At 41.0% G+C, this 72089-nt stretch overlaps 1 protein-coding gene and 1 pseudogene across 1 annotated transcript; one reads left to right on the top strand and one right to left on the bottom strand.

The window, feature by feature from the left end:
• The first annotated feature begins 25069 nt into the window (after positions 1–25069).
• On the top strand, positions 25070–32505 carry LOC117723447 (protein PALS1 pseudogene; annotated as a pseudogene).
• Positions 32506–37134: 4629 nt separating this feature from the next.
• Positions 37135–57194, bottom strand: Gypa (glycophorin A (MNS blood group)). The gene is given in 10 exon segments (XM_076916081.1): positions 37135–38286; positions 40973–41041; positions 43028–43113; positions 44069–44107; positions 46154–46237; positions 50614–50695; positions 50698–50705; positions 51042–51122; positions 53446–53475; positions 57110–57194. Coding segments are annotated over 10 exon segments (594 nt in total). The 3' UTR covers positions 37135–38256.
• Positions 57195–72089: the final 14895 nt, after the last annotated feature.

Below are 72089 nucleotides of genomic sequence, written 5' to 3'. Positions count from 1 at the left end.
TTTAAATTTTTTTTTTCAAAAGGGAAGGCTGGGAAAACTTACGGAAACTGTGCCTGTCCTAGGTTGGAACAAAGGACCCCAGCCTCACTTAAGATGGTGAGGCCTCCCTTATTTTAGGGGCAAGGGTCTCGATATGCTCTCTTATCCGTCATTGGCTATCTGGCTTAGTGCGTAAGTTAGGGGTTAATCCTGTCAATCTTGATGACAGAGGTTTCAGAGTCCCCTACTTCCAGCCTGTAATAGCGGACCTGTATGGGTTTCATTTGTTAAATGTTGCCGTACCAAAGCCATCAGTTTGTTGAACAGCATGAACCCGAGAGACAAAAGACTTAATATCTAAACTGTTGATATAAAAGCAACACTCTTTAAGGCAACACACAACTTCCCCTGTTGGAGAAGTGAAAGGTCTAAGCCTTGTACCCACAAATTTATACCAATGAAATCCTTGAATTTTGCATCAGCTTAGTAACAATTATACAGATAAAGACAGCCTAATATTAACCACCTCAGTCCCCAAGTCCAGGGAATTGGGGCGCCGACTCTTCATTAACTTCTTCAAGCTGAACATGGGCGTTGACTTTTAGAAGAGGAATGAGGGGAAGGGTAAATTGAAAGCATCTGAAGTCTGTCTTAACTGCATCCAGCTGAAGTCCAGGGCATCAGTGAACATGCAGGTGATAAGATTTATTCTCCAAAGCTGTGTATTCTGTAATATACAAATCTCAAAACAAGTTTTAGTATCAAGTTAATTATTTTGATTCTCTGGAATCTAGTCTTCTGGAGGCCTACCTCTGTCATGTCTGATCCATATAATTCTGGAAGACATAACTACTACCTTAATGACCTCATCAGAAAACTCATAGAAAAACCTTTTTTTCCAAATTAACCTTTCCTTAAGCCAGTAACCAGAAAAACCTTTAAATTGAGTTTTTATCCAGAAAAATATAACTATATAACTCAGAATCACACACATTTTGAAAGTTAAATCTATTAACATTATCATTCTGCTTAGCTCTCTGCCTAGAGCAGCCTTCTATTTATTCCTCACGTCTTTAAAGCCTTTTTCATTTGTTTTTACTCACTTATTTCTTGCTCTATTTTTGTTACTATACAATCACCTTTGTTTCACTTCCGAATTCAGCCAGCTCCATCAGTCGACTAGTTCTCCAGCGCAGGAGTGAGGATGACCGCTTCCAATTCCCGTGGTGTCCTTCACTGTATCCTGCTTACTGGAGCTCTAACGTTGAGTCTCTGTCAGTCCACTGGTTCTCCAGCACAGGGTGTCTTCCACTGTATCCCGCTTACTGGAGTTCCTTGCAGAAAAGCGTCTAGACTCTCCGCGCCGTCAGTTCTGAATCCTCTGCGAGCCAACAGGGTCCTTCGTGACTGGTCAAAACTCTAAGATGTTCGGCTTCATCCCGGGTTTCGGCACCACTTGTGACGCGCTACCTCGCCGATAAGGAGAACGCCACACTCAGGATTCTTCTGACAGCATTTATTGAACAGCTCTTCAAGATGGTGAGGTGGAGGGAAGGACGCCGAGCTCAGAAAGCCCGCTGCTTAAATAGAGCTTTGGGAGACGTGCAGATCCCTCATTGGCTCAAATCTTTCATCCAATTATACTCAGTTTTCGCTCCATGCACAGGCGCATTCTCAAGTAAAGCTTCCGTGAAGAACCAGGAAGCAGAAGCCTGCGCCATCTTTTAATGGCGAATGCGGCTCCTCGCACTTTAGACATAAAAATTACTTTGGGCTAGGACAGAGAAGTAGGCTCAGATATTTTGGTCATTCTGATAAGCCCTTAGAAACAGTGATCACAGGAGTGTTCACAGAACTTTGTTTATTGCCTTGTTTGTTCTTTGAGTATTTGTGTTTATTGTCTTGCTTCTATGATCTCTTGTAAATGTGATATCTATACAGGCAGGAATTCCTGAGGAGGGCTCGTATATGTATGTGTATGTATATGTATGTGATGTATATATATATATATGTATACATATATGATGTATATGTATGTGTATGTATATGTGTATGTACATATGTATATGATGTGTATGTATATGTGTATGTACATATGTATATGATGTGTATGTATATGTATGTATATGATGTATGTGTATGTATATGAATATGTGTATGCATATATATATATGATGTATATGTGTATATGTATATGATGTGTATGTATATGTATGTATATATAGTATATGTATCTGATGTATATGTGTATGCATATGTGTATGCGTACATGTATATGTGTATATGTGCATGTGTATATGATGTATATGTACATGTACATGTATATGATGTGTGTGTATATGTATGTATATATGTGTATAAGTATGTATATGTATGTGTATGTATATGTATATGTATATAATGTATATATGCACACACATAATATTATAATATATATAAATTCAATCTGGACAGTTCACATAATGTGACTTGTATATTTTTCAGGGCTGACTACTTTAGGAACATGGCAGAATAGCACAGTGAAGTAGACAATTAGTGGATCTTGTATACACACAAGGCAGAAACAGATCCCCTAGGTCACTGGTTGATTTCATTCCACCTGCTTTAGCAACTGCTCAGAAAATAAGAGAAAAGAGAAACATATATGTTTCCAAGCAAAAGGAGGAGACACAGTAAGACATTTCTTGACAAATTCCATCTGCATTGATGGAAGAGACCCATGTGGACAGTACCCTAGTCACATTGAAAACATTGGAACAACTTGTAGGCTAAGTGTTGAAGTTTCTTCTATTATAAGCCCACCCTCCACTTCTGTAAGAGTAGTGGAGAGGCAATGACACAGCAGCAAGTGGAACATAAAACCCCAAATCAACAACAACCAACCAAACAACTGAAAACACACACAAATTCTGCCAAAACAAATGAAGAGGAACAGCACCTAAGGTGGTCCTCTGATTCCACATACCTATCCACGTAGTAAATAAAGGCATCAATTATAGACAACTATTCTGACTTTTTAAAAAAGATTTATTTATTTTTATGTGCATCGGTGTTTTGTCTGCATGTATGTCTGTGAGGGTGCCAGATCCCCTGGATTTGGAGTTACAGACAGGTGTGAGCTGCCATGTGGGTGCTGGGAATTGAACCTGGGTCCTCTGGAAGAACAGCTAGTACTCTTAGCCACTGAGGCATCTCTTCATCCCACTAGCCTGATGCTTAAAGGCTCAATGCTTTCTGTGTAAACTGTCCCTTGGTAGTTTGTACTCACAACATTTGAAGTGGAGCATAGGTACAGAACAATGCAGAATTCGCAAGTATACCATTGTTGAACAATAGGAAGTGAACACATTTAAGCAAACAAGATTCAGGACAGCATTTGATGTTACTTCATCCCACCACATATCTCTTACTCTTCCTTCTGCACAAAGGTAACCCGGCTCTCGAGCTTTATATAGTGGTTTTGTAGACTACCGGATGATATATTCTTTTGAGTCTAGTTTCTTACACTCAGTATTATTGAGACATCCATCAATGCTGTGTATGGTAAGGGGCTGGTCTTTTCAATGCTGGGTTGTAATTTATCAAATAAATACGCCATGCGTTGTTGGATGGTCGCCAACTTCGTGCTATTAAGGAAGATGGTGTTTCTAGTGTTCGCATAAATGTCCTTCAGCTCACACTTGCCAGGTGTGTCTCCAGAGAAGTACTTGCTGGGTGGTGCAGTAAGTGTGCACAGTGTAGTTCAATCCCTTCTCTTTCATGTCGGTTACAGTAGTTGCTAAGTAGGTTTTTACCTACAGAACATCCTCAAGAATTCTTACTTCATCTTGATGAAGTATTGAGAGGATTCTTAGCTTTTAGGACCCTTGAATTTTTATTACCAGAATCTATCTTTTTCACCCTAAGCAAGACATTCTAGGTATGTGATGTCTGAGAAATTCTAATAGGCACAGTAAGTCACAATTACCATTTTATGAACCACTGGGGACAGCCACTCCGCTACATTTTTACATGGTCATATTTAATCTTGACACTAAAAAAAAAAATAATGAATGCATTACCATAACTCCAACACACTAAACAAAATTACCTCTGACATTATAAAAATGAGTCACCATTACTTAGGCTCTTATGGATGCCATGCCTTCTTTATATTTCCTGAACTCAAATAGCTGAAATTCAAAACTCTGGAGAGTTCCCCCAGTGTAAGCCAATGCAATGTGACTAATCCTCAAGTTAACCTCTGTATGTCCACATCTGTATATAATTTATTTTGAGACAGGATCTTAAGTAGTCAAGATCTTCTGGCCTTGTCCTTCTGATTCCCTTGGCCTCTCTTTCATGATGCTGAGATTACAGGAATGAATTAATATGTCCCATTGATGTGGGGCTGGGGATTGAAACTAGGCCTCGTATGTGTTAGGAGGAACTCTAGCAATGCAATCTCTTCCTCGGCCTTACCTGCATCCTCATCAAACTAAATTACCAGGCTGTTTAAGCAAAACTGTTGGCCTTAAAACCTGAAAATGCACCATTTAAATGCACTGCTATTACTGGGGATGCTGCATTTTGGAAAAATTTGAATTGATCAATGGACTCATTAAAGATTTTTGGTGACTGTTAATAGCATACTGCTATATTCAGATAAGTACCTTGCTCAGCTCCCATCAGAGAACCTAACACATAGATCCACAAATGGCCAATGTGCAGAGAGTGAGAGACTTTGGAATAATTAGTCCTAAATGGAATGTCTTTATCAAAGCCCTCCTCTCAGGGCTGAGGGATCTATGAGGGAGAGGAAGCAGGAGGAATGTAAGAGCCAGAGCTGACGGATGCCTCCAAGGAAACAATGTCTTAGAGACACAATGTCTTCTAGATACAACAGTACTGGTGCACATCTGAACTCACAGGGACAGGGGCCACACGCAGAGGCCTGCACAGGTTCAAGCCAGATATGATCCTAGAATCGAAAGAGGAGAGTGGACACAGGCTCCCACCCCTAACCAGGAAGTTACCTGCAATTGAGACCCAACGGCGAAGGAAAGATCAGATTTGTGCACTGGAGTCTCACTGGGTATATTAACCATGCCTTGGTGCTGGCCTCGTGTCCAACACAGAATTAATTCAATGGTATTTTTTTTTTATAGACTTTTTGTCTCATTTTTCTTTGGGCATTATTTTTGTCTTATGGGTCTTATTTATTTATTTTTGTTTTGTTTTGTTTTTTTTTGTGCTTGTGAGGGTTTTCTGTGTGTGTGTGTGTGTGTGCATTTCTTGCTTTTTTGTTATTGCTTTGGTTTTGTTTGTGTTTTTAGAGAGAGATTTGATGCTCTGTGGAAGAGAGAGGGAAAGAGTGTAAGAGCCAAAGGGGATGGAGAACACCATGACATCGAGGCTTTCTAGATGCAACAGGGACTCTCAGAGAGGGTGGCAGTGTGCACAGGGCCTGGACGTGTGGCAGCAGATGGGGTCCTAGAGCTGACAAGAGAGGTGCACCAGCACCCTCACTCCTAACGTGAAGTTAGCTCAATGATAAACACTTGTTGATGGATGGTCAGTTTTCTCCAAAAGAGTCTCACTGGGGAAACAAACTACTTTTAAAGGTAGGCCCAGTGTCCAGAAGCAGATGCCACCACATAAGGAACTCAGTGACATCTTTTGGGGCTCTTCATGTCTCGTCACAGGTTTTCTGTTTTCAGACCTTACAGGTCATTTGCATATATAATATTGCCTCGTGGTGTTTCTGTCTGCATTTTATTGGCTCCTTGTGTTTGTGAATGTGTCTCTGCATCTCTATGTGTTTCTTGTGCTTTTTTTCCCTTTGGCTCTTATTTCGTTGTTTTTCTTTGAGCTTGTTGTATTTTATGATTTCTTAGAAGCCTGTTTGTTTTCTAACAAGAGACAGAAAGAGTGTACAGATCCAAAGGGTGGGGGTTTTGTGCGTGTGTGTGAGGGTGTTTGTGAGGGTGTGTGTATATGTGTGTACCACAATCACAATATAGTGTATGAAAAAATATCTATCTTCAATAAAAGAAAAAAACTTAAAAAGAAAAACATATAGAGAAAAAGAAAGCATAAAGTCGGGTGGCTAGGGAAGTGGGGAGGGTGTGTCAGAAGGAGGAGGGAAATGCATGATCAGAATATATTGCATAAAAATTTTTCCAATAAAAATGTTTAAAATGATTGTTTTGAAGACAATGTCTCACTCCCTATGCAGCCCAGGTTAGCCTCTTGCTTGTGACCCTCCTATCTCAGTCTTCTGAGTACTGAGTTTATGGTTGTATATCATTGTACTGTAGGACAGTGAAAGGCAGCCTGGTTCCTGGTCGAGCACATGCTGGAAACCCCTGATAAACACTTGCTGATGGAAGTGGCCCTGGGGGATGGAAGGCATTTTGCCACACTCCTGAACACCAGGCTCCTGACAAGAGGTCGCAGCCCTCCACAGATTTGTGGTCATCAGTCATGTGATGACCACATCAGGCAACATGCCAAGCCCCTCCACAGGTAGAGGTCATGACCTGTGGTCATGTAGGCTCAAGACAGATCTCCATTTTAATGAGGTACCTGGAGGGCTGAGGCCTTGAGGGCGTAGCCAATAAGCTTTCCTTCCCAGACACTCCTCCCGGCAAAAGGTATTTAACCTCAGGCCCACCCTGGGAAGTGGGGTACGGTTTTACTCATCCACTTTCGGTAAGAATAAATGCATTAAAACCATGGACTGCCTCTTCCCCCGCCCCCCTCCCCCATAGGGATTCGCCATGGGTAGCAATGGAGCAGGCCTTCGCCTAAAGAGCCGCTGCCTAATCTCCTGCAGAAGGCCTCTCAGCACTCCTAGTCATGGCCTCCCCCAAGCCAAGCCAGCCGCCAGCTGACCAGGCCAAGGACTTATCCCCGCAGGACCCAGCCGGAGCTCTTCCCTTTTCCCCCTCAGCCCAGGCCAGATCCAGCCCGTGGACCCTCACTCCGTTCTCAGCTCTTCCATGGCTTCCAGTAGTGCCTGGATGTCCAGGAGCCTGAGAACCAGATGGCCCGGCCTCTCTGCAGGCCCAGCCAGCTCCAGCTGCCCCCGGGACCTCAGACTGCGCTTCCCCACTCCCAGGAGCGGTGTCCTCACCCGGAGCCGGTGTTGTGTTGGTGCAAACTTTCTGTGGCCTGCCTCACTGAGCGCCCGAGCTCTGTGACTGAGCAGACACGGGACCCCACTTAACCCTACATTGTACATGGCTTCATTATGGTCAGAAAAGCATTTTACCATGGCTAAAATTCACACAAAATTAAAAGGCTCTGTGATACCTGACACAGATTTGTAGTTATATGACAGAAACATACTGGCTTTCTTTTATGATAGTATACATTTTTAAGATTATTTCTGAAATTGACAGAATGAAGCATTTTCATCATAGCTAGATATTTTAAACTCCCACGTTGTACTTACGAATTTACAACCGAAAGACTAACAAATCTGATAGGCAGAAATGAAAAAGTATCTTGGCACAAAAAACCTCCAGAGTCCCCGGAGGTCAGGGGTCATACATAAATCCCAAGTGTGGATAAGTAGCTCAAAGACCTTAATTGCCCTCTTTGAATCTTAGATTCTTTATAGTTCAGAGGACTCCACATTTGAAAGCTGTTTGTGAGGATCAGCTTGAGGGGATGCTTATGGTGTTTCTGTCACCTGCTAGGACGAATGAAAGGCCAGGATAATTTCACCAAGTCACGGAGTGTGCCAAGTACTCAAAGGACCCAGCACCCCCTAGCTCCCGGGAACCTGTGGTCCTGCGGGAGGCAGATTGCGGGAGGCAGTTGTAGCATCAGTATGTTTAAATGGGCGTGATCTTTTCCAAAATCACTTTCAGAAACTGCTTTACATTTTCAAGATTTTTTTTTTTTTAAACTAAAACCATAAAAGTCGATCGGCTACCTTCAACATAGTTTGTTAGGTGAGAGAACGGAAATGAAGAATTCTAGAGATTAGAAAACGGGGCAATCTGTAGTTACTGTTATTAGCGTGGAAATGCCCTGGGGATCTCCAAATTTACCCTGGGAAACTTGACTGAACAGCTGGTGTAGAAGGCCTTTCCTACAGCCCCAAACACACAGAGAACAGCAAGTCACAACCCTTAAGAGCCCGCCGAGGTCAAACTGAGGAAAGGAAAGAGTGACTCCAAGTCAGCATGGGCTCGGGGAGATGAGCTCTGAAGGACGCCCTCCCTCACTCCAAGCCTTGGGTTGGATGTCTGCTATTCAGCAGTAGACAGAGGTGAGTGAAGGGGAAACTGTTCTTGGCTTCTGTCAGCTGCATGTTTCTGATGTCTGCCTTCTCTTTCACACACAATTCTTGGTCTCTGTATCTCAACCCCAACCCACTGTGTCTGTCTGTCTGTCTGCCAAATTTTCTTTCAATGACGATACCAGTTCTATTGGAGCAGGGACCCACCCAACTTTTGTGCAAGTTCATTTTCACTGTTATCTGTCAGGATCCTATTTCCAAGTTCACATTCTGAGACAATAGAACTATAATTTTACATATCAATACAGTGTATTACATCCCAACCTCCCAAATATAAAATAATTCATCTGAGATTTTTTTCAGTTTTATTAGAAAAGGAGATAGTAGAAATCCTCTGAAGTCTATATTCTAGTCATAACTAGAGTATCTGAGACAGGTATGAGGCCATTTCAGATGGCTTTTAGAGGCCACATGCCCAAATCACATCGGCAGCACAGGGGCCTCTGCCTCAGGAATCTTGTTTATTCCAGACTCCGAGCAGAACCAAACAAGCAGGAACCTAACTCACTCTGTGTCCATTTGTAGCTCGCTGGAGTTCTCAGAATCTAATAAGGTGTACCCAGCTTTCCTGCGTGGTGCCCATCAGGCCATGTCAGATATGTATGTGCTATGTGTGGGAGGGACACGGGCTGGTTCTTAAAATTTTCAGTGGATAAAACCAGACAGCTAATCTTTGCTCACCATCCCACTAATTGGCCAACTTCTTGGTTTTGCTATTTTGATGATGGCTTGTTAGCGAGTCAGTCATAGTTTTTCAGGCTTAACAGTTTCTCTCTCTGTCTCCACAAATGCAGAAGTGCTTTTAAAACCTTACTTGTTATTAATAGTTAATTCTTAAAACTTTCACTTAAGACATCTTTTGCACAGGGGGACGCAGGATTCAAACCAGGAGAGCAAGGGCACAGGTCGCCCTCTGGAGGCCGGCGCCGAAGCCTTGCGCCACTGCTCGTTCGCTGGGAGATGCATAGTTTAGAAGTGTTTCAGGTCACTGGTATTTAAGAATAAATGATATAATCAAAGCGTCTTTTTCCCCCCAGATGTACAGTGTCTTTCAGGTGGCCTGGAGAGATGCTCAGACTCCACCCTCCTCTGAAAAGAAAGTTCTTTTGTGTGGGTGGTCAGGGGGATTGCTTGGCAGTATTATATTCTCAAGGTGCTCAGGAGAGCAATTCATTCACAGCAGATTGTATCATTATTGTTGTATTTCAGTAATCACGACTCTGCACTGATCACAGACTATTGTAATTGCTGATAGCATGACCAAAGAATGAGCTACTTTCAAAAAAAGCCATTTTCAGAAAGAGGTGCAAATGAGAATTAGCATGCTTTGGAGAGTCAGGGGAAACTAAGAAAGTGGGGCATGCATTGGTGGCCACATTTCTTCACGAGATGTAACCATTAGCAAACTCCCTGAGTTTTCCTGGTATCAAGAATCCACTGGAGAGTGTACATCATCATTCATTTCTTGGTACAACAAGGACTTCTCTTAATTTCTTAATCTTAGTTTCTAAACTGGAGGCTCTGGAAGACTTGGTGTTTTATTAGAGCATCTCCAGCTTCATCCTGCATTTCTGCATTAGTTCCTCTAATAAAGTTGCTGTACCAGTGTAGGCACACGCTGACAGACTGCAGCATGTGTACCAGATACACGGGAGCCTTTTCTCTCTTGAAATCATACCCACGGGCTTGAGAAACCTCAGTGCGACAGACTTGTTCATAAACCAACTTCTTTTCGATGCTTGAAGGACTCTCATGGGATGAAGATGATGCAGGTGACATCTTTGCAAGCAGTGGCTCTAATGCCACAAACTCTTAAAAAAATCTTTATATACACTCAGTTCTCTCCTTATTTGACAAGGAAAAGAAGCTTAAGCCACAGTAGGAATGTGAGATAGTCATCCTTCTGCCAGAACTCTCTTCTATCCATTTAGCCACTTTGATTTTTTCTTCATAAAAAGAAAGTGAGAAACATATGTTTTAACTTCTTCCTGGAGTGAGGATCTGGTACTGGAATGTCTTATGCAGTTAAGATGGCACCAATCATGCACAATGATTAAAAAAAAGTCACATAAGTATTTTGCAGTGTTGTTTGTTTGTTTTGTCCATAGCAACCCTTCCTCCAGATCCTGCTATTCTGATGTGTGGAATGCAGATGTCAGGATGGCCACCTGAAGTTTTTATTTCACCAGGCACTTTAGATGTAAGTTTCAGCTTAAACCCTTCTAAACCTTTTATCTAATTAGCATGTAAGGCTACCTTTGAGGAATTTGGACTGAGACTTGCTTTGATATTTTTTCATGTATTTAGAACAATAGACTGACTTGTAAGAATAGGGGAGCAGTAACCCAGTCTATTCTTGCATGCTCCTAAACCAAGGTCTTATTTACTCTTGATTGTCAAGACCAAAAATGTGAATAATTAAAAGATGAATGTGGCTGCATAAAAGGTATGAGGCAGAAATTTTATGTTATTAGAAATAAGCAAAGCATTACTAGTAATTTGGTTAATTAAATCTTATAACAAGAAAATTACTAGTATTGGTCTATTATTGATTTTTGAAAAGTAATCATAACATATGCAGACCTGAAGGTCTGAATTCCTAAACTTGAAGTATCAAGAGACATAATAGTTCCCACAATACCCTGATCAGACAATCGTCCAGTCTATGTTTGAATATCTGTAATGATGAGAAATGCAGTTTGTTTCTTATTCTTGTTTGATCTGAGCATAAGAAATTTCTTTATCAAACTGCCCTCCAAATATTTATGCTTATACTTGAGATCAATACTGCTCTCAGCTTTGATCTTCTTTTTGCATTAGGGGAGTTACTGCAGAGGCTCTAACTGGTTTAAATGTTAAGAATAAGTGACTTTACACTAGGTAGTGGTGGCGCACGCCTTTAATCTCAGCACTTGGGGAGGCAGAGACAGGCCAGAGGATTTCTGAGTTCAAGGCCAGCCTGGTCTACAGAGTGAGTTCCAGGACATCCAGGGCTACACAGAGCAACCCTGTCTCAAAAAACAAACAAACAAACAAACAAACAAACAAACAAAAAAGTGACAGTCTTAGCTTAGTTCTGAATGGGACACACATTTCTATTTCACTTCTCCAGGGGCTCAGGGAGCAGTGTGGAAGAAGGGGCTGAAAGGACTTACAAACTGGAGGAAGGGGACACGCTACGGAGTGTGTCTCCCTGCTGTGGCAAGGCTACCTGTGCTCAGCAGTGTGATTGCTTCCATGGGATGTGTGCAAGATTAGGCCAGTCGACAAACTGTCATGGATGAGAGGGGGTTCGCAAGACCCCACCCCACCTTTAGGAGCTATTTGCAGTTAGTGTTGTGAGGTAGACATTTTCTTCAGTGGTTTAGCTTCTGGCAAGTCACCCATTTTTCTATAAATAACACACTGCATCTACCACCCCGCTCATGTTTGCAGCCCTAATTGACCTAAAAAAGACAATTTCTGCTAACAGACAAGATTTGTTTCTTTAACATCTGTGGGTACCAGCTCCATTTCTTAGCTCTTTGTAGAATGAGGAGTTCAATGACCTTCTTATCCTTTTTCAAGACTGCTCAATATGTACAAGATTTTCATTTCAACAGTGCTTTTCTGGAATTATAAGACAGGGTTCTGCGTACATCCTAGAATTTAAATTTTATCATTTCATCCTAAGATCATTTACGAGGAAAATATACAATTCTTCCAACTAACTTCATGCTGTAGACCTTCACAGTGTCACGAGGAAGCTCGTGTCATGGACCAGGTGCCCATGACCTTTCTTACCTGGCCACATACCTCTGATGTATGAATGCAGCCACCTTGTTGGGCAAAGGAAATACGCACTGTCTGTAGTCACCAGATGTTGAGTGGGCTTTGCACCCCTCTTCCACTCATTCTTCAAGTCACTTTAAGGAATGAGTTGTATGTACTTTCAGATGAACTATCACTTAGCGTTTGCTGTTGGAAGAGTTTTATACTCTTATTTTGTAGTAAGATAGGTTAGATGGTAGAATGGGGTGGGGGGTTCAAATTTGCCACAAAAAAAGTTCAAAACAAGCTCTGACTCTTGGGGTTTCAGTTAACCATAACTAAACTATTTGAAAGGTAAAAAAAAAGCCTGAACTTTGTACTGAAATTTTAGGAGACGTGAAATCATTCATGTGAACTCTGAGTCCTCCTGCAATTTAGGGGCCTTTGTTTGAAATAATGATTCTTTGTAAAGGGCCACTGTGACAAACTGTACAGAAAATGACATAGCACATAGTATTCTGACAGGAAGAAGCATAAAATAATTTCTGTCCTGCTTTTTTTGTAGACAGTCTGGACATGCTGCATATAGCCATTTGCAAATCAATGTGTGTATCTTTACATTTCCCTGACGACTAAGGATGTTGAGCATTTCTTTAGGTGCTTCTCGGCCATTCGAGTTTCCTCAGTTGAGAATTCTTTGTTTAGCTCTGTACCCCATTTTTAATGGGGTTATTTAATTGTCTGGAGTCTAACTTCTTGAGTTCTTTGTAAACATTAGATATTAGCCCTCTATCAGATGTAGGATTGGTAAAGATCTTTTCCCAATCTGTTGGTTGCCGCTTTGTCCTATTGATGGTGTCCTTTGCTTTACAGAAGCTTTGCAGTTTTATGAGTTCCCATTTGTCAATTCTTGAGCTTAGCGCATAAGCCATTGGTGTTCTGTTCAGGAAAATTTTCTCTGTGCCCCTGTGTTCCAGGCTCTTTCCCATTTTCTCTTCTATTAGTTTCAGTGTATCTGGTTTTATGTGGAGGTCCTTGATCCACTTGGACTTGAGCTTTGTACAGAGAAATAAGAATGGATCAATTTGCATTCTTCTACATGCTGACTGATGGTTGAACCAGCACCATTTGTTGAAAATGCTGTCTTTTTTCCCACTGGATAGTTTTAGATCCTTTGTCAAAGATCAAGTGACCATAGATACGGGGGTTCATTTCAGGGTCTTCAATTCTATTGCATTGATCTTCCTTCCTATCTCTGTACCAATATCATTCAGTTTTTAATCATGACTGCTCTGTAGTACAGCTTGAGATCAGGGATGGCGATTCACCCAGAAGTTGGGTTTTTTGTTATTCTACATGAATTTAAGAATTGCTCTTTCTATCTCTGTGAAGAATTCAGTGGGAATTTTGATGAGGATTGCATTAAATCTGTAGATTGCACTCGGCAAGATAGCCATTTTTACCATATTAATCCATCCAATCCATGACCATGGGAGATCTTTCTATCTTCTGAGATTTGCTTCAATTTCTTTCTTCAGGAACTTGAAGTTCTTGTCATACAGATTTTTTACTTGCTTGGTTAGAGTCACACCAAGGTATTTTATATTATTTATGACTATTGTGAAGGGTGTCATTTCCCTAATTTCTTTCCTAGCCTGTTTATCCTTCAAGTAGAGGAATGCTACTGATTTGTTTGAGTTGATTTTATATCCAGCCACTTTGCTGAAGTTGTTTATCAGGTTTAGGAGTTCTCTGGTGGAAGTTTTGGGGTCACTTAAGTATACTATTGTATCATCTATAAATAGTGGTATTTTGACTTCTTCCTTTCCAATGTGTATCCCTTTGACCTCCTTTTGTTGTCTAATTGCTCTGGATAGGACTTTCAGTACTGTATTGACTCAGTAGGGAGAGAGTGGACAGCCTTGTCTAGTCCTTGATTTTAGTAGTATTGTTTCAAGTTTCTCTCTATTTAGTTTGATGTTGGCTACTGATTTGCTGTATATTGCTTTTACTATGTTTAAGTATGGGCCTTGAATTCCTGATCTTTCCAAGACTTTTACCATGAAGGGGTGTTGAATTTTGTCAAATGCTTTCTCAGTATCTAGTGATATGATCATGTGTTTTTTTTCTTTGAGTTTGTTTATATAGTGTATTACATTGATGGGTTTCCTTATATTGAACCATTCCTGCATTCTTGGGATAAAGCCTACTTGATCATGATGGATCATTGCTTGGATTTGGTTTGGGAGAATTTTATTGAGTATTTTTGCATTGATATTCATAAGGGAGATTGGTCTGAAGTCCTCTTTCTTTGTTGGGTCTTTCTGTGGTTTAGGTATGAGCATAAATGTGGCTTCATAGAATGAATTGGGCAGTGTTCCTTATGTTTCTATTTTGTGGAACAGTTTAAAGAGAATTAGTATTAGGTCTTCTTTGAAGGTCTCATAGAACTCTGCACTAAAACTATCTGGTCCCGGACTTTTTTTTTTTTTTTTTTTTTTTTTTTTGGTGGGGAGGCTTTTACTGACTGCGTCTAATTCTTTTGGGGTTATGGTACAGTTTAGATGGTTTTTAAGGACTTCTACTTGTTTACCTGTGTTCTCCTCAAACTCTTTGAGAGTGTTATTTATGTTCTTCTTAAAGTCCTCTATCAACATCGTTAGAACTGTTTTTAAATCTGAATCTTGCTTCCCTGGTGTGATGGGGTATTCAGGACTTTCTATTGTGGGAGAACTAGGTTCTGAATGTTCAGGTACCCTGGGTTGCTTTGCTTATGTTCTTGCACTTGCCTTTCACCATCTGGTTATCTTTAGTGCTACCTGCCCTGTCTCTGACTGGAGCCTGTTCTTCCTATTATTTTCGTTGTGTCAGAACTGTTTAGGGTGGGTATTGCTGCTGGGATTAGAGCTCCTGGGAGCCCTGCTTCCTCTGGGTTTTGTGGGATTGGGTGCAGAGCTGAAGCCCAAGATTTGCTCAGTGGTCAGGCACAGATTGGAAAGAACCAGTGCCTCTGGCCAGGAGTGAATTCCTGGGTCCCATTGGGTTCCAGGTACTCCCTGTGTGGGGCAGGTGTTGCTGTCTCCTTACCTAAGATACTGCCAGGGTTCAAATTTTCAAATTCCTCATTTCTTGATGTGGGTATATAAACCTCAGTGGAAGGAAAAATATGAGGTGGGGAGAATCAGAGACAGAGACAGAGACAGAGAAAGCTTTTGATTGTTAATCCTACTGTCAACTTGATTAGGAATAGCTTACAAGATTGACTAGGCACACCTTTGCTTGTATTTCTGAGAGACTTTCCAGAAATGATTAATTAAAGAAGGAGGACACACTGCAGTATGTGTGAGGACATGACATGGACTTGGGGACTGAGCCAAACAAAAACAGAAAAAGGAGATAGGGAACTTGGCAGCAGCATTCCCTTCTCTTTGCTTCCTGTCTTCCATGAGGAGCATCCTTTGCCACACTCTCTTGACATTATGGTGGCTAATGATCATAAAGCCAAGCACCTAAGTGCTAGGCCCTCTGTAACATGGCCATATGTTCTTCCCATGTGTCAGGTATTTTGGTCATAGCGACAATTCAAAAAATGTAGAACCCAACTGAATCCACAATGCCTTAGCCTTTTAGGTCTGTCCTGTCAGAACTTTTGTTTATATTATAAATTATTTTATTTCCCGTTGCTGTGGTGAAACACTTAAGGGTGAAAATATACGCTAGTGCTCAGTTTTCTTCACTCTTACACAGTCTAGGATCCTCTGCCTATGGTGGACAGGTTTTCCTATTTCAGTTAGCATAATGAAGATAAGTCCCACAGACATACCCTCAGGCCAACCTGATCCAGACAGTCCCTCCCTTCCTAAGTGAGTCTTAATTATATAAAGTTGACAAAACTATAGCAGGGACAATACGCTAAATGTTCCTTAAAGTTCTTTCCAGTTGAGAACATCTACTAGGCACTGAGTTAATTCTCCAGCTACACTAATAAAACTGCTGTGGCCATAACCTTGATTTTGTCTTTATGTTAAGGTCATGACCTGAGTTTTTTTCACTAGCTGGAAATGGCTCAGAAAATAATAACTCAAGTATGCTGTACGCATATATGATTTAAAATATTGAACAAGTGGGTCTATTGATATAGGAAAAATTTAACTATATATCCTATATAATATAACAAAAATTTTAAATAAATCTTGAATTAGAAAAAAGGAAATCAGGAGAAAAGAAAGCTAGGAGGTAAGGAAAGATGGATACTAGAAAGCTATGGAGGCTGGTGGGACAGCTCAGCAGGTAACTGTGATGACTGTACAAGCCTGGTGACCTCAGTTCAATCCCCCAAAGCCCACAGTGAGAGAGAGAACCAACTCCTGGAAAGTGTCCTCTGAGATCCACAGGCTCTGAGGCACTTGCACACACTCACACAATGATAATGATAATAAAGATAATAATAACAGCAAATGAAAATTAGGTAGAAAGTTATTCAAAATATGATGATTATGGATTCAACCACAAACTTGGATACACAAAGGGAAAGAACAATCTGACTTCACCAAAATTCAAAATATGTACATATATATGTGTGTATATATATATTTATATATATTAAAACATAAAAAGTGAGCAAGAAAATGCAACTACTTCACCCAAAGCAAACAATAGGCTGTTTTTCTAATATATCAGGCAGTCCTTAAAGAGTAGAAGAAATCAAACTAAAGTTATGAGTGGGAAAACCCTCAAAAGGTAGATTTCAAATAGTTCATAAGTATAGGGCTACATTCAACTCTTTGACTATGGGGAAGTGCTATTTAAATTACAGTGAGAGTTTGCATAGGCTTGGATTAAAAAACACACAGTTTAAAAATAGAGAGTGTTGGGTCTGGAGGGATGGCTCAGTGATTAAGAGTACTTGCGGTTCTTCCAGAGGACCTGAATTTTGTTTCTAGCACCCACCCCAGGAGCTCACCATCACTGATAACTTTGCTCCAGGAAATCAAACTTCCTTTTCCAGCCTCTTCACAGACCCATACACATAAATAAAGAATAAAAGATATCTTTAAGAAATAGCAAGTGTTGCAGAAGTCATCTTCCTTAGGAAGATGAGAATGGATCTAACTCAAGATTGAGCTACACCACTCTTGGCCAATATACCCAAAGGGCACTTCATCCTATCACACAGACACTTGCTCAACCGTGATCATTGCTGTTCTACTCATACTAGCCAGAACTGGAAACAACCTAGATGTCTCTCAACAGATGAATAGAAAGTGTGGTACCTTTACACAATGAAATACTACTCAGCCAATAAAAAAGCGGAATTGTGAAATTCAGCGGTAAACAGATGGAACTAGAAAAAAATCATCCTGAGTGAGGGAACCCAGACCCAGAAAGACAAATATGGTATGTATCTGCTTATATGTAGATATCATACTTTAGTCAATGATAACTAAACTACCAGAGAACCACAGAGAGTAGGTGTAGAGTAAGGGAGTACTGGGGAGAGATAAGCTCTCTCTAGAAAGGGGAAATAGAATAGATTGTTATGAATGGATGGGGGTGGACTGGAACAAGAGGATCAAATGGAGAGGAAGAGGAGAGAGGAGAATGAAAAGCGGAAGATGAGGAAAGATGCTAGAATTAAGGGCCATTTGAGGGAGAGATGGTATAGAAACCTAATATGCTAGAAGCTTCCTAAAATACACATACATATATAAGAAATAAATCTAAATAAAACCACCAAATAATGGGGGAAACAAAACCCCAACTGGACACCGCTCATCGCCCAATGAGGCTTCCAATACCGGAACTGGGTTACATCTAAATGAGTTATTGGCAAAAATGCATTAAGTGATAAATGCATGTGTGTTATATTTATATAATGGGTATTTATATATACATACAAACCATTCACACTTGTAGTAGTAATTTATTGGGGGGGAGGTTGCATCTCAATCTAACCCATGTGACTTCCAAATAAATAGGATAAATTTTTATTGGATATTTTATTAATTTATAGTACAGATGTCATCCCCTTTCTCCATTTCCCCTCCCTAGAACCCCCATCCTATACCTCCTCTTCCTTTATGCTTTTATAACATTTTGATTACATGCTTGAAATAAAGTCAGTTTTAGGTTGGGGGTCTAGCAATACAATAGATGCAAATAGTCGAGGAACAAGCAATACAATAAACACAAACAGTCAAAGAAAAAGCAAGGCATTAAACCCAGTTACATGAATACTCCTGTGATCACTGTTTCTAAAGGCTTATCAGAATGACCAAAGTATCTGAGCCTACTTCCCTGTCCTAGCCCAAGGTCATTTTCATGTCTGAAGCCTACTTCCTTGTTCTAGCCTGAAATTTAGAATCCTGTCTGAAATTACTTCTTTGTTCTGGCCTAATAATTAGATTCCTGCCCGAGATTACTTCTTTGTTGTAGCCTACGATTTAGACTCCTACCTGAAATTACTTCTTTGTTCTGGTCTAATGTCAGATTCCTGCCTGAAGCCTACTTCCTTGTCCTTGGCCAATGTCATATTAATGGGATAGATTACATAAGATTTATTTAATTAAGCTTTATGGCACAATAACTGAGCAGTTATTAATCTACTCTATATTCCAAGCTGATCTAGCTACCTCCCAGCCAAAATCCCCAAGACACAAGCATTTTAGTATTGGACTGGCTCTTTTTTCTCCAGTTGTATTCCCAAGGTGTCTCCTCCATCCTCTCCTCTTCCCTCTCTACCCATCCCCTGGCTAGGATCAGAATGTCATTGGTTGATCATCTTTTATTGACGAATCAGAGAAGAAATGGGGAGCAAGGTTTACACAACACTGAAAAAGGAGATACAACTTGGAATAAGCATCACAATGCCATGTCTGAATTGCAGCCAGATATAGGGGCAGAGAGATCTTGTATTTGAATAATACAAGATATTCAAATACCTTGTATTTGAATAATACAAGGGTAATCTTTACACAGAGCACAATAACATTATGCCTACACACACTAGGGAGAGAAGTGTGTGTGTATTAGAAATTTACACAAATAGTCCTGTGATAATGTGATCTTTGTGAAGATGTTCTATTTAATTTTCTTGATTTTGCTTACATACATTTTTATGTTTTATCATTGAAATATGTAAAAGAATAAAAGTTACCACATAATCAGAAGATTGTTAGAGATGAGTGGTATGTTTCTCTTTTCTTCAGGGAGGTAAAGGGTTTAGGTAAATGGTTAGACAAATTCAATAGATTGGAAGTGTAATTTTTTTTTCCCAGAAAATCTCTGGCAATATTCTGAGAAAGCATTGAAAAACAACAACCAGAATTCCCATGAACCATGTTCAGGTAAATACACTATTTGGAGTTGCAAAAGCTTCACATAGGCTCCTTTAGGTGGGCTAGTGATGTGCTTGCACTCTCCTCTTCAGACAGCTGGGCTCTAAGGAATGGGTAGTGTGAGACACTGACAGGGAGACCTGGGCTCAACTCATTGCCCAGGATCTGTGGAGGTTTTGTCTTTTACTATTTACTGTAATGCTAAGAGCTGGCCTCCAAGATTTGGAGTTTGCAAGTAGCCTGAGGGACCCTGCCCCCAGTTAATTCTGAGTGGTAAATAAAAATGCCAGCATCCAATAGCTGAGGAGAGGAGACATGGGCCCAGTTTAGGTTTCCCAGGCTTGAGACCTCCAGGAAGAAAAGGGGGAAAAGGCAAAGGTAAGAATGTGGAGAGAGAGAGAGAGAGAGAGAGAGAGAGAGAGAGAGAGAGAGAGAGAGAGAGCGCAACTATGGGATGGAAGAACACACAGGAGGGAGAAGGAGAGCCGACATGTAAAAGAGAACATAGCCTAGAGGGCGGCTCAGTTGGGTCAAGAGCAGCCAAGATGGAGCATAGGAATTAGTAAATAGTAACTCGGAGTTATCGGTAGGAAAGTGCAGTCTAACAGCATGGAGATTAGGCAATCGCCCAGCTATTGTGCTGCACAAGGCAAATTAAAATATAAAGGCTGTGCATGTGTGTCTTTTATCTGGGAGCATAAATGGTCTAAGGCAGGAAGGAAACCCAGAGACAGAACTTTTTTTTAAGTTTTATTACAACACAGATCTGCCATTGAAAAAGTTGTTTCAATGTTCAAGTCTTTGGTGTCTTCATTAGTAAAACTGGGATAACAGTTCTGTGTCATTGTCATAGTTTTCATCCTCATTGATCAAGCTGAAATAATACACGCAAAGCTCTGTGACCTGGTGTGAATGCTAGCTATTATTCTGAAGGTGACTATTATAAAATTATAAGAAAACATAAAACTGCAAGATTTGTTGGCCCGAGAGTGTCCTAATTCTGCTGGGGCACCCCTCTTCATGTAGCAGACATTTCTGTTATGCTCAACAAGTGGCCACTACTCTGTACACATTGGATTTCTGGCAGACTATAAAATCTAGGGTTCAGGCACACTGTCAATCAATAGGCGTGCAAACAGAACATAAAGCCCCACTGGGGCTTATGGTGCAATGGAGGGAGGGCTGGCTAACAATGTAGTAGAACATGAGTGTCACAGGTCAGAAATTCATAGGGTAGAACACCGCACGTGATGAGGGCTGAGAGGAAACATAAAGCTGACGCAGGGCAGAGTGCTCTAGGTCAGGTGTGTGAGCAACAGGATCTGGGATGTAGGTGAAAATGTACAGATATTTTGAAATGCTCGTGGGAAGGAAGCAGGATTAGGGAGATACTGGATTATGAAAGAGACACAGTTTGGCCTTGCTGACCCACTGGGGGCTGAAGATAAGTTGGACCTTCAGAGATGACTTGAGTTGGGCAGATGTTAGATTCTTGCAATGACTAGAAACTGAACCGGGCTGTGACCTTGAAGTGGCTTCTGAGGGCAAGTCCTAGAATGGATGACATTGAACTTCTTGCCCCAAGCACTGTGTCAGATAGGAAGCTGTTGGGAGAAGCCAGGACTGCTTGTTCCTGTAGAAAGCTCAAGGGGCTAGATTATACTTGAAGGGCAAGAAGGGAAATGATATTTTCAGAATGAGACTTTTACCTTCACTTAGAAGTTTCTCATGTGAAGATGTATGTGAAGCTGTGTGTGGTCATCCTTTGCTCTCCCACTCACATTCCTGATGGCTAGGCACATACGTAACAATGGGAATATCCTTTCTGCCATGCGATTATAAACTTTTCTTTTAGAAGTAGGTGTTAAGACCTTTCACAAGATGTATTACACCACTAACTATTCAGTTAATCACTGCTGAGTTGGCTGATACTGGTTCATAAAAGTCTAGAGACATCACCCTGCAAAATAAACGCACACGCCAATGGTAAATAAGTTGTGAGAGATGTGTCTGTTGTTTTGAGGGCCCACATTCACATACACATACTCAAGTACACACTCACCTACACACACTCACAACATACACATACACACACTGACTCATGCACACACTCACACATACACACTCATACACATACACACTCACTCACACACACAGAGACACACACATACATATACACACACACTCATACACATACACACTCACATACATACATACACACACACTCACACACATACATATACACACACTCATACACATACACACTCACATACATACATACACACACACTCACACACATACATATACACACACTCATACACATACACACTCACATACATACACACACACATACACACACACACACACACACACACATTGAGCTCAAAATGGGGAACTAATTGTCCTCTTTCACATATCATTGTATCAGTTTATTAACACCCTTTCTTATTTTTAGAACTTGCACGTTGCTTCACGATGTCATCATGTCCCGAGGTTTCCAAACCTTATATTTGTACACATCCAAAGAAGTCTTCTTGGAAGTTATGACATACATTTATGCAAAGACTGAGGTTGGGCAGATGGATCTCCAATAGTCATCTTACTGTTAATCAAGGGAAGAGGTGAAGCATGTGACCAGGGCCTGTTATGCCTCCACTTTAGGACAGAAGAGGAGAAGCATGCAGACCTGTGGGCAAGCTAGAGCATGCTGGTGTATCAGAGGGAGGAGAGGGCACTACATGTGGGAACACTGGATTCTTTGCAATTGCCTTTCTTGTCAGGACTTTGGGTCTCCTGGAATCCTTCAGAGACTTCTGACCCAGGAACACTCCAGAATGACATGTTTGTTAAACCCTCAGGGGATCCACATGCTTGGAGATAAAGCCCTTCTTGAAATGTTCTGCTCTTGTGCTGCAAACAGAAGACATGCTTAATTCTAGAAACTCAAAGTGAGTTTGTGGCCACCAGCATGTGCCTGCCAGTGGAGCAGAGCTGGGGACACAGACACTTTAGCCCTGGTTTGACACAGGCCCACTCATGCTGTGGGGTTCAATTTTTTAAATTTCTTTTTATTTGAATAACATCTGTATTTCAGGAGTCTCTTTTGTGAAAATAACTGTTTGATGAAATAAATACTTAAAATACAAGAGACGGCAGTGGGTGTGTCACTGTTCAGTAACATCGCTGCAGAGACTGCAGTGGGTGTGTCACTGTTCAGTAACATCGCTGCAGCACTTGGCCTGCCTCACCCTGGCTCTTCACTTTCCTTATTCATACCGAGTGCCTCTTTGCCCTCATTTAGATGCTCTGTTTACATCTCTATTAGGACACATGTGTGGGGCAGCGGACTGTGCCAGGAATCTTGGTAAGGTTTAGTAGGTTCAGAGACCACAGCACCCAAGCATCCATCTGAGGACCGTAGGCATCTACCTCTCTGCTCCCTAAAGATTCCTGGCCTGGACCACTTGGTCACACTCCCCACACCATTGGTTGGTCCCATATCCCAGGACAGAGTTCTCCATCTTAATGAAATATCTAGATGGGCCCTGAGGGTTCAGCCAATAAGCCTTTCTTCCCAGACATTCCTTTCTGTAAAAGGTTTTAATCTCTGGTCTACCCTGAGGAGGTAGTATGTACCCATTTTCTACAACGAACAAGTGATAAATGGTACAGAGGCATGGAGTATTTCTTTTATCAGGAACCAGCATAGGGAACATTAAGAAAGCCTTCGTCTACAGAGCCAAGCTTTCAAAGTCTCACCCAGAAGGTTTCCAGACTCCCTGCTGCTGAGCTAAGCTGGAATTCCCCATCCCCTGCCTCAGCCTCCCAGGCTCAACATCCTCAGTCCCAAGGCCCCCTCTGTCTCCAACTCCCAAAGACTTCCAGCGGTTTCTGGATGTCCAAGAGTTTGGAAACCCTCTGCTATTCCTCAAAGTCTCTTTGGCTCCCCTCCATTCCAGGCTCTACTCGGTTGCTTTCCAGCCCCACCAGGAGTTAGGGAACCTCAGCATAAGCCTCAGCCTGTGGGGTTTCTCACTCTGGCTGAGGGCGCCAGCCCAGGCTGCATTCTCCCACCACCTTGCCACAAGTCCAGTAGGTAGGGTAAATGCAGTCTGGTATCTCCAATTCTCCTGCCCAAGCAGCTTTCCCACACCCCAGCAGAAACATGGAATGTGGGACCACAATGCACCATCGGAGAAAAAGATTTTTAACTTGCTGCACTACCCTTGCTCACCTTAATCCCCAATTTTAAGTCCCAGAAATGAACCCACACACCTATGGTCATTTGATCTTTGACAAAGGATCAAAAACCATTCAGTAGAAAAAGACAGCCTTTTAAACAAATGGTGCTGGTTCAACTGGAGGTCAGCATGTAGAAGAATGCAAACAGAGGATCTACTCTTATCTCCTTGTACAAAGCTAAGTCCAAGTGGATCAAGGACCTCCACATAAAACCAGATACACTGAAACTAATAGAAGAGAAAGTGGGGAAGAGCATTGAACACATGGGCACAGGGGACAAGTTCCTGAACAGAACACTTATGCTCTTAAGATCAACAATCAACAAATGGGATCTCATATAATTGCAAAGCTTCTGTAAGGCAAAGGACACTGTCAATAGGACAAAACAGCAACCCACAGATTGGGAAAAGATCTTTACCAACCCTACATCTAATAGAGGGCTAATATCCAGTATATACAAAGAACTCCAGAAATTAGACTCCAGAGAACCAAATAACCCCATTAAAAATGTAGTACAGAGCTAAACAAAGAATTCTCAACTGAGGAAACTCGAATGGCTGAGAAGCACCTCAAGAAATGTTCAACATCCTTAGTCATCAGGGAAATGCAAATCAAAACAACCCCGAGATTCCACTTCACACCAATTAGAATGGCTAAGATCAAACATTTAGGTGACAGCAGATGTTGGCGAGGATGTGGAGAAAGAGGAACACTCCTCCATTGTTGGTGCAATAACTCTGAAAATCAGTCTGGTGATTCCTCAGAAAATTAGACATATATTACCTGAGGATTCAGCTATACAACTCCTGGGCATATAACCAAAAGATGCTTGAACATATTACAAAAACACATACTCCACTATTTTCATATCAGCCTTATTTATAATAGCCAGAAGCTGGAAAGAACCCAGATGTCCTTCAACAGAGGACTGGATACAGAAAATGTGGTACATTTTACACAGTGGAGTACTACTCAGCTATTAAAAACAATGACTTCATGAAATTCTCAGGCAAATGGGTGGAACTAGAAAATCTTATCCTGGACAGAGGAGGCTGGTGGTGGGGAGGGAGCAGGGACTGAAGGCTCCTAGGTATGGGGAGTTTCTGGATTCTTTATCCAGTGTTTTGAGGGTCACCAGACAGATGGAGGTCTGTGGCTTGGGCCACGTTGAGGAGCGGGTAAGGGTGAATGGATTGGCTGGCGCCAGGGCTTGAAGAATAAGAAAGCTAACCTAAATATTGGGGAAAAAAAAAAACAGAGAGAAGAAACAAGGATAGAAGACAAGGTTTTCCAGTTTGCAAAATATTTCCCTCGTGGATACATTTCATAGCAGTATTATGTGATATGAGAAGTTATTTTTCTTTCTTTGAAGTAACATGGATTTTATACTACAGAATCAAGTGAATTGGCTTTATAGGAAATTTTGATACATAAAAAGTGGTACAGGTTTTTATAGATAACCCTGACAACATCGTATATGAATGGGCATGTAACAGAGGAATCAGACAGTGGAATAAAAAATCTTGATCTTGCATCACCAGAGGACTATCTGAAACACCAAGAGATGGCTGTTGACTGCCTTGGAGATTTGGGCACCAGAACGATGCCAGTGTGAAGAAGTGCACAGTTAGAGCGTATTCGACAACGGGAGGATATGAGACGTAGGCGTGAAGAGGAAGGGAAAAAGCAAGAACTTGACCTAAATTCTTCCATGAGACTTAAGAAACTAGCTCAAATTCCTCCAAAGACTGGAATAGATAACCCCATATTTGACACAGAAGAAGGAATTGTTTTAGAAAGTCCTCACAATGCTGTGAAAATATTAGAAGTTGAAGACTTGTTCTCTTCACTTAAACATATCCAACACACGTTGGTTGACTCTCAGAGCCAGGAGGATAATGTACTGCTCTTACAGCTTGTACAGAACAGAGATTTTCAGAATGCATTCAAGATACACAATGCTGTCACGGTGCACATGAACAACGCTAGCCCTCCGCTTCCTCTTATCTCCAATGTACAAGACCTTGTACGAGAGGTACAAACTGTCTTAAAGCCAGTCCATCAGAAGGAAGGACAAGAATTAACTGCTTTGTTGAATGTTCCACATATTCAGGCATTTTTACGGGCCCATGCTGATCAGGAAATGCAGCTAGAGCCCATTACAGATGAGAGAGCCTATGAAAGTATCGGCCATTATGCGGGAGAAACTGTAAAAATAGTTTGTATAGAAAAGGCTCGGGATATTCCATTGGGTGCTACAGTTCGTAATGAGATGGATTCTGTCATCATAAGCTGGATAGTGAAAGGAGGAGCCAAAGAGAAGGGTGGGCTCCTGCATGTGAAGACCCCCATACTCGGGAGACCCTTCCTCAAGCCTCCGGAATCGCGACCACCCAAAAATCACAAGAAACCATACCTGGATGCAATCAGCAGAGGTTTATTAGGGGAGGAGCCGGCGGTCAAAAACGACATGCTCTTCAGATCCAAGAGCAGGGTTTTTGGCCACGTGTGGTGGGTTAAAGGGTCTTTTATAGCATGGGGTGGGGGGAGGAAGGCATTTTCGCGCGCTTACACATGATTGGTTGTTTTACAAATTTTGAACATAGCACTGGGAAGACCAAGGGAGGGGTAACCAAGAACAGTGGAACATTTCAGAGAATCTAGCCCAAATGATCTAGAGTCACTTTTTCCGGCTATAGGGCTATGGCCCCACCTAGGTGATAACATCTTTATCTGTAGTCAGGAATGCCTTCCTGCCTTGGGTGAGGCTTGGGGAATGTAATCCAGCAAGTGTCCTTCACCTGGAATGTGAAGGCCTGAAATCTTATTTTCAGTTCCGAGTTCTGTAAGGCGGAAAAATCTACACATATTTCATAAAATGGCCTTTATAATTTTCACTCTACATCCCCACCTCTTCCAATTTGGTTATGTTTTTAATCATAAAAACTCAATTATTAATAAGTCTATTTTTAACCCCACTTTTTCCGATTTGGATCTTTAGAAAAGTTTAAACTCCAGTGTCATAATTACTATTTTCTTGACCCAAAGTCCTACATTGGTGGTGCAACACAAAAAGCTGAACAGCATTTATTCTCTCTCTAACAAAAGTTACTAATCTATTTAAAATGTAGGGGCCTATGGTTAAAAGCAAAAGTAAAATCACAAGTGGTCCAGCAAGGGAGGATTGAACCAACTCTCGAATCAACATTGCTGTGCCTCTCTGTGTCTCTGGTGTAACCTTTCTCTGAATTTACTCTCTGGTCACTCTTGAATGGTCTACATAATAGTAATATTTTTTCTTAGAGCAGCACAGACTTTCTCCTTTAAGAAACAGCAAGTCTAGTAACGACTTAACTTTGTTGCTGACTATTCTAGGGCTCTCAAATCTACATCAGTGGTAGCTCTCAGCTGATGAAAAATAATGAGGTGTCTGTATCAATGTAGTTACACCTGTCTCTATACCTATGGCCACTCCTAGTCACAATGTAACAGCTAGAGTCAAGGAAAATAGGCTCTCTGCAGAATCATCTAGGGTGTATCTCAAACTCAGTTCAAGAGTACCTGCGGGAACTAGCTGGACAAGTATATAATAATCTTTGACTGCAAGCTCACTATTTATCAATCTTAGGAACTAAGTATTTGTTAACAGGGCTTCTTGGGCCCTATTTTATTGACTAGGGGTTTCAAAACATTTTTTTTTGAAAGCTACTTTCAAAGTTGTCTTCTGACTTTTACACATTTTGTGGCACATAGCTGTCTACATATACATAAAATCACATAAATAATAAAGAGAAATTGCAAAAGGAACAAATTTATATAACTCTAGATTCACATTTCAACTTCAATCTTGTAATCACAAGCTGTCATTTAACCTTGGGTGTATACACACTAAGCCCCATCCTCTAAGGCAGCATTGCCCCCGTGCCTCTAGGGTGGGATGTCTCAGGAGTCAGGGCCCTCTTTGGCCTTGTAGTATAGCAGATGACCTTGAGCTAAACAGCAGGAGGTTGCTCTGGCGTCTGGATGTTCAGGCACACGTGTTGGTGGATTTCAAGGAGGTCAGATGGTCAGCAGCACCAAGAAGTCTCTTAGTAGCCTGAAAAATCATTTCTCACACAAAAGGGACATTCTGGGTATGGAGCAAGGACAAGGGACACTCTAGCCAGCGCCAGTTCCCAAGGGTAGTTTAATTTTAGGGTTCTGTATATTCTCTCTACCTGTCCTGAGCTTTGGAGACAGTATAAACAGTGGATCTTCTAATATCTCTGACAATTCCTGACTTACCTTAAAACTGCTCTCTGATCTAATTACCTAGGACACTTGAAACCTCGGGAAGGTCCCTATTCTAGGCTGTTTTCTCCTAGGTATTTCTTATTTACTCTAAGTCTTATTATTTCTCTGGCTCAGAACCTAAGGTCCCTTATACGCTTTAAGTCTCTTGGCTACTTGGTTGTACTCATATCTTAAGAGTCCATCTGTGTATTTAGCCTGGTAAATCCTTTGCTTTCTGGGGAGTATAGTTCTCCCTTCTTGTGTGCACCATTGTCTCTTTTTCTCTAGATAGTATCTGGCAGGATGGCTAGCAATCTGAGTTCTTTTTCTTACTCTGTGCTTTAAGTGAGGCCATCTCTTAGGCCCACAACTGGAACAGGCTGGAACAAGACACTTGATATGTCCGGTTATTGCCTCAGGCCACTGAGTCTCCTCTCTTTTGGTGTCCTGGGCAACGAGTACTCACAGTTGCCGGCTTCATCAGGGTTTCCTCTCTTGGTATGTAGTCCTGCAGACATGGGCTGTGGCAAAAGCATACCTGTTGTCCATGCAGATGTTAGCTTTCTTGTCAGCCCCAAGTTCCAAGGTTGTTCTCTGCACCGATGATCTCAGGAGTAGGGAGTCAGTCCAGATGACATTTGTGTCCACCACAGTAGTCTGACTAGCATGGAGAAAACTGCTCCCGTCTGTAAAGCACGTTACCTCGGCTCCCGGCTGGAGTCAGTAGGAGGAGCCTTTCCTCTACCTGTGAGTTCTTGTCAGTTAGTTGCAGCCTGTCTGGGCCCCAATCCTGGGGAGTAAGTCTCAACCCAACAGAGGGTAGGAACAGTCTAGGATGACCATAAATGAATGGGATACCCAGCCCATCTCTTAGTCCACCATTTTCGGGTAGTCCATGAATACATTTTGACCCATTGGCCTGGAGGAAGCCCCTGTGTCTATCAAAAGTTGGGTGGCTCCAAGCTGCCCCGTCTATCTCAATAGCCGTCTTCACACAGAGCTGTTATCTTCGCCACTTGGGGTGTTTTTCGAGGCCTGGGATTTTCTGGCCCTGGCTTCTATTTGTTAGGGCCCTCTTGGACCCTGAAGCTGGCTCCTTCACTTGCAATGCGCACACTGGTCTTTTTCAAAGAGTTTTATCTCTCTTTGATTGGAATCCCTTTTTTCTGCTTTCTGTAAATTCTTTCCTGTCACCTTTCTCTTTCTTCACCTCTCTCTAGTCTCCTCTATTCCTCTCGATTCCTCTGGACTCACAGCAACTGATCTCTATTCTTCTTCTCTACTCTTTTCTTCTAGACTTACACTAAACCTTCTCTATTCCTCTTCTCTATTCCTTTCTTTTAAATCTTCTCTCACTTGCTATTACCATCAATCATTTTAATATGTAGTATACTTCCTAAATCTTTCAATGACTTATCTTGTAGTCTCTGTAGCCTCTGGAGCCTTGTCTACACTGACAGAATGTCTCTATGAGCTAGTCTAGAAAGGCTGTGGGTAACTTATCTGATCTCTGCTTAACCTCATGTGTCCTGATCAAACTTAGTGGGGTCTCATATAATCTTCTCTCTCAAGACCTATCAGCGGAATCTGGCGTGGGCCTCTGGGTGTCCCTTACCTTCTGTCACATGGAGGTCTCAGTCAAATCTGCTCCAAATTGACCTGCTGCTGACCACGGCCTGATCAATTGACGGGGTCCCCAATCTGAAGACCAGAACCTGCAAAGGTCTTGTGAAAGCAAGGCTTTTACCTTATCTGTAGCATTTCACAGCAAGGATTATTAAGATGTTGAAGGTTCATACAGTTATTAACAATTTTTAAAAGGCAACTTGAGTTACATTTGACACTTATTTGAATTTAACCTTTAACAAAATAGAAACGTTGGTAGAAGTGATATACAAGAACAACAAAGTAAACATTTTTATGTCTAACATAAGAGCACAAGCCTTCACCACTTCTTTAATTTTATCTCGTCAAAACTCTCATCTTTGAACAAAATCTTAATGAAAATTTCATATAAATAATGAAATTGACTCAAACAGTAATGGCTAGAAATTTTATCAAAACTGAAGCATATATATATATATATATATATATATATATATATATATATATATATGACTCAGGACAGCCTGTAACTTTTAAGCTGTAATTTTAGAAAAACAAACAAACAAAACAAAACACTCTTTTATTTATTAAACTGGGAAAAAATTATTGTCAACTTTCTTATTACAGAAGCTAAAAAAACTGCTGCCCCCCCCTTTTTTTTTTCTGCTTTCTGCACTAGTGACCTCAAGGTACCCAGTACAGCCAGGAATACTAAACTAGGTAACTGTTGCATGCTGTTGCTGTGCTGGGGAACCACGAGTTGTCGCCCGCCAAGTGCGGGCTGGGTGAGCGGGCTGGGTGAGGGCACCCTCCATGTGCTGTTACCTGAAGCATACCCTACATGCGGTAGGCGGGCTGTAGGAACACGAACCGCAAGCACGAACCGAGGTAGCTGCCCCTTATTAAAGGACCTGCCCGCCTTTCTGCAGTTGTATTCTTGTACCGGCGGCTTCATTTCTCTCTCTGCCGGCAATCATGTTACCTATTTTTAACTCAAGATGTTTAACACAGTAGATTAACAGCTAACACACAGATGATTTGCCAAGAAAAGACACACACATATAAAAAAACAAAAAAAAAACACAAATAGCTCACCCCTCTCACGGGTGGTACATAAAACACAGATAGCTCACCCCTGCCACGGGTGGCACAAATAACATTTAACCACATTTGTTTACGACCACAGATGGAGAAGGATTCTGCGTCTTCTCCCCAAGTAGGAGCGCTCAGGCTCTTGAAACCCGACGGTCAGATCCCCTGACCTTCTGGAAGGCCTCTCGCCTTCCCCCTGAAATCCAACGGTCAGATCTCCTGACCTTCTGGAAGGCCTCTCGCCTTCTAAGTAAGACTCTGATAACCAGACAACTCGGTTAGTCTTCACAGATTCAGATTTAACAGATTCAGACAACTTGGTCAGCCTATGCTGGACCAAGTCTACCAGATTTCTAACACGCCAGCAATGAACAAACCAAAAATAGACACACTGCCATGAGAGCATAACAACCACGGTGGCCATTTCTGACCTTTTCTCTCTAGTTTCATTGTTAACACACAAAAAGACTAACAAAAAACCTGTCTCAATCGCCAGTGCCAGCCAAGAGGGATTCCACGTCCTCTCCGGCACCTAGATGCAAACCTGTGCCAGCCTAGAGGGATTCCACGTCCTCCCCGGCACCTAGATGAACCCCCAAACGTCTCTGGGGGTGCAGCAGCTAGTGACTCTCTAGCACGTCTGCTAATCACTCATTTGTCCCCTCTCGAAACGAATGGTTTACTGCCCCTCACGAGACAGAAACAGCTGCCAGTCTAAACCGAAGTGCACTTTTCAGAAACCAAATAATCCAGACAGACGGGCACAAACAACTTAGAAACCAAATAACTTAAACAAACTTAGACAAAACAGCACACGATTTAGGCAACCCTAGCACACGAGAAATCAGACGATTTAGGCAAACCCGCACATGAAAAAACAGAAATCAGTACATGAAAAACCAGGCAATTTATACAAAAGGTCACACAACAATCAGACAGAAAAACCGCGGTGTCCCTTTACCTCCCAGCGTGGTTCTTGGATTAAGGTGGTCGCATATCCCGGACGAGCCCCCAAATGAAGACCCCCCATACTCGGGAGACCCTTCCTCAAGCCTCCGGAATCGCGACCACCCAAAAATCACAAGAAACCATACCTGGATGCAATCAGCAGAGGTTTATTAGGGGAGGAGCCGGCGGTCAAAAACGACATGCTCTTTAGATCCAAGAGCAGGGTTTTTGGCCACGTGTGGTGGGTTAAAGGGTCTTTTATAGCATGGGGTGGGGGGAGGAAGGCATTTTCGCGCGCTTACACATGATTGGTTGTTTTACAAATTTTGAACATAGCACTGGGAAGACCAAGGGAGGGGTAACCAAGAACAGTGGAACATTTCAGAGAATCTAGCCCAAATGATCTAGAGTCACTTTTTCCGGCTATAGGGCTATGGCCCCACCTAGGTGATAACATCTTTATCTGTAGTCAGGAATGCCTTCCTGCCTTGGGTGAGGCTTGGGGAATGTAATCCAGCAAGTGTCCTTCACCTGGAATGTGAAGGCCTGAAATCTTATTTTCAGTTCCGAGTTCTGTAAGGCGGAAAAATCTACACATATTTCATAAAATGGCCTTTATAATTTTCACTCTACACATGAAGGAGACAAAGTTCTAGAGATCGACGGCATTAAAATCCAGGGGAAAGATGTCAATGAGGTTTTTGACTTACTGTGTGATATGCATGGAACTTTGACGTTTGTTCTCATTCCTAGTCAACAGATCAAGTCCCCTCCTGCCAAAGAAACTAACGCATGTACAGCTCATTTTGCCTGTGACCCCTCGGATGACCCTTAGGTTCCGTGTTGAGAGTCAGGGCATCTTTTCAAAAAGAAGATGTGCTTCATGTGAACAGTCAAGAAGATGCAAGTTGGTGGCAGGCCTGTAGAGAGGGAGACAACGATAACCAGCCTCTAGCGGGACTTGTTCCAGGCCCATTAACAAACTAGATTCTGAACCTCAGTGGGTGCCATCCACCTGGCTAAGGTGAAGGAAACGGCTATTTTGTGTCATCATGATACAGAAACTTTATGATACAAACTTTATTTGGCAAACTGCCAGCAGGAAGATAGCCTTAATGCTGAGAGTTAAGCTCTCAAACTAGTGAGAAAGGTCCATTAGGCAGTTTGTACACACTTCCTGCACAACTCCTTGACTTGTTTGGAGATTTAAAATGGAAACTTTCTTCAGAGCATTTCTGATTTATCCTGGTAAAACCTTTTGTTTTCACCTTTCTGACTCTTTGCCTCTGGGTCAGATGTCTTAAAAAAAACCCATGTATGTATATATGTAAGAGTCCATTGTCTCACGTAGTTATGAATATTAACATTATTTAACATTTAACTTAAATGACTTCATGGGATTATTGAGAGAAGGAGCTGTGCTTCTGTTCACTGAGAATAACAGTATTTTCTTAAACAACCGACTTAGTCATCAGAAATATTTCTCTTAAAAAAGAAAAGGAAATAAAGGTGCCACTTTAGTTTGGAGCAACTTTTTAAGTTTAAATTTATTGGTTGCATCTTTCCATTCTGAAAAACATTCCATTAAAAGTACCAGTTTTGCTGGGCATGGAAGTGCACGCCTTTAGTCCCAGCACTCAAGAGATAGAGGAAGGTGGATCTCTGAGTTCAAGGCCAGCCTGGATTAGTGAGTTTCAGGCCACTCAAGTCTGCACAGAGAAACCTTTTCTCAAAACAAAACAAAACAAAACAAACCTGAAAAAAAATAGTCCAGCCCTTCAGCTTGGACTTTGTGGATGAGAATGCAGCCTCCAGTGTAGTTACAAGTATACAAAAGATAGAATCTTCTGAATTACTTTATTAAATTGTGGTGATTTGACAGCCTTGACTCCTTGCTCTGATAAAGAGTTCATATAAACTACGTTGACCATTACAATTTCTTCCTTGTGATGCAAATATTTTTTATGTCAGTAAAAGGACGTAACATATTTGACAGTTTCTGCATTTTCATATCTGAGCACAGAATTATGTCTATGACTGTGCTATATATGTAGGTATCAAACGAAATCTGTACTGTATACTGATATTTAATAGATTAATAGCTGTGTTCTGCATTGGAATAAAGTTTTATACACACACTGAAGAAATACAACTGACTTTGAGATCAGAAGGAAGTAAGTCACTGAGCATTTTAGAAAAGGACACCAGAGCAATGTTTTATTAAGCGTGTACAGACAAGTTTTGTCCCAACAGTCTTCCTTGTGACCGAAATGCAGCAGCTTGCTAAATCTTAAATGTTCATGCTAATGGGATTTTTGTCTCTTTAGCTTTAAAATTCATAATCTACAAATCCACACAGAAAGTTAGTTAACTTGTAGTCTTCTCAGGCCTTTAAGGGAAATGTTCTGTGAGACAACCAACCTCAAATGTGAATGTCTTGATTTTATGTAACTACAGAATTTCATGTTCCCAAAGCTCAACACTGGAATGACACTGACTTGTCACTCAGCACAAACAGTTGGTGTTAATGTCTTATCAGTGCTGTTTATGTGTGATTTCTCTTCTGGATAATCTTATTGGCACAAATGAAGAGTGTCTGTGATGTCTTTTATGTTCAGTTTTGCATGGCTTTTGTAGTTGGCTGGTAAGTGTGTCTATTAGAGATCCTTAAAAATAATTTTTCTTAGGAATACAAGCACATTCTTGGGTTGAGAGAGGAATGCTATGGTCTCAAGTCTAAACACTCCCAGTTTACAGCAGGAAAAAGGCAAGGTTCAAACCCTTGTCAGCACTGAAGATCAATTCACTGAGCGCTTAAAGGATTAAATCTTTTCAGTTTTTCACTGATTCTTTTTCTCCTCAGGAATGAAAGGTAGTCTGTGGTCAGTAGAGCTTTGTGACCTGCATGCCGACTGAAAATACTGACTGGTGAGACTTGGTACACACCTGTAACCCTATAGCAAGACCTAGAGTTTGAGGCTGGTCTGAGTTACATGAGACTGCCTCAAAAAAAAAAAAATAAATAAAAATGTTTTCTGAAGAGAAAGAAAAGAAGCGAGGATGGAAGGATGAATATTGGATCTGAGTAAAGTTTTAAGTTAGTGTCAATGCCACTTGGTGACAGGGGGTCTATGTGCTATCAAGACTTTCACACGTGGCCTTTACAGTAGAGCCTATACCCAGGCACATGCCATGCCACCATGTAGTTTTAGACTGAGATTGTCAAGGTCAGTGAGACCCTATAATTTTCTTTACTTGTAAGTAATGATAGGATAGTGTATGTCCTGAGCTTTTGTAAATCCTAATGGTTATGAATGTACTAATGCTCAACATAGTCCCTAAACAGTGGGAACTAAGTTACGTTATGCTAAAACAAACAAACAAACAAACAAACAAACCTTGTTTTACATGTGATTGATTGTATAGCCATTAGGGCCAATTCAATTTTCTCTCCCTCTCTCATTCTGATCTGAAACTGCCGTGCCAGGGAAGTCTTAGCCACTTACAAAAACGCTATTGTGGTTGGCTGGGAACACAGCTCAGTTGGTAGAGCATCACCTAGCATGCACAAAACCCTGGCTGTGCAGAAAGCCAGCATGGGCGTTGATGGGTGTGATCCCAGCACTTGGAAAGTGGAAGCAGAAGGATCCGAAGCTCAAGGTTATTATCAGCTACATGAGACCCTGTTTCAAAAATAACAGGTGATACCAGTTACTGACATGTCCTCTGAAAATCCAAACAAGGAAGTACCTTTATTTCTTAGATTTTTATACTTCAGAATAAATAGGATGTAAGTCTTTAGACTAGTCCAGATTAGCTTTCTATAAAAGTCTAGTATATGAATTGCTTTCCTTCTCTCATGGCCTAAAGAGTAAATATTGATAAGGAATGATTTGAATGTAATTTTTCAAATGTGTGGAAAATATAAAGCAGGGATTTATCCTTAATGAAGGTAGCCACTCTGACATTTGTCGTTGATCTCTCTTCATACTGTCTTGTTTCTGCACTCGTTATTTTGAGATGTCATACTGCATGATGTATTATAAAAATAAAAAGTAAACCTATATTTCAAAAAAAAAGAAAAAAAAAAAAAAAAAAAAAGAAAATATCATCCTGAGTGAGGTAGTCCAGTCACAAAAGAACACACTTGGTATGCATCAAAGTGGATATTAGCCTAAAAACTTGGAATACCCAAGATATAATTCACAGAATTATTTTATTTATTTATAATTCACATGAAGCTCAAGAAGAAGGAAGACCAAAGTGTGATTGCTTCAGTCCTTCTTAGATGGGGGAACAAAATACTCAAGGGAGGAAATATGGAGACAAAGTGTGGAGCAGAGACGGAAGGAAAGGTCATCCAGAGATTGCTCCACCTGGGGATCCATCCCATACATAGATACCAAACTCAGATACTATTGTGGATGCCAAGAAGTGCTTGCTGACAGGAGCCTGATATAGCTGTCTCCTGAGAGGCTCTGCCAGAGCCTGGCAAATACAGAGGCGATGTTTGCAGCCTACCAGTGGTCTGAGCAGGAGCCCTTTAATGGAGAAGTTACAGAAAGGACTGAAAGAGCTGAAGGGGTTTGTAACCCATAGGAAGAACAACAATATCAACCAACCAGACCTCCCCAGAGCTCCCAGGGACTAAACCACCAACCAAAAAGTACACACAGAGGGACCCATGGCTCCAGCCACATATGTAGCAGAGATGTCCTTGTTGGGCATCAGTGGGAAGAGAGGCCCTTGGTCCTTCTGGGAAGGCTTGATGCTCCAGTGTAGGGGAATGCCAGAGCAGGGTGGTGGGAGTGGGTGGGCCGGTGGGAGAGCACCCTCATGGGGGAGGGAGGATGAGATAGGGGGTTTCTGGAGGGGGAACCAGGAAAGGGGATAACATTTGAAATGTAAATAAAGAAAATATCCAATAAAAAAAAAAAAGAACTTCAACTAGTGTCAAACATGCAATCAATGATGTCGTCGTCACAGGAAAGAGTTCTTATAATTTTTCTTTCTTTCTTTTTTTTTTCTGCTGATTTAATTGTAAATGTACAAAGGTCACTCTCCCTACCAACACTAAATTTCAATATGAAAGCCAATAGAGAAGTACATAGAAGCCTAGCCGCCAGAACACTTCAGGGAGGCGAGTGCTATTTGCACCTTCAGTATCCTCTGCGTTCTGGAGCTCTGCTGTGACAGCAATGTCACTCTAATCACTTCCTGCCTTTGACCAGTAAATTGCTTTAGGCACAAGGTTGGACTCACACCCTCTCTTAGTCTAATGTTTTATGTTTATTGAAATAAGTACACTTAAAATTACCACAGCATTTGGGTCATTATTGAATTAAATTAACTTAATGATATTCTTAAACTTACTCAAAATGCATATCAACAAATATTCTCTTCTTATGGCCACTGTTTTATTTTAAATAGGTAGCAAGTATAAAGCATTCTCTGAACATACAAGTAGGTTTTTAAAAAGAAATATTAAAAATAGATTCAAGTTTCCAGGACTAAACATGTACATATAGTTATTTACTTAGTTATCATAAAGTAAGGCAAAGCCATATGGACGCCTGTCAACTTGAGAATAGACAGTCACAGGTTTTGTTTTTAATATTGATTTTAAAAAAAATATATTTTTATTAATTCTTGAGAATTTCATACAATGTAATTTGAATATATTCATCCCTTACTCTCCCTTTGCCAGTCCCAGACCCACCCCTACCTCCCTGCCCATCTCAACTTCATGCCATCTTTAAAAAAAAATTAAGTTTTTCTATAAAGGAATGAAAGCAGTATAGTCACAAAGCCCCCTAGTCACTTACGTCTAGAAAGTTCTTTTTGATAATTTTCTAAAGTTTTATTAAGAAGCGAAGCTTCTACTGGATGAGCTCAAAAAGTTTGTGAAAACTCAGAGTTGCTCACGACAGCTTTCACCTGTGCCTCACAGTTACACATTTTCTGTAGTTACTCTCTGATTTCCATCGAAAGGAAAAGGGCCTTAATTATTTTTACCCTTAAGGTACTCTGGGTGGTTCCAGAAACATCTCTTTGCAACATGGCACACTGGTCCATACTCTGAAGGAGTTAATATGGCATTGTCAAATTATTTTGAATTATCAAAAAAAAAAAAAAACCCTTTCTCTTTAAAATAGTAAATACTTTTTGTGTTGACTTACACATTGAACAATGGATGTGAGTGTCCTTACATACATTTATGTTTGTGGCATTTCTGGGTGTGGGTAAAGTATCCTTCCCATTAACAGAGAACCGTGGACTGCCTTGTCTGCCTGACAAGGAAGAACACAGGAAGACTTAGTGATCTTTTAATTTACTTAAAATAAATGAAAATGGGCTCAGAAATTGAAGCGATGAACTTGGATTTCATGGAGACAGTAGAAGCCTTTCCATGACATCACCATGAACAAACCATAACAGAATTGAATAAGTCAGTCTTAAAGGACAGCACACAAACTCAATTGAAATTTTTGAGTAAAAATTCTAGTCAAGCAGTTACAAAAACTTCTGCCAGCAACTTCTAGCATACAAGGGATCTTTCGTTCATCTTCGGTTGTTAACGTACAGTGTTTCCCCACCCCCATAGTGAATCACTGAGGCCCAAAAGGTGACATTTTCTTCTTACAATGGTGCAGTTCAGGAAGGTACATAATTTACTGAAAAGTCCGATTATTGCATTACTTTTTCCATTGACTGAAGTCTTGTTTTCCTTGAGGTCTTTCAAACATTGGAGAATTCTTGATCAGTGGTCTGTAGGAGGATGAGGTGGAGGGGATTACAGAGCAGTCATACAAGACACAGTTATGCTTAAAACAACACAAAATCATTGCACCAAATATATACCTGGATTCTACACTCTTGCAGTAGTCTTTGAATATAATTGTTGCAAAATATCTTTCATTTAGGTTTATTTGAGGATTTCCATTTGTTTGTTTTAGAAAGGTACAGATTTTTTTTTCTTTAGAAAATTTATTCTAGAAATCTCAGGTGAGAAATAAGCACAATTCTCCTGCTCCTCCTTTCTCCAGAAATTAGAAACTCACAGGAGGGTAGAGACAGAGCCTAGTGCCAAGGCAGTAATGAAATGAGTTGATTTAGATACACATGTTCAAATTGAAGGCAGGCTGTCACGTCTGTGAGGCCATTCTTAGGAATAATGTTTTCATGCTCATGAAGAGCCTGCTCAGAAGCTTACTGTGTTTGGTACCACCAGATAGTCTTCCAGATAGTCTCAGCCATCCATGGGCTGGTGGAGGGCACACGAGGATGCTACAGTGGCACCCGACTCAGTTCGCTTACTTTAATTTCCCACCAAGCCCACGTCACAGCCAAGTACCCCAAAGCTACAGCTTTCTGCCTTGCTCATTCCTGCTGATGCCTGGTTCTTACAGAGGCCACAGAGCCATCCTGGCCTCGGGCTTTCAGCTTCAGCAGCCCTTTGGTACAGTATTACATAAAGTAACCAACCATCTGACTGAGCACAGGAACCTCAATGGAGGAGTTAGGGGAAGGACTGAAGGAGCTGAAGGGGCCTTATCTGACATCAGTGGGAAGGGAGGCCTGTGGTCCTGTGAAGGTTTGATTCCCTGAGGCCTGAGGTCCTGTGAAGGTTTGATTCCCCATTGTAGAGGAATGCTAGGACGGTGAGGCAGGAGTGGGTGGGTGGGGGAGCACCCTCATAGAAGCAGGGTAAGTGGGGGATGGGATAGGGGGTTTGCAAAGGGGAAACCGGGAAAGGGGATAACATTTGAAACGTAAATAAAATTTAAAAAGAACTAAAGACAGAATCTACTTATCCATTTCTGTTCCCCACATGCAAAAGACAATGCAGACATCAACACCAGCCTGCTCAATAGACCTCTGTAACTCACTTCACTTCACTCGCAGACAGACTCTCAATAATTTAATCTACACAAATATGGGAAAGAAAGAGGCTAAAATTTGGTTCACTTTAATAATTATGGGCAAAACTTCAACTGATTTTGGACATTTTAACATATTGTTCTGGGCCGACTTCTCTCCCAGCACATACTACTTAGGTTGAATATTCAGGCAGTTTCCTGAGAACTGTATTAATGGCGTGATACCAAGGCCATAATGGAGCAAATAAATTATATCGCCAGAGTGTAGCCAAACTATAGAAGTGCCATTCAGCCCTCAGACACAGTACATTGTTCTCTTACAGGTATGGAGGCCCCAGTGTTGCCCACACTCTTCCCTGCAGAGAACCTTTCCTTTCCTTTCCTTTCCTTTCCTTTCCTTTCCTTTCCTTTCCTTTCCTTTCCTTTCCTTTCCTTTCCTTCTTCCCCTTCTTTTCCCTACTCCTCCTCTTTCCTCCCTCTTTCCTTCCTCCCTCCCCCTCCTTTCTTCCCTTCTTCCCCCTCTCCATCCTCTCCTTCCTTCCCTCCTCTCTCTCTCCCTCCCTTCCTCTCCTTCCTTCCTTTCTTCTTTTTCTTCTTTTTTTTTGGGGGGGGGGGTTCCAGACACGGTTTCTCTGTGTAGCCCTGACTGTCCTTGAACTCACACTTAAGACCAGGCTGGCCTTGCACTCACAGACAGTCCCTGCCTCTGCCTTTCTTCTGAGTACTGGGATTAAAGGCAATGTGCCACCATTACTGAGCCAGGCACTTTCCTTTTAAGATGTAAAATCTCCCACTTTTCCTTTTTTCCTTGTGATAGGATCTTTCTACACAGACTGGCTGTCCTGGAATTCACTATGTAGACTAGCCGAGCCTTAAATTTGCAGAGATTCACCTGCCATTGCTACCCAAGTGCTGGGATTAAAGGTGTCTGACACACCTGACTTATTCCCCACCTTTAAGGTTGGTAATAAATTTTCTTTAAACAGACAATAACCCTGGGGCAATATCCTTCTAGATGAACACATGTCCCTGCAATCTTCCATGTGTGTACCAACTTGGCACCTGCATGAGGAACTGGGAGCAGGAGCCCAGACTTGCTGCCGGGTGCAAGGAGCTCACCTACGAATGAAGTCTAAAGCATGGATAACACCTCACAGGCATGTGTACACACTGTAGGCTCCCACTCCATAACCCAAGCTCTCCCCTCTAGCCCACAATCTTCCTCCAATCCACAGCCTCCTATGTGCTGGGGAACGAAGGTCAACTTTCACAAGGTTTTACAGCTAAGGAGTGGGGTGTAAGTTTGGAAGCTGGCTGTCTCCACAGCTGGAGCATCAAATCCTAACTACTGTTGGGTCTCCTACAGGCATCACTTTGCAGGTTGGGAACTAAGAAGTAACTAGGAGAGACTCTCTTTCAGCTACAAGCAATTCTCACATTAAAAAATAAAACCAGGCTTACAAAAGTAGCATTGGTGAGCGCAGGTACTTTCTACCCCACGACTCTGGAAGACAGAATCTACTTATTCATTTCCGTTCCTCACGTGCAAAGACAGTACAGACATCAACACCAACCTGCTCAATAGAATTCAAAGGCACACCGTTGTCATCACCCTCAGGAGGCTGTATGTCAACTGAACTTTTCTAGAAATAAGAGACAAAAAATTATTACCACCACTTTTTAAGTTAAAGATACCCTGAAAATAAGAATGTCTCAACTAAAACATTTTTTTCTAAAGTCTTTTACTTTTGGTTGAACGTTGTATAGTTTAATTGTATTGAGAAAGTCCTTGCTTCATAGATATATATAAACACTGATTTAAATATGTTTTGTATTTGTTGCCACTAAGTAGCCTAGACTATTTTAGAACCTTCTCTGTAGACCAGTCTGGCTTCAAATTTATAGAGATCCATCTGCCTCTCAAGTGTTGGGATTGAAGGCATGCACCAGCATGCCCAGCTCATTGATTTAAATTTACATCTACATTTCTAAATAGTATTTAGATTCAACAGGAGTCATATTATCCTACAGATTGACTTTTCCATATTCTTTGCTCTAACAGATACTGAAAATGGAAATAAAAATTAAAAATGAAGTATGATTTCTGAGACATGTTGACCAGATCAAAATTCTTTTGTATACAAAGAAGGCCTAGTCTATGAGTTTTTCCAACTGGAAATTTCAGGGTTTGAACATCAGCTAAGAGAGAATTTAAATTTTTACATGTTTTCTCAGAAAGTGACTTTTCTACAATGTATAGACTTCAGACAAAAGACTCATACCCAGGATATCTCATACCACAGGTAAGCACCCTTAAATTAATACACAACTTAATTATTAATAGATAATGAAATGAGTAACCTTGAATGACAAAGTGTTACCAAGGAAGACACATTTATACTGAATAAGAATCAGTGACAGAACTGGCTGATTGTGGGAATTGCTGGTAGGAAGTATGTAAAAATGCAAGCTAAGAAACTGTAGAATTCCTGTCATTTTTACTGTGATTGCCTTGGTACTGGAGTGTGGCCGCCACTCTAACTTTATCAAATAATACAGATAGACAATGGTTATGATGGAGCAATCAGAGAAAGAGAATAAAAATAGAAGATGCAAAATGCCCAGCTATTAATCTTATGTGACTTGGTGCTCAGGATATAGGACCTAGCATTACAGATCCAGTGACAGCATCAAGAATGCACACACAAGTTTTGGGTGTTAAATGTCTTAGGTAGATGTTTATGTGCTTTAGAAAGCTGTGTAGTGTGTATTTAGCAAATTATAGAAATAACCCCTGAAAGTATAGTCCTGTAATATGTACTTTAAAATAAATTTAATGATAAAAAATCATGGATGAATTTTTCAATAATTTATTTCAGAAACAGTGGAAATAGAAACAAGAAGAGGTGCAGCTGGAGAGACTGTTCAGTGATTCAGATCAGTTACTACTCTTGCAAAGGACCAAGGTTCAGTTTCCAGCACCCATACTGGGCTGCTTACAACCAGTTCTAGGGGATCTGATGACTTCTGGTCTCTGGAGGCAACTGTATAAACATGGTACACATAAACTCACGTGTGCACCCCCCCCACACACACACATACACACACTCTTATGCAAACACATGCACAAACTCATGCAAACACATACATAACTCATGCAAGCACACACAAACTTATGCAAACACACATATAAACCCATGCAAACATACACACAAACTCATGCACACACATGTGCACATGCACACAATTAAAATATAAATCTTAAAAAAAATAAGTAAAAGTTTTAAAAGCATCTAGATATGACATATTGTCTTAAATAGTTTATACACAAATTAAGGTAGAAATCTGACTGGCTCATCTCTAGCCATCAAAATATGCCAAACTCTATTAGGCAAGAATGTTGTGGAACTTTACACTGGAGGATGGAGAATATATTTATATGAAAGAGTCACCATACATTTGGCAAATGCAAAAAGAGTTCAGTGGAGGATTCTATGCCTTTTTGTGTCCAGTTTAAAAGAGTGGAGTTTTATAAGATTCTCTTTCTCTTTGTGTTCAGTTATACGCAGAAGAATATGCCACCCAAGCTGGTTCACACTGGTACTTGAAATGGAACACTGAACTCTTACCTTTGTCACTCGGCAGATAAGGTAAGAGATGAGAAGGACAGTTCCGATGAACCCCGCCATCACTCCCAAAACAATGAGTATCATCACTATGGGAGACGCAAAGCAAAGAAAACACAAAATGAACTGTGTCATTTGAAAAACAAACAGCGTGATATACCCTTACCTGTTTATAGAAAATGCATTAATACTTCATAATTTTGTGCACATTTAATCTTCAAAAATGTTGGAGTTTGACAGTAACCTTGTGGGACTCTGGAACTTTCTGTTTCTGAGTCACATGGCAAGTTAACATCTGACCAGGACCTCAGAGTTCTGATGCCAAAGTTCAGTGTTCTTTGCAGGCATAATCACAGACAAGAGTCTGTGGGTATTCAACGTTGGTGGGGACACTTGTATTTTAACAAGTAGCTTTTAAAGGTGTAGTGACCCTACCCACTTGTGTTACGCAGTCTTTTCCACCAATCAGAGGTTTCTTGTGAGATTGTGGTGAAGTTCTACAATCCATCTTTTCTCCTGCATGAAGTGTGAACATTAGCCAAGTAGTATGGCCGAGTTGAAAGTTGCAGGGGAATGAAATAGCACAGCAGCTTCCAGGAGAACAGGCATGATGCTAGCTATGATGGAGGTTGTAAAGACATGGCTGAAGGTGAATCAGAACTGAGACAGGAAGAGTCTCTCTGTATTTTTGATATTATGCCAACTAATTAGTAGAAAAAAAGGAAGACTACATTGTTTGTTTGTTTGTTTGCTTGCTTATTTGTTTTTAATAAATGAAGAGACTCTTCTCAAATGTCTATAGTTGATTTTTAAAATTACAAAAATATAACTTAGAAAAAAAGATCAAATTATGCATTCCTACATACAAGGTTAAAAAAAAACAGGTTTTCCTTCAAAATCAGGAACATTTGCTTTCGTTACTAACGTTAATGACATATATCCTTTTTAAAAACATGAACCTTTGTCAATTATTACATATTTGCAACTAAAACCTTACAGCTTAAAATGGGATGGCTGACATGTCATTAACACATACCAACATACCTGGTGCAGAAACAAAGTGTTCAATTGGTGACCTCATTCCTGAAAAATCAAGTTTTCAAAGTAAGTCAGAATAAGTAGGGTATGACTTTACAACAAAACAAAACAAAACAAAACAAAACAAAACAAAACAAAACAAAACAAAATAAAACAAAGCAAAAACCATTTGGAAGTAGAGGGCTTTTGTCTTTTCTTTTTGAGATTGTAATTTAAGTACGTTTCTCCTGTCCATTTCCTCTCAAATCTCCCATGCACCCCTCTCCACTGCCCTTCAAATTTATGGTCTTGTTTTTTTTTTTAAAAAAAAACTGTTCTTGTATGCACATGTGTATATGTGTATATGTATATATTCCTAAATATAACTTGTTCACTCCATATGATGCTACCTGTATGTTTGTTTTCAGAGAACTATAGGCAACTGAGGAATGGGAATAAGAGGAATGGCCTTCTCCAGGGAAGAACATGCCAACGTGGCCATCCAGTGCCAAAATGATTTCTTTTTCTTGACCAGTTTTTGGGGCATGAGCAGCCCTTCATGTGTTGGTTCGGATGAGTGTTTAAATACTTGCTTCTTGGGGGTGGAACTCTTTGATGAGGATACAGGGAGGGCCAGCCTAGCTGGAGGGAGTTCAGTGCTGGTGACAGGCTTTGGTAGTCACAGCCTTGTGTTGTGTCCTAATGGCTCACTCTGCTTTGTATTTGCAGTTGCAGACACCCACGCCTCTCACCGTCTAGACTCTCCCCTGAAATAATTGTTTCATGTGATGTGGTATCACACAGCCAAGAAATTGGATGTATTTTGTCACTCTCCAGGACTGAGATTCTGGAAGGTGGCAAAACATATCCAAAAAATAAAGGCTCATCCAAGCTTGCATATTCAATCTTTGGTGCTGAGCATGTAGGCCTTGAATTCAATCAAGGGATGCCTACCCTGTGAGGTCTTAAGCACAATACCCAATTTCTCTGTGTTTTACAGGTTTTTAAAATTTTTTTTTATTTTCAGAGAAGATAAGAATTATAACTTTTATGTCTCTGAGTTTTTGTTAGATTCTATTAACTAATGCATGGAAATGAACCGTGCCCTGTCCCCTATGCAGCTCTCATTTATAGAATATATGTCATGTAGCACTGTGGGTCCACATAGGATCTAACTGTGTCCCAGTTGGCATTATTATGTTGGCTTCATGCTGAGGTTGAGACTGTTAATCAGAGCCATGAGTTCAATAATTGGTTCTACACATTTGGCCTAATTTTTCTCCCTTGGCTTTTGAAAGCCTTTACTTCCGTTCATCTCAGGAGACCCTTCCCAATTATCCCAAGTCACTTAGGATCCTGAAGTCAAGTTGAGTCTTTCTCAGGCTCTGCTGTAAAGGTGTAATGCCTTCCCTAAACTCCAACCACAGAAGACCACCAACCTTCTTACTTTTGAACCAGGTTTTGTGAAATTGTGTTCTTCCTTCTAGAAAACTAGATGAGGGAGAAGGCGGGAAGGGAAGGAGAGAGATAACACAAGAGAACATACCACAGGCCCACCCCTTATCTCAACACCCAATTTGGCTTACGGGCTATCATGTTGCAGGCACTGGGATCTGTCTGGCAGTGGGCCTGCTCTCTTACCTACCTCTGTTTAATATTTGTGGAGAAGCACTATGGGGCAGCATGACTGGCTTCCTTTTAATATTAATGGCATGGAGGTCCCTCAAGGCAATTAACTTACCCAGGTCTGTAGGGGAATGGGGTCAGCTCAGCTGAGCTCGTTTGGTTTTCTTCAGACTCTTTACTGCCTTTTGGTTCATTCTTGGCTTCCTTTATTTTTCACCCCACTCCCCATTTTATGGTCACATTTATTGTTTGGGCATGTTCCTAGGTTTTTTTGTTTTGGTTTGGTTTTGATTCACAGTAATTTCTCTGATTCACAGTGTTATTTCTGTGCTCTATTCCAAGCCAAGAGTCCCTGCACAGCAGAAACCTGTCCACTTAGCTTGCATTTCTCAGTGTTGGTCAATTTCCCTACAGTCACCAGGTCACTAGTCATTCCATCTGCATCACAACACAGATGCTAGTGCAACTAATAAAAGCATAACAAACCTGGACCAGATGGTGTGAAGGGGAGGTCTCCAGACCTAGCAGTCACTTCAGGAGAGATCATGTGACGGGGTGTGTCAGTAATACCTGTGCAAAACAGAAGTTGAAAGTTGGAGTGACTCCATCAGCATGGGGTGACTGGGTGCATCAGAAAGAACTCAGCAGAAGCCAATTTCCTCCAACACCTGTTGGCCCCAGCTTCAGAAATATGCATATCTCTAGTGATACCTCACAGGGAAAAAATTGATTTTTTTTATTTCACTAGACTTAGACTGCATGGAGGTTGAGGCACAGAATCAATAACATCACAGATGCTCTAGAATTTGAGAAATCATTACAAGTTGTGGACACTCCAGGTGTCCACATAGTTCCTTCATAGTTCATGAGAGGAAAGGGATGGAGAAGTGGAGGGATAGGCTACAGGGATAGGCAGGCACCACACAGTGTGGACTTTATCCAACATTACAGTCTCAGTGGGTAAAAACCACTATCAACAGCATGCAGGAGGATGCCCAGTGAGCTTTGTAAGGGAAGCCGTCCTGTAGCCAAGAATGTTCTGGATAAGTAGTCCTCTTACCAACAAGCCACACCTCCTTACAGAGTTCTTATCACTGACTAACACTGCCTTTAGTGAAGACCTGCCAATTTAGATGGTTCTTGTGCACAAGCAGGCGGACAGGGTGGAAACAAAATGTAAGCAGAGGACATGGCTTGCTCCGATCAGAACAGACAGACAGAATAGGCTGAGCCCACAGAGCATTCATGTGCTGTCGAGTGTTCTTCTTTTGTTGTCTTAAGCACTTAAAAATATGAAGACCACTCTTAAGTTGTAGGTTGTTCAAAACCCACAGGCTATGTATAGTTCTATGTACCCCATATTTCTCTAATGAGCCTCTTTGGCCATGGAACTCAATTATCAGGGTGCTTAGATCCTCTGAGGCAGTTCCAACATGCAATCAAGATATGACATTGCCTGCACTAATGAGCCACGAAGTTCCTGCTATGTTTTGAGATGGCTCTGCCTAGCTGTCTCCTGTATGAATACTTTACTGCCACAGGACTGAGGGCATCTATAGCTCATGAGACACCTGAAGTTTATTCAAGGCACATATAAGCCACTGGCCATTTCATTCACATATAACTTTATCTGTCTCATGTATGATCCAGTAAGACATAAAGATGGCCAGTGTAACAATGTAAATTGGCTATGTGGCTTTCCATATGTAAGAGAGGGTAAGAGCAGATACATGTGAGTATTCTTTATACTTCCAACATATTTTACATTTATTCGTTTATTTATTTATACATGTGTATGGGGGGTGGAATGCAATGTACCACAGTGTGAGTGTGTGTGTGGTGTACAAAAGACTATGTGGCTTTTGGGGATTGAACTCAGGGTGTTTTTTTTTCCCCCATGAAACTCAGGAAGAGTCACATAGGGACAGTGGGATTCAAACCGGGAGAGAGCAAAGGGCACAGGCTCACTCTCTGCTGGCGGCTTCCTTAGCCGCTGCGCCACCACTGGCTTGCTTAAACTCAGGGTGTTAAGCTTGGTAACAAGCAGCTGTACTTGAAAAGGATGAGGAGAGTTATCTTCATAAAAGACACATTATGAAATGATGCTTATGTAAATATGGGGCATAATAGCCCCTAAACCTTGAGTGTGGGCTGGGAACAACAGGTGAAACCTGACATAAATACGGTAGGAGATTTTAACAGGTTTCTTCAATTGTGACAGGTTCAGAAAAAATATGTAGTCCATCTGACTTGCAATCATGAATGGCTACATTTATTTCTAATTTTCTCATAAGTAAATGAACATACACCTTGTCATCTTCCTGCTCTCACTTCCTCGCATAGTAGGAACACTGTTTCATTGCCTTACAGAAAGATTTTGAGATCTACACCTATAAGGTGGTGCAGGGAGGAAGGCAAGGGTGAACTTGTACATTTCTTTTTCTAGTAAGGTACAAACCTCAGCATCACCATCTACTGTCCTGGTGACTTCAGATAGATTGCTGTATTAGTCTTGTTTTGTACTTTTAATTGAACTTTTTTTGAGTATTGAATATAATCATGATGCGGCCAGCCACATCAAAGAATTGCTCTCAGATTATAAAATATAATCCATGTTACAAAAGAGTAAAATGTTAACAGGGTTTTCTCATGTGTTTAGAGGCAGCTTAAGAGCTGTACTCACAGGGCAGACAATCAACCTTCACTAAAGACTTCAGCTAATGGGAAAAAGAAAGCAGAACACATTCACATAATAAGAGGAAATAGGACCCAAGCCTGGAACATGGTTGGATGTGAGAAAGAAAACCTTCACAGCATATTCATTGAGCTCCTTGGCTGAGGTGGGATTACCTAAATGCAAATAACTCCAACCAAGGGCACTGTGGCTCGTTTTCTCTGCATCTTCCCTTGCTGTATAATGAGTTTATGAATAGTGTATGCATCATATCAATGCTGAGCACATTGAATGAGCATGTGTGGTCAGTGTTTTAACAGAATCAGAAAACGGACCCTGAAATGCCCATGGAGTTAAGAGATCCAAGCAGTCAATCCAAGCAGTGCTCAAGAACACAGTCTAAAGATTCAAACTTCCTGAGTTCAAAACTCAAGACAAAAAAAAAAAACAAAAAAACAAAAAAACAAAAAAACCCCCAAAAACCAAATGAACAAACAAAACAACAACAGAAACAAAAAGAAAAACTGCAGAGTTCAGAGTGTGCTGTTGCCCTGGGGGAAGGACATAAAGATCAGTGACATAGAATTTAGAGTCCAGAAGGAAAAGCCATATTTTCAGTAACTTGGATATGCACACGGCAAAGGGTAAAGTACGTTTTCTTTATTTCAGAAAGAAAATTAGTAGTTACTGTGTTGTTGCAGGCATGGGAGAGGGAAGTGACCTGATTGCTTTTTGAAATAATGAAATATTCTGAAGCCAGACCATAGAGATAATAATACACAGTGCTATGGGACGAGCAACTCTTAAGATGAAAAAATGGTGAATGTTATCTCAGGTGCATTTCATGCTGATAAAGAAAATGAAGTGACTGTTTGGGGCGGGCTGTTAAGACACTGGTTAAGTGTAAGGTACTGTATGGAAACTGTCTAGATTTGCATTCCAATATCTGCTCACTGGCTTCAGGTAAGTTTTCAAAGTCCCATTTTTTTTTTTTTCAGCTGAAAATGGAATACTGACTGCACAGAACTTGCGAAAAAACCAAGTGGGGCTTGGGTCAGGATTCAGTAAAAACTCCTTACAAAGTCTCGTTTTCTTGGAACAAATGCACAATGTTTAAACATACATCATAACCCTGTTCAACAAAAACCCATAGAAGGCAATTCTCTTTGGAGATAGTTTCTGTGAAATAGGATGCCTGCCTTTGTGCCAAGGGGTTGGTAACAGCACTGAGCATGTACAATTGCTACCTGCATGGAAATATTCACACCGTGATGCTAAGGCCAGAGGCTAGTGCTACTCAAGGAAGATTTCACTTTTCACTGGGACTGGAAGAAAGACAACAAAACCCCTTTTACTTATATCCACATACTACCAAGCACTAGATGATTCTTCCCTGACTTGAGTGGGTTGGTTTCCTGAATTCTGTCAAGTTCAGTGCTTCAATTGGCAATGCCTTTGTTCTATACACCCGAAAGGAAGTTCAGGCCAGCTGCTGAACTTGAGCCTGATCCGGACACGTCGGAGGAAGAGATAAGGGCTAGATCTCCTCTTTCAGAACTTTGTCTGAGGTGTGCATGGGGCAAGGAAACTGGGAGAAAGCTAGGCAATATTTGGGACAAGGGGCACTCACGGCTTAGGCATTGGTCACCACCTCATTATGGCACAGTAGAAGCCTTCAAGCAGAAGGCTTGGCCTGAGGTTTTATTTACAGCCACTTTTTTGATCCTTTTAGTTACAGAAGGTGTGAGGATGAGTTCCTACCTCACAATACGGGCAAACCCACTGAAAAACTAAGAAAAACTAAGAAGAGAAACTGCCACCAAGCCCTGTCTGATGTGTCCACTGTGACTCATTGCTCCTTCTTCTACTGTGTCCTTCAAAAGTCAGCTTCACCAGGACCCTCTAAGCTGATTTTAATGACCACAGCACAGTGACCAGTGTCATGTGTCTTCCTCCACGGTGCTGCACGCACCACTTGACACAGGCTTGCTAAGAAGCAGGGGTTGTATTTGTTCATTTTGATTTTCTAAACCTTTTAAATGTTTCTTTAGTGCACAATAAAAATCAGTCGATTCTCTTTGCAGAAAAATTTCTGTTTAGTAAAAACACACAAGGACAAAAGTTCAGGAGCCAATTCCCAGAGGGAACCACGGCAATGTCTGTTCGATTTTTTTTTTTAAATGTCAGTTCATTGACCTCAGGAGACATTACATAAACATCTTACTAGGGATTCAAACTCTGCAAACCCATTATGCAAAACCACAGAATCTACCTGAGCTTGTCATTAATGTTGAATGTTGATTTGAGTTAACTACGGTTGAAGTCATCACGGGGGTTGAAGTCATCACGGGGGTTGAAGAGAATCTGTACAGAAAAAGAGGGAAGTTAATTAACATGAGCCTCCCAGCTGCCCACAGGGGACTGTCTTCTCACCCCCAGCTACAATGGTTATTTTTTTTAAAAAACCATTTATTTATTTATTTATTTAATTTTATGGGTGTGAGTGCTTGCATGTGTGTATGAACTCCCTTATGTACCTGGTGCTGGTTGGAGCCAGAAGTGGCAGGAAATCCTGTGGAACTAGAGTTGCAGTCAGCTGTGAGCTGCTATGTGGGTGCTGGAAACAGAACCCAGCCCACCCTCAAGAGCAACAAATTCTCTTCACTATGAAACTGTGTAATGCAAAAACATAAGTCCTACCTGATCCTGACAACGATGGGGAATGTTCTTCTTGGTAATGCTGAGTTGAGGTTATATGAAGGGCTATTGTAAGAAAATGACCTGTAAAGAAAAAGCAGGAAATTCTAAATGTGCTTCCCGAAACCTGCAGAATGGCATAAGATTAGTCAACTATTTGTCTGGCAGGAGGTCACTACGCAGACCACTCCTCAAAAACACAGGGCTATCCTTAAACATAGGGAAAAGAACTGAACAGATACTTCCTATAAACATAGAAGAGGTCGCCATTGTGTATGCAGGGATGCTCGCCGCTGCCAGGGAATTGTTGTCTCACTCCAGTTGAAATAGCTACTTTTAAAAGATTTATTTATTTTTGTTTTATGAGTGTAAGTGTTTTCCTGCATATGTGTTTGTACAATACACCTGGTGTGTGCCTGGTGCCGGTCAAGTCCCTAAGAGGCATCAGAACCCTCAAGACTGGAGCTACAGACAGTTGTGAGCTGCCCTGTGGGTGCTGAGAACAGAACTCAGGTCCTCAGCAAGTGAACAAGGACTCTGAGTCATAAAACTATCTTGCCAGCTTTTTGCTTTGAGACAGGTCATGCAACATAGACCAGACACATAGACTTCCACTTGCCTCTGCCTCTGAGTGCTGGCCTTATTTGTAACATAATCTATTATACAATTTTCTTCATGATATATGCACTCAGACATATATATTAACCGATTCATCAAATACCTTTTATTTTTTTTTTAATTACTATACTTATCCTAACCACAACCAGTAATTTATTTCAACTATTCATTGGATGAGAAGGCATAGGAATTATATCCTTTCTTCTTATCATATAATGATATGGCCGTGCAGATGCAAACATGCAGCCGTCCAAGCAATCCTATATAACCGTATTGGAGATACCGGATTCATCTTAGTTATAACATGATTCTGTCTAAACACAAACTCCTGAGAAATCAGAGCATGCTCCCCAGCTGGGATAGGTATTCTTAAAAAAAAAAAAATAAATAAAGTTCTGAGGATGTGGAATAACTATGATTATAAAGAGGTGGTAGGAGCGTGAACTACACCAGTCACTGTGCCGACATCTCGGAGCCCCCAGATGTTACACAAACATTCTATCAGTGGCTATATATTGAAAGGGAGTGAAGTCAGCACCCCAAAGATACCTGATATCCACCCGTCCTGCTGATCGAAGCTCTGGTCATGTGGACTGAAATACGGAGGCGGCCTGGTACGATCCCCACATGACACAGAGACGCCATGGAGTGTTATTTAGCCACGTGCCCTGCTTTGTTTCTTCTGTCATGGCTACCATATTGAGCACCTATTTTAATTGGTACTTATCAATACTTTATATGAAGATAAGTCATATTTCATATGCAATAACTCTTATACTTAATATACAGTAAACAGGCGTGCCTTATATAAGGTGCTGGGACGAGTACATTGTGTTGTGTTAATACTTTGCTCAACCCTTATGCAGATACTACAGGGTCAGTAGCAGCATTGCCTGCTTTTTACAGATGAAACGGCCAATGATTTGCCTCAGGTGTGCCAGACTTTTAGAGATGAACTCACTTCTGCTGTTCCTTGTACCCCTGTTCTTAACGACATCCCCTCTGCCAGGGAGTCTGGATCTCACCCCTGCATCCCACAGAAAGCTCAGCAGTTCTCTGTGGCTCACTCTGACTCAGGTCATAGCTGTGCCCATGGGTGAAATACACTTCACCCGGGCACGTGTGTTTCTAACACAGAACTACTCACTGTGTTTGACAGAACAATGCTTAAAATATCATCAGAAGAAGGCCAAAAATAAGGCTACTTAAAAATACATGGAATTTATTTTAATAAAATACTACTTTGGATTCAGCCCAGACATAGAGCACCTAAATCAATTAGAAAGGTTTTTGTTTGCTTAGGGGTTGTTGTTGTTTTCTTAGTAACAGTAGTAACACTTCCACAGAGAGGAAACCCTCCAAGTTTCACTGCTTGTCTCCTCTCAGCAGGAGACACTGGTTATACTAGTTTTGAAAAAGAAAGGCCATAAATGGACCTTACACTGCTAACCTTAGCTTAGAAATAAGTCTCTTCATAGCCCAAGCAAAGTGACATGTTTCTTTATATAAAGATATTATTTACACTTGAAACAATTCTTTTAATGCTTTCTAGGCTTAGAATCAAAGGCATTTCTCAGCCTGGGGAACTGCTATTCAGGCACAGGTGGTGGGCTGCTCTGTGACACTCCTGTCCCTAGCTGAACCCTAATAAAATACACCCACCAGGCTGAAATTAATATACTATTTAGTCATTGGTTCAGTTAAGTAAGAAAACCAGCATTGAGGCAATTCATAGTTTAAATAAAAGAGTAGACAATAAAATATCATCAAGTTGGAAATATTTACTCACCCGATGTTGTCCCTGCGACTGGACTGTGCTCTCACTCACACTGGGAGTGCCTGGCAGCCTTACCCCACCCCCTTGCCAACTTGCTGGTATCTCTCAGGCCCACCTTCCCAGGGCCTCTATCCGTTGGCACACATTGGCTAGAGTTAAATGATACAACATTATTTAGTGTCTGTTAATAAAGATAACTAGAGGTCTGCATAACTGCGAGGACCAGAGTGTAATTAAAATCTTTGTTTCAAAGAATTGCCTGCTGTGTTACATTTACTTCATGTGAATGAAAAGAACCCCACAAGGAGCAGCGGAGGCCACTCGACTGGACACAGAAATGGACTTCCGAGGTCAGGGCAGGTGTTAGACTTGGAGAATAGGAACGTTTCTATTGTGGAGGTCCCTATGATCTGTTAAGAAAGTGACTTCTTGTGTACAAATTGAATGCATTGAGAGCTTTACTCATCGCTTGCGTACTCTCAGGTTTGAAAAGCTGTCAAGTTCGTGACAGCTCAAACAGTAACGAAAGAAACGTGAGCCGGGAGCTATCTTCCAGGAAAGTGGAATTCGAACTGGACTGTAGTGTCCGTGTGGCTGCAAAAGCAGCTAGTGGGTTTCTTTTTAAAATGTTCTGTTACTCAAGTGAGCGTGAGTCAATCCCCAGATAACAAAAGTAAACGCTAGAAAACAAAACCAGGCAAACCCCAACCACTTTGTGAAGCACACGAGGGGAAGGTGTGCAGCACTGAGGAGAAGCAGGAAGCGGGACCAGGGCAGACACAAACCCCAGGCGGACACCGTGGGCTCAGGCCACAGGAGAGCACCTTTGATTCAAAAGTCTTTGGAAATCAGCCCTCATTAAGCTGCGGGGCCGGAACTGACCACCAGCTAATAAAGAGTTGCGGTTCTTTCTGCAGTCCTGTCCCCCAGGTTAAAGAAATGCAAAAACTGGGGGCTTCTCAGGTTGGAAATTGGAGTGTGTGGAAATGGAGCCACGTGGCGACCTCTAGTGGCTGATATGCATAATAGAAAAGAAATGTCACCAGCAGGGTGAAACTTGCATGTTTTTTTTTGTTGTTGTTGTTTTTTTTTGTTTGTTTGTTTTTGTTTTTGTTTTTGTTTTTTTTCATGGAGGGCCTACGAAAGGGGCAGGCAAGTTGAGAGTTTGCACCTTGTCTCTGTGTTCCTATCACATGTCCAGCCTACTTGGACAGAATATTCGAACTACTTCCTGGTTTTGTTTTCTTCATCCAAATGCTTTTTTAAACTTAAGGAAACACAAAGTCATACACATATACACTCAAAATGACCCTGTTGCATGGGTGCAGATGACACTCTTTAGACACGAGAACCAGGAATGAACACGTTTGCAACACAGTCCTTGTTTATCCCCACAGGAAGCTGTGTGACTACTTTAAAGATTAATTGACTTGTCTTTGTTCAAAGGGAGGTATATTTCAATTAAAAACAAGGATATTAAGTGGAAAAAACAAGATTATTCTTTGCTTCTTTGTGGTTTTGACAGGATAGTAAATGGAAAAAACCAGATTAGTCTTTGTTTCTTTGTGGTTTTAACAGGCTGTAGCTCAGACAAGCTCAAAACTGTTATATAGCTGACTTTAAGGGATGATCTTTCCTCCTCTTCCACCTTCCAAGTGTGTTGATTATGGGCATGTGCTTCCCTGCATGGTATAAAATATCATTATCTCCTTTAATTTTGTTTTTGTTTGGTGCTGGGATAAACTCAGTCTGAAGCCTGCTAAGAAGAAGCTGTATTGGGGAGCTACAAGCAGGTTCCCTTTCTGCTTCTGCTTTTTTTTTTTTTTTTTTTGACATAAAGAGGATTGAGCAGGTGCTTACGTAGAACCTTGACTCCTGTGCTGTAGAGCAGTGGCTCCAGTCTTCCTAACGCTGTGACCCTTTAACCCAGTTCCTCAAGTTGTGGTGACCCCCAACCACAAAATCATTTTATCTACCCTTAATAACCATTATTTTGCTACTGTTATGAATTGTAATAATATCTGATATGCAGGATATCAGATATGCAACTGCTGTGGAGGTTGCCACCCACAGGTTGAGAACCATTGTTTTAATTCCTATGATATGGGAAGGTACTCTGAAGGCTGCCAAAAGAGGAACCCAACCACAAAACTCTCTAGGGCAATGGTGGTGCAAATCTTAGAGTAAGCAACTAATGACTGATGTGATTAAGGCCCATTCCATGGGATGGAACTCATACCTGACACCAGAGACCAGGATAAAACAAAATGCTACTTGCATGAAAAAATTTTAATAATAAAATGATTCCTAATAATATTCTGCTATATACATAGAGAAGTGCCTTACTCAGCCACTATCAGAGAGACTTTCTTTTACAACAGATGGGAACAAATACAGAGACCTACAGCAAGACACCTCACCGAGAGAGAGAGAGAGAGAGAGAGAGAGAGAGAGAGAGAGAGAGAGAGAGAGAGAGAGAGAGAGATATATCTTGGAACATAAGCTCTGAATGAGATGACTCCATCAAATCCTTCCCTTCAGAGCTCAGCACCCTGCAGAGGAGGAGGGAGCAGGACTGGGGGAGACAGATAATATGGAGGACACCAGGAGAACAAGACCCTGTAATCGTCTAAGCAAAGCTCGCAGCGACCAAGGCAGCAAGCACAGGGCCTGCACAGACCTACACCAGGTCCCCTGCGCATATACTGTAGCTTTCAGCTTAGTGTTTTTATGAGACTCTCGATTGTGAACAAATGGGTCTCTGATTCTTGTGACTTCTTTAGGGCTGTTATTTCCCTGTTGGCTTGTTTTGTCTAAATTTTATGATAGTTTCTGGTTTATCTTATATTTTATTTTGTTTAAAAAATTTAGATGTAGTGTTTGGTTTGTAGAAAAGTTTTGATTTTTTTTTTAAAGTATGGATGATCTTGTAATCTACAGATTAAATTTTCTTTACCAAAATACATCTTAATTTCTGTTTTTTTTTTAATGTGAGTTTTGAGTCACTTTCTATTTTTATCTAAGTTGTTAGATTCATTTCATTTCTGCAAAATCCCTCCTGCATTGTGTTTTCCATTCCTGGTGTTGATTATTGGTATTTTCTCTCAAGTTTCCCTAATAATTCTCAATAACTTGGGGGAATCAACACCGGGCTTCATTGTGTTTTTCTGCTGACTTGCCTTTCTCCATTTGAATTTTTCCCATTTATCATTTTCCCTACATTCTTTACCTGTAATTTGATATTTCCTTTTCTTAGAGAATGAAGAAAAAAAAGATTAATCCTTGATTTACGTACCCTTTTAAAATACAAATTTAAGTCCATAATTTTACTGAGTAATACTTTATGCTGACACATTTTATACTATTATACTTTCATTATAACTCAACTCAATTCAATATATTAATCATTTTCACATTTCATCCTTGATACCTGGATTATTTAGCAGCACACTGTCAAACATTTGAGGTTTTCCTACTTATCTTGCTATTGCTATTTCTAATCATATTTCATGGGTGCCCATGAATGTGCTCTATATTTAATGAGTTAAAGTGCATCGTGGTTGTTTGATGTACAACTTATACTTCAGCATCTGGTTTTAGTTGATAAGTATTCCATGTGCAGTTTAATAGAATAATGTTTTTAATTTTTTGGTTCTAAAGTTTTATTCTGACTTACTTGCTACTGATGATTTTTGTATTTTTCTTTTGGTTTGCATAAACTCATATTGTGACAAGGCAAGGCAGTGCAGAGGTTCCGCCATCTTGTATTCTTGTGGAGGCCATTTCAGGTTTAACTAAAATTTAACTTGATCTCCTTGATGGAGAATCCTAGGGAAAATTACCAAACTCTCTTCTAAGGAACCTGAGGTCAAGATGCCCCAGCCAAGTTAGCTTCTGTTAACCTCTCTGCTTCTTTAAACCTTTCCCTTCAGCTAACTGCTTATCTTAGCTTCTGCTAAACTGCTTCTCTGTACAAAACCTGCCCCTGCAACTGCAGTACAAGATACTAGGATGTGCTTTTTGCTTTGAAAAGCCATTTTCTCTAAATGCTTTTGGCTACATTTAGGCCCCAAATACCTCAGTGTGGTCACACTAAGCTGGAATAAAGACTTTCAATTGGCTATAAATTGTGTCTGAGTGGTCATCTCTGGTGGGATCTCTGTAACAGTGTATTCTAAACATAAAATCAGTCTTCCTTGGCTAGCCAAAGGATGTTTAGTATATTTGGCCGAACAAACATTTGAATACGTTAAATCCAGCACACTCCTCAACTTGCCTTTTTCCTTATAAAGAAAAGAGACTGTTTTCACAGGCTATCATTTCAATCTTCATATTTCTTTAATCTTTCCATACAAGATTCCAACTAGGAAGCTTTTCCTATTTTCTATTTAGAAAATCAGGATTTTATTAGTCTTTTTAGTCACCCTGGATTGATGTTTTATCAACATCAACAAAGATTTTAGCAACTTCCGGGTAAGATGGTGGACTAAAAGTCACTTCAAGAGGAATGCTTGGTTAGTTCGGGAAAACAGTCCCTTCTTGTCCTTCATTTGAAAACAAACAGGCTTCTAAGGAATAATTGATATAATATGATATAATATAATATAATATAATATAATATAATATAATAAAATTTAACACATTGTAGTTGGGCAAGACAAAGAAAAAGAAGAAAAAGAGCCCAAGAAAAGATACAAGATCAGAGATCCACTTGTACCCATGGTCAGGAATCCCATCAAAACACTAAACTGGAAGACACAAATCATCTGATGCAGACTCATGCATACACTTCTGCATGCTTCCTGTGTCTCCGTGAGTTTATATGAGCTTTGAGAATATTGATTTAGAGATCTTTGTTTTCTTGGTGTCTTCTATCCCCTCTGGCTCTTACACTCTTTTTGCCTTCTCTTTTGCCTGGTTCCCTAAGCCTTGTGGGAAAGAATTTGATGGAGAGATCCCATTTAGGGATGAGTGTTCTAAGATATCTCAGACTACATAAGGTCTGGCTGTGGGTCCCTGCTGGTCCCATGTGATCATTTAATGGTGACTGAGCAAGATACTGATCTACGAGTGTAGCAGAATGTCATTAGGAGCTATTTAGTTGGTTTTCTTTACAGAACAGTAGATCCCTGGGTTATCTAGTCTCAGTTTTCTGGTCACCCAAGCAGTGTTGGGTATGAGTTTCAACTTATAGACTCAGTTTAAGTCAGGTCAGATATTGATTGGTTACTCACATAGGCTTTGAGTCACCATTGCCCTACTGTATCTTGCAGCCAAGATAGTATAGTAAACAGAGTGTTTATGGCTCTGTTGGTGTTTGCATTTCTCCTTTGATAGTACACAATATACCGTCCAATACTAAGATGCTAGTGTGTAGGGGTGAGGCCTCTGGATGGTCACCAGCTTGACTTCTTCAGGGTCAATGAGTTGTATAGCTGTTGTCTTTATCAATGGGTTCTTGCCATCACTTCATGGAAAACAAATTATATTCTTGGCAACAGCCTGGGTTGTTTGAGAATTCATATGGGACCCCTTTGGCCAACAACTCAATTAGATGTAACCCAGTCCCCGAACTGGAAGCTTCCTTTAGTAACAAAAGATGGCCTGCTGGGATTATATCTCTCTCATTATTAGGGGCTTTCAGTTAGATTGCCTTCTTATGTGTATAAGTTTTAGGAAGCTTCTACTGTGTTAGGTATTCATATTTCCTCTCAAATGGCCATTAATTTTAGATGTCTCTTCCCACTTTCCTTCATCCACCTCTATGCTCTGTCTTTCTCTTGATCTTCCTATTTCAATCCCTCACATCCTTCTATAACTATCTATTCTATTTCCCTTTTCTAATAAGATCTACCTGCCATCCCCTCAACCTCCACCCAACAAGTCCTTTGCTCTGTACCTAACCATTGTGTTTCTATGGGTTAGAGCTTGGTTATCTGTAGTGAGTTTAGCCTAATGCTGATTGTATTTTAATGTTAATTTGGGTCCCCCCAAACTGTTTTCATAAGAGAGTCTACATATAAGACACAGAGGGACCCTGCCCCCAGTTAATTCTGATTGGTAAATAAAGATGCCACCAACTAACATCTGGAGAGAAGAGAGATAGGCAGGGTTTAGGTTTCCCAGGCATGGTACCATGGGGAAGGAGCAGGGGGGAGAGAGCCACCATATTTTAGAAGAGTGTGCAGGAGAGATACAAGAGCCGGCATTGGATAGAGAAGCAAGGAGAGCACCCTGGGCTCTGGGCCAAGAGAACATGGCCCAGAGGACTGATTAATTGCAGTTGAGAGCAGCCAAGATGAAACATAGAAATTAGTAAGTAGTAATTCAGAGTTATTGGTAGGAGATAGATTCTAACAGCACGGAGGATAGGCAGTTTCCCAGCTATTGTGTTGTTCAAGACATTCAAATATAAAGGCTGTGTGTGAGAGAGAGAGAGAAAGAGAGAGAGAGAGAGAGAGAGAGAGAGAGAGTTTCATCTGGGAACATAAATAGTCAAGGAAAAGGAACACTGTGCCAGGATTTAAATATAGTTATGATTGACTTAACAGTTAATATCTACATATGACTGAATACACACCATATTTTTCTTTCTAGGTCTGAGATACTTCATTGTATAAATATACCACATTTTTTTTAATCCATTCTTCTTTTGGGGGATATCAAGTTTGTTTCCATTTCAGGCTATAATGAATAGAGCAGCAATGAACTTGGTTGAGCAAGCTTATCTATGGTCGGATGAAGTGATCTTTGGGTATATGCTGAAGAATGGTACAGCTCAATCTTTAGGTAAATTGACTCTCATATTTCCAAGAAACAGCATAGTGATTTCTATAGTGTGCACATCTGTGCTCCCGCCTGCAATGGAAGAGAGGTCCCCCGATAGGACATCAGCAAAAGCTGTCACTTGTTTTGTTAATCTTAGTCATTCTGACACCTTATACAAATAAGGAGAGATCTCAATGTAGTCTTGATTTGCATTTTTCTGATGACTAAGATGGTTGAGCATTTTTAAAGGGTTTCTCAGCCATTTGAGTTTCCTTTTTGAGAATTCTCTGTTTAGATAGATCTGTTCCTCATTTTTAATTGGTTTATTTGTTTTCTTGATATCCATTTTTCCTGAGTTCTTTATTTTGGATATTAGCCCTCTACTGAATGTGTAATTGATTAAAATCTTTCCCCATTCTGTTGGCTAGAAGCTTTTTAGTTTGATGAGGTCCTATTTATTAATAGTTGATGTTAGTGCCTGTGCTATTGATGCTCTGTTCAGAAAGACCTTTCCTGTGGCAATGAATTTAAGGTTGTCCCCAACTTTCTCTTCTATTGGTGTATTTGGCTTTATATTGAGGTCTTTTATCCAAATGGAGTTAAATTTTATTCAGGGGGATAAGTATGGATCTATTTGGATTCTAGAATATATAAACATCCAATATGATCAGCTTCATGTGTTGTAAATGCTGTCTTTTCTGTGTATTTCTGATATTTCTGACTTCTTTATCACAAATCAAGTATCCATAGGTGTGTAAATTGAGTCTGGGTTTTCAGTTTGATTCCATTGGTCAATGTGTTTGTTTCTGTGCTAATACCATGCTGTTTTTATTACTATAGTTTTGTAGTATATGTTTAAAACAGTGATAGTGATATTTACTGCAGTTCTTGTATTGTTCAGTATTGTTTTACCTATCTGGTTTTTTTTTTTTTTTTTTTTTTTTTTTTTTTTTTTTTTTTTTTTTTTTTTTTTTTGGTTGTTGTTGTTCTTATTGTTGTTCATTTGTGTTTTTTTGTTTGTTTGTTTGTTTCCATATGAAATTGAGAATTATCCTTTCAAGCTCTGTTAAAAATTGTGTTGGGATTTTAACAAAGACTCCATTGAATCCAGAGATTGCTTTTAGTGTGTTGGTCATTTTTTTTTACTATATTAATCCTACCAATCCATAAGCCTCTGGGAATGGGGGCCAAGAGTGAGATGAGGCCACAGAAGAAGGTCTGCTATTGAGTTAGGGATGAAAATGGAGGGTGGGTTTGGAAGAATGGAGGGAGAGGTCAGATTCACAGTCAGCCTACTTGATTTCTTGGCTTAAGTGCCCTGTGGGTTCCCAGGAAATGACTGCTAGAGCTAGGAGGTCAGATAATGCAATGAATGAGTCCAGGGAAAGAATTTTGGATGGGAAGATCTGTGCGACCCAATTGGGGGGAGGTGCGGCACCATGACAGGTGGTCTCTGTAGTGTTAGAGATGAAACTGGGGATTAGACTTAGGAGAGAGGTTGGCTAGATGAAAGTCTGCAATGAATCTACTTGTTTCCCTGGTCAGAGTTTCCTGTTGGAGTTGGGGGTTGGGATAAAGTAATGACTGGGGAGAAGGAAGCTGGAGGGGATGATCTATGGAATCCATTAGAGAAGGGGCCAGAGATGAAAGGGGGCCTCAGCTGGTGGTCTCCTGTAGAAATTAGGATAAGACTGGAGGGTTGGATTTGAGAGAGTGGGGGAGAGGTAAAAATCTACCTCCTTTTTTGTCCAGAGTTCCAACATTATATTCTTAAAAAGATTTTGTGATAATATCCCAGTGAAGAATTCATACAGTTTCTGGATTTAAACGATTTTTATTTCTCTTTAGTTTTGAAGGGCACTATAATTTTGTACAGATTTGTAAGTGTTTATGATTTTCTTTTGTTACTTTAAAAGTGTATTCTTTGGTGAAGTCAAAGACACATCTCTCACCTCAAAGGGAATATGAGGTGTCTTCCACATGTCTTTCCTTGTTATTATATTTTATTGACTGTTAATGACCACAGAAAGTAAGCATACTTTCTGTGACAAGACTGCTAGAAACCTATAGAATGAGTTGTTTGATTCTAATACTGGACTTTTAAACTCACACACACACACACACACACACACACACACACACACACACACAGAGGATACGGTGTCAGTGTGAGACTCTTCCAGAAGATACTTATGGCCTCCAGTTTTACAATTTTCCAATTTCAGAGGAGTAGTTTTATTATGTGTCAAAATCAATGGCAAATAGCTGGCAGTCATTTGGAATGACATTTTTTTTTTTTTTTTTTTTTAAAAACTTAGACCAAAAGGGTCAGACACATTTTATTAAATACTCAAACGATAGATACTAACGCTTTCTGATTTACCTTTCTTACTGTAGTTTGTGTGGGGTGGGGAGGCAGGGGGAAGGGGCAGAAACTGCTGGCTTACTATAGTGATAAATATAAACCCATCCTAAGGCCCTGAGATCAAATGAACTCAAGAAAATGGATTCACTCCTTAATTACAGCCTGTGACATCTCTCTCTCTCTCTCTCTCTCTCTCTCTCTCTCTCTCTCTCTCTCTCTCTCTCTCTGTGTGTATTTGTGTGTGTGTGTATGTGTGTGTATGTATGTGTGTGTGTGTATGTGTGTGTGTGTGTGTGTACTCATTATCTTGTTTTCTGTAGACTCACTCTTATTTCTGACAAGGACATTACATTAGTGAACAGACATTGATTCCTACCAGGATTATTTATTCTTGTGGGTTAATATTCATTCCTCATAGTGATTTCATGTACTGTTACCACAGCATATTGATAGAGCTAAGATCTGAACCCAGGCAGCCTGTTAGTCGGGCCATTACACCACATAAACAACAACAAAAAATTCTTTCAAATTCTCTGTAGCTGCAGGAAAAGGACAAACCGATGAGAACTGGACCTTTGTTCATGAAAGCACAGAACAGGGGCCTTTGTGTAGATGCCTTTCTTGGAGCCCAAGGCAACTGTGTATCATTCAGAGGAGTGACAGTGACTTACTGTGGCTGGGACAGATGAAGATGTGGGTAGTGATGAGAGACATGGCTGAAGGCTGTGACCTATGCCACCTTATGCCATGTGAGGATGTGGGTTCCAGCTCACAGCAGTTGGTGAGCCACTAAAACTGTGGGGCAGGCTAGAGCCACACAGAAGGGAGGAGACATATTATTAGAGGTGACACTTGATGAGAAAAGTATAAGAAGACCTTAGTGGGAAGAGAGGCAAGAGTGGAGTTGTGTTTCAATTGAAAGAGCCATTGTAGAGATGACTGCACTTATCAAACAACTTTAGATTTCATATCAGATGACCTTGTGTTTAGTTGGATAAGGGCAGGGCGGGGGGGGGGGGGAGAGTGTGGTTAAAGGTTAAACTCAGTTTTTCCAGGTTGCATTATTGGCCTTGACTATAAAGTTAGGGATTCAGGAAGCAATCACACTTGTAGAGAAAGACCATGAGTTTCCTTCAGACATGTTGAATTTGAAGTTTCTTTGAAGCACATTAGTGGAGGAGGAAGATGGATTAGTGGACTGGGTACTTAGAAGACTAATCTAGACTGGGGTAGACATGTGAGCATCAACCATCACCAGCATGTGGCATGAACAAGGGTGCCTGCTACTCACATGAGCAAGTTGTCTTCTCACTGATGAACAAGGCTTTGTAGATCTCTATGTGTCACCATAGGAACTGAAGGCATGGGATGGCCTTGGCAACAGCAACAAAGAAGTCCTTGTTTCTCTAGCTTCCAGCTGCAGCCTTCCAAAAGATGTTTCGTAGCCAGCATCTATCTCCTATTTGGGAGTATTTTCCTCAGGCTTAGTGATGGATCCCAAGGAGTTACATACTTTATCATGTGACCAATGCTTCTGGGTTTGGCTGCTCAGAACATACGCAGGCATCCCATACAACCGGAGCCTGTCTCTTTTTCTCTGAAGAGACAGAGGAGTGGAAGTCAGAAGCCACACTATAATGAGGATGGTGTGTTGTGCATAGCCCTGGTGCTGTTTGTGTTTTGATGCAAATTCTGCTTCCCCAAGAGGGGCTGCCTGGACAGGAGTGAATCAGATGACTTCATGTGAACCTTCTCCCCATTTTAACTGGTCAAATAAAGGCTAGAGCCTGTAGTTGGGCAGTGGAAGGGAAGGTGGAGCTGAAAAGTTTTAGAAAGAGAGGCAGGGAGGTGGGGTGGGGGGTGGTGGTGGTGGGGAGATGAGGGGGAGGAGAGAGGAGGGCAGAAGAAGAGGAGGCAGAAGGAAAATGGAGCAGAAGCACTTGGCCTAAAGAAGCCTCAAGTTGCGAGGGACTTCATAGCTGGGGAATATAGTAGTGTAGTGATAGATCGGCCCAAGCTAGGCACGCAGCTTGCATTCATATTAATTGAGTTGTGTTTTCCTTGCATGGGCTAATTTGGGTTGGAGATGTACCACAACAAAGGTGTTCTCAGGTACATGGTGAAACCTCCAGCAATAAACCTGCAACCTCTGGCCTTCCTTCTGCCAGTGAGTAGCCTGGTGTCCTTAGAAGCTTCTGTGAAGTTTGTTTGGGATGCTTGAAACCAAAAGTATCTTCATTAGGACAAGCTTGTGTCTATTTAGAGAATCATTAACAGTGATTCTGGGGTCAACTAGCTTGGGACCAAGAAAATTGGCAGTGTCAGACTCCAGGACACACATGAAGACTGTAGAGATGGCACTGGCTGAAGCCACAGAAGATAATTTGGCTTCAAATGACAAAGGGAGATTTTTGCTTGTGGCTATCATGTGGAGATGTTGAGCAAAATCCTAAATGCACCCCTTGGGCTTGTCACACATGCCAGAAAGCCAGCTGCAAGGCTGTGCTGTTTCTGTATGGTACACTCCATTTTTTGTTTATTTACGTTCGTTTTTCTCCTATTGTTGCATGTACAAGGGTTTCAATTATCATTCTTAAAGATATATTAAGGGGTGACTTGTTCTTCTGTGGCTTGATGCAGTCTCAGTACAGAAATGCGTGGCTCAGCAAGGGCACCAGGGCTGTTGGATTTTTTCCCTCATAGAAAATGACAATTCAGAAAGCCGACGACCTGGATATAGTGAGCAAAGAGAAGAGATTAAAGTGAGTTTCTGCTTTTCTTTAGAAGACAAAGATGTCAGAATGAGAAATACTAAAGGAAGTCATTTTCAAATAACCGATTTACTTCTTACTAGTCTCATATCTCATTAGATAATATAATTTAATAAAAGGAGTTCTATAACAATCATGAGGAATGCTGCAGGTCTAAGGTTAGCCTGGGCTACAAATAGGCCTCCCAGAATTAAACTATACAAAGTTTCTAATGTAAGGTTGATCTTATCTCCTCCTCCTCCTCCTCCTCCTCCTCCTCCTCCTCCTCCTCCTCCTCCTCCTCCTCCTCCTCCTCTTCCTCCTCCTCCTCTTTCTCCTCCTTCTCCTCCTCCTCCTCCTCCTCCTCCTCCTCCTCCTCCTCCTCCTCCTCCTCCTCCTTCCTTTTCTGCTTCCTCTTTCTCTCCCCCTCCTCCTCTTCTTGTTCTTCTTCTTCTTGTTCTTTTCTTCTTATTATTCTTCTTCCTCCTCCTCCTCCTCTTTTTCTCCTTCTCCTCTTTGCTCCTTCTTCTCCTCCTTCCTTCTCCTTCTCTTTCTCCTTTTCCTTTTCTTCCTTCTCCTTTTCTTCTTTTCTCTCCTCACCTTCTCTCTCCTTCTCTCCTTCTCTTCTCCTCCTCCTCCTCCTTCCTTCTCTTCTACCCCTTCCTCTTCCTCTTCCCCATCTCCTTCCCCTTCTCCTTCCCTTTCTTCCTCTTTTCCCCTTTCCCTTCCCCTCCCCCTCCTCCTTTTCTTCTTCTTGTCCTTGTTGTTGTTGTTGTTGTTGTTGTTGTTGTTGTTGTTCTTCTTCTTCTTCTTCTTCTTCTTCTTCTTCTTCTTCTTCTTCTTCTTCTTCTTCTTCTTCTTCTTCTCCTTATCAGTGTGAAGTTTTAACTAAGACACTACACCATTAAAAAGTCTCAGTAATATGATATCAGTGTCATATTCATGTTTATATTTTGTTTATTTGTTTAACAACTCTACAAAATACCCTGCTTCAACCACAAAATTAATATCTCCCACTGGCATTGTGTACCATTCAGCAAATAAAGTCTACCTTGGTTGGTAGTCTTTCTTGAGTAATCAGTGTTGAAAGGGAAATCTGTAGCCCTGGGCAGATGACTCTAACTGTCTGTCTTCTTGGATTCTCCAAACTCCTCTTGCTGTTCACTTTCTTGTTTTTGATGTCTCTTAGCCAACACTGATTTATTTTGCATGTTTCATGAAGTACTAACCAAACATGACCAAAGGTACCCTGCATCTCTCCTGAGCATCTTTGAGGTAAGACATGCCTGGCTGTAGGTGGTACAGACATGGCCCAGGTCTTGGCCAGGATGAAGCATCTCTGTGGCATCTGGATCATCTTTAGGCTGTGGGGAGGAGGCTGAAGAGACAGATTAAGTAGTTCCTCTCTCTGTGTGAAGGTCTTGTTCATACTGTTGCTATTCTATCTTGGGAAAACATCCAGGAAGTGACTGTTAGTAGCTTTTGGGAGGCCAGGAGTACCTTAATGGAAAGGGCAGGTTGGCCTGACCCATGTTCTTCCCTTTCACCAAATGGGTTTGCACTGAAGACATGAGCCTTGTGAACTCCTCCAAGGCACTGCCTCTCAAGCTCTTTAGCCCTTTCTACATGTTTAAACCAGAATATCTGGCTTGTTTTCCACTTTCTGCAATTGGCATTAAAGAAACAAAGCACATGTAAGTATGTTTCTTAAAAACCACTCAGTCCCATCTATAGATGGTCCTGGGAAGATGCAGTGCAGCGTGTCCTTGAATACAAGCCAATACAACAAAGCAATCTAATTCATTGGAGTATACACTGATTGATACTCACACAGAACTTCAGAGTGTGTTACCTTAATCTAGTAAATGCAAAGTTTCTACCCTGCCACCCTTCCACCCACCAGCTTTGCAAGCTTTACCAGGGATTATTTGTCTTATAATGCAGGAAAAAGACCACTGTATTTATCCTATAAATTCCAAAACAATGAAAAACTAAGCCTTCAGGAAACACCCTCATCATGCAACCTTCAATTGATAGCTATTTCGTGGGGACTTAATGTAGCAGTAGAAGATTTAGGTAGGATGGTTATGTATGTCTGTAGTCATGACACTTAAAAGGAACAAGAGGTAGAGTGGTGAGCTTGAACTCAGCCTGGGCTACATAGTGAAATCCTATCTTCTGAAACAACACATCAAACATCTCTTTTCTTTCTCTCTTTTTCTGACGTAGAAACTGCATTTCATATGTTAGAGATGGCTTGGGGTCTGATAACTCTGTACTGATTCTCCTCCCGCCAAGCAGTATAACTCTGAATTAACAGACTGTGTAGTTCACCTATTTCCATATTTTAAAAATATATTTATTTTATTTTTACATATGTGTTTATATCTCAGTGTGTGCAGATAATGCAGATGCTCTTGGAGGTCAGAGGCCTTGGCTCCCCCATAGCTGACGTTACCAGCAGCTGGGAGCCTTTCCGCCCCTGGCTGGACATGGGTGCTGGAAACTAAGCTCCAGTCCTCTGAAAGAGCGGCAGGAGCTCTTAAATGTTGAGCCAGGTCTCCAGTCACCTTTATTTACTTTTTTACATTTTTATTTTGTGCGTGTGTGTGTGTGTGTGTGTGTGAGAGAGAGAGAGAGAGAGAGAGAGAGAGAGAGAGAGAGAGAGAGAACATGTGCACACATTCACATGTATGTGTGAGTTATGTACATGAATGAGGGTACATGTATATGTATACATAAGTGTGTGCACTTGCATGTGCCACAAAGTATGTTGGCAGGTCAGAGGACAACGTACAGAATTCAGTTCTCTCTTTCTGCCATGTGGATCTTGGGGATCAAATTTACATCATTAGGCTTTGTAACAGGTGCCTTTACCCAATGAGACTCTCAACAGCCTCTGTTTCAGCATCATCATTACCACCACCATCATCATCACCACCACCACCATCATCATCATCATCACCATCATCGTCATCACCATCATCGCCATCATCATCATCATTTGTGATGTGACGTGCTGGAGTTGAACCCAGACGTTCACATATGTCAGGCATACCATGATTGGAGTTCTAGTTCCATCCTTAGTGGCGGCTATATTTGTTTTCTTCGATTTCTGGCAAAGAATATCTGGTTGTAGCTGGGCTCTGTTTATGGGCTGCTATAGACGGCAGAGTACCACACATTCCTTTGGTAAGGACACTGTAGTCGCATCCGTGTAAACATTTCTCTCTCAGTTATTCGGAAGCTTGACAATATGTACTGCAAATGTCTGTATTCTTCATGTATGTGCTTTTTAAATTTTCATTTATTTTTTTGAGACAGGGCCCCTCTGGATAGTAACGGTTGGTCTTAAACTTGTGATCCTCCAGCTCAGCCACCTGAGTGCCGGAGTTACAGGTGTGTACTATTCCACGTGGCTCATAATTTTAACAAGAAATTTTATTTTAAAATTTTTTTCAATTACAGAGGTAGTCCACTTTTAATCATCTGAAGCAGATTAATGTAGTGACATATGTTCCTAGTTTCCTTTCTGTTTATTAAATTTAAACTTAAATGAATATATAAAAGCAGAAGAACTGCACAGTGATGTTTTGACATATACATACACGATGAGGAAATTTTACTTCCAAAAAGTACCTTGAAGCCACAATGCTGGAAGACATTTAGCTCCCAAAATAATGGAAAAACTTAGAACCTAAATAATTGATAGATATGAATAATTTGTGAAGGCTGGACAATGATATGGAAAGATACAGACAATCAACCGCTAAGCAGTGTGATTTGGGAGCGAGCCTGCTGTTGCGGGCTCCCTGTTGTTCTGTACGTCGCAAGCCTGAATGTAAATGCACAGAAACGGTGCTGAAAGTGATGGAGACTTGGCTGGGAAGGCCGTGTTCTCCTTTTGTTTATGATTTTATCGCTGGAGAGAAATTTCAGTAATGCTGGTTTGTTAGGAGAAAGAACGGTAGAGATTGGGAAATGGCTCTGTGGATGGGAATGCTTGATGTATTAGAGTGAGGACCTGAGTTCTAATCCCCAGAACCAGTGGAAAAAGCCAGGCATGACTCAGTGCATTTGTAACCCCAGCACTTGGGGGACAACGTGGGGAAACAGAGGCAGGAGGATCATGGAGACTGACTGGCAGCAACCCTAATTCCAGGTTCAGGGAGCAATTCTATGTCAAGTGAATAAGGTGAAGAAGGGTAGAGTGGACCCCCAAGTCTTCCTCTGTTCTTTGCACATGCAAATACAGAAAGTGTCCTTGTATACACACTAGTATAAGGAACATACACATCCACACACATACATACACACAAAACATAAAACATACACTCTCACATACAATACCCACACATATGCATATACTCAAAGAAAGACATACACTCTTACACACAACACACACACATACACACATACATTCAAACAGACATATACTTTCCCATACACACTCACACACACATACACATACACACAGATACTACTCACAAATACACACCACACACACACACACACACACACACACACACACACAAACACACACTAAAAGGAAGGAATAAAGGACAGAGATACAAAGCAAGCAAAGCATTAAAATGCATGCAGTAAGTTTATCCTCAGTTTTGATCGCTAGAGGTCACTAAAGTCACAGAGATTATCAATGTTCTCGTTCCCTGTTTTTTATATTTTTATTATTTTTTAAAATTTCTAATCTTTTAAAAATTTTTTTAGTCAAGGGCTGTTTTTGGGCTTCTCCTGCTTCAGTTTCAGGCATTTACTGGAACATCTCTTTCTGCTTAGACTTAAAGCAGAGTAAACTATTTGGATTAGGTTTTTTTCCCTTCTAATATTAATATTCCCCGAAACAGACAGCCATCTATCCACGGGACTATTCAAAACAGATGGGTGTTTTTGGAAAAGTGATTTATTCCCTCCTCTGATACCAAAGGGCTTGTTGGCTGATACCAGCTCAATGTGAGTTCTGAGTAATGTTGTTGAGACAGAACCACAGCTTGTCCAGCGGCAGCACACACTGTTCAAACGAAACAGCATGGGCCATTTCAAGGAAAAAATGTCCTGCCTTTACTGGCAACATGTGTGGGGTAGGAGGGTTTCAGTGAAGCAGAACCTTTGAGAACACCCAATACATCTTTTGAATAGCAGACTGCACACCCTTTCTGTCTGCTGCTTCTTCTTCCTCTTCCTCTCCTTTTCCTTCTCCTTCTCCTTCGCCTTCTCCTCTTTCTTCTTCTTCTTCTCTTCCTCCTTTTCTTCCTCCTTCTTGTCCTTCTCCTCTTTGTCCTCCTCTTTCTCTTAAACTTCACACTAACCCAAAGTTAGGGTGAAGCAGAAATTATCACAAAACTAAACTAGGTCCTGAAAACATTCCAAGAGACTGTCTTCCTTCACAGGGTCACTCAAACAGAGCTAGAAAAACCACAGTTGTTAATGTCAATGTTCTTAACATATTGACATCCCAGAGAAAGATAATTCATGCCCCAGATTGAAGTTGTCATGCTTAGGCAAGATGCAGCATGCAGAATGTGTGGATTCATCAGAAGCTAAAATGGCAAAGATGTGATAGGTGGTGAGCCTCTCCCGTGGTCAGCGCTTCAGTTACTAACAGCTACACTGCTTATCTGGTTGTGAGAAGGAGCCTTTGTTTGCACGGTTTCCGAAGGTCTTCTCAGTAAGAACCCCCCAGTGTTCAGATAGCTGACAGATTCAAGGTTGAGCCTTTCTGACAAGCCATAAACTAAAAGAGCCTTCAAGCCAACATCAACCTGGCAGGTTCTGCAGCTGAGCTTACCCCTTATGCAATGGATTTGATTGGACTTTGATCTCTGTTAACTTTGAAGTAGCCAAGGTCCCTACTTTCCGTAAGGTTTTCTCCACCCTTCCCTGAAGTTAAATCAGACAGGCGGGCAAAGAAAAATCTAAACCTGAAAGAGGCGAAAACAACTAGGCGAAGTCAGGTATGTGTTTCCAGTATTTCATTTCTTGTCGCGCAGTGCTGTAGTTAAAGCACCCATGTCAGCAAGTTATTCATTAAATTGTAAATAGGTGCATTTTACATTGCATTGTGGGAGAATGCAATGTTGAGAACCTGTTTTATGATTCATCTGAAAAGTGCATTAATTGCAAGACTACAGATTGTAGTTAATGGTGTAACTAAAACTATCACTACAAACAAGATTGGATAAAAAAAATATAGAGACACATATGAGAATTCTAATATTTGAGACTATATATGTGAAAGCTGGGTCTTTTCTGCAAGTTCATAGAATTTGAGATTTGCACTTGTATTTATAAAGTGATTGATGCTCACATCTCAGACACTCTTTGATTTTTACTCATTATGCTCCTGGTGCATGAGAGAAATTTTTTTTTTTACTGTTCTGAAGACAGTTGCATTGAATGATGGAGGCCATATACAAATATATACATATGCATATATGAAATTTTCATCTAAAAAGAGTAATTACAAAACTTGGCCCACCTCAGCACTATTTATTTCGTCCATGACACTTCACCTCACCCTCCTCTCTAAGTGTGAGAAGGAGACCAGGAAAGGTAAGTACAGATTTCTGTCACACGAAGAGCTGTGCAGACTGCCCTAGGGTCTGTGCTTGAAGACACTTCAGCCTAATGCAGGAAGAAGCAGAAATGTGTGTTACCTTTCGGGTCATGAAGAAGGACTCTGTTCTCTTTTGGGTATGTCAGAGCCTGTCAACTTTCAAACCCAGCAGAGTGATTGGGCATTTTGTCTGACTGGT

This window comes from Arvicanthis niloticus, chromosome 18 (assembly GCF_011762505.2).
Source record: "Arvicanthis niloticus isolate mArvNil1 chromosome 18, mArvNil1.pat.X, whole genome shotgun sequence".
NCBI classification, from domain to species: Eukaryota; Metazoa; Chordata; class Mammalia; order Rodentia; family Muridae; genus Arvicanthis; species Arvicanthis niloticus.
Note: the sequence above shows the minus strand (reverse complement) of the source record. Positions and strands in the feature narration are given on the sequence as shown.